At 36.9% G+C, this 72,089-nt stretch overlaps 4 protein-coding genes and 2 pseudogenes across 6 annotated transcripts in view; all 6 read right to left on the bottom strand.

Moving 5' to 3' along the window:
• The window catches only part of LOC118802502 (tripartite motif-containing protein 35-like), a 9,957-nt gene extending 4,988 nt beyond the window's left edge, over window positions 1-4,969 (bottom strand). The window contains exons 1-4 of one of the 2 annotated variants that reach the window (XM_036563052.1): window positions 4,865-4,969; window positions 4,277-4,756; window positions 3,789-3,884; window positions 3,424-3,654 (exon numbers count right to left, since the gene is read on the bottom strand). In XM_036563052.1, coding sequence (XP_036418945.1) covers window positions 3,424-3,654; window positions 3,789-3,884; window positions 4,277-4,681 — 732 coding nt within the window. In that variant the 5' untranslated portion in view covers window positions 4,682-4,756; window positions 4,865-4,969. Of the gene's footprint in view, window positions 1-3,423; window positions 3,655-3,788; window positions 3,885-4,276 lie in introns of both variants that reach the window. The other variant, XM_036563051.1, reaches the window with a different exon arrangement.
• A 10,545-nt stretch (window positions 4,970-15,514) lies between these two features.
• LOC118802505 lies at window positions 15,515-19,908 on the bottom strand (annotated as a pseudogene).
• Window positions 19,909-21,640: 1,732 nt separating this feature from the next.
• On the bottom strand, window positions 21,641-28,471 carry LOC118802499 (annotated as a pseudogene).
• A 4,636-nt stretch (window positions 28,472-33,107) lies between these two features.
• LOC118802497 (tripartite motif-containing protein 35-like) lies at window positions 33,108-40,858 on the bottom strand. Its single transcript, XM_036563042.1, has 6 exons — window positions 39,995-40,858; window positions 39,464-39,559; window positions 39,099-39,329; window positions 35,662-35,684; window positions 35,248-35,366; window positions 33,108-33,801 (listed from the first exon to the last, which is right to left on the bottom strand). The coding sequence occupies exons 1-6, from the start codon at window positions 40,397-40,399 to the stop codon at window positions 33,263-33,265; spliced, it is 1,413 nt and encodes a 470-aa protein (XP_036418935.1). The 5' UTR covers window positions 40,400-40,858; the 3' UTR covers window positions 33,108-33,262.
• Window positions 40,859-43,475: 2,617 nt separating this feature from the next.
• LOC118802498 (tripartite motif-containing protein 35-like) lies at window positions 43,476-61,317 on the bottom strand. 2 transcript variants are annotated; one of them, XM_036563045.1, is made up of 7 exons: window positions 60,847-61,317; window positions 60,690-60,742; window positions 60,455-60,550; window positions 60,090-60,320; window positions 57,785-57,807; window positions 57,345-57,463; window positions 43,476-43,924 (listed from the first exon to the last, which is right to left on the bottom strand). In XM_036563045.1, the coding sequence occupies exons 1-7, from the start codon at window positions 61,058-61,060 to the stop codon at window positions 43,896-43,898; spliced, it is 765 nt and encodes a 254-aa protein (XP_036418938.1). In that variant the 5' UTR covers window positions 61,061-61,317; the 3' UTR covers window positions 43,476-43,895. The 2 variants fall into 2 exon arrangements, with proteins under 2 accessions (XP_036418938.1, XP_036418936.1); XM_036563043.1 differs by lacking the exon at window positions 43,476-43,924 and adding an exon at window positions 56,989-57,234.
• Window positions 61,318-64,815: 3,498 nt separating this feature from the next.
• LOC118802504 (tripartite motif-containing protein 35-like) overlaps window positions 64,816-72,089 on the bottom strand; it is an 8,721-nt gene continuing 1,447 nt past the window's right edge. Inside the window, exons 4-6 of the mRNA XM_036563053.1 lie at window positions 68,451-68,473; window positions 68,039-68,157; window positions 64,816-65,669 (exon numbers count right to left, since the gene is read on the bottom strand). Coding sequence (XP_036418946.1) covers window positions 65,140-65,669; window positions 68,039-68,157; window positions 68,451-68,473 — 672 coding nt within the window. The 3' untranslated portion in view covers window positions 64,816-65,139. The remainder of the gene's footprint in view (window positions 65,670-68,038; window positions 68,158-68,450; window positions 68,474-72,089) is intronic.

Genomic DNA, 72,089 nt, shown 5'->3' with positions numbered 1-72,089 from the left:
AGCGGAACATCAATAGCATCAATAAGTCCAGCTCAGCTCTTAGACTCTTACTGGAGAATCTTACCAGCTGATCTGACCATTTTCCTCATGGTAGTTAAACAACAGAAACTCAGCTCTCTGAATTTGACAGAGCTTAACAGCTTCTGCAGGTAAAACAAGCTCAGCGTTCACCACGAGGCTGAAGTTGACTTTTATTCCACCCGGTTCATATATGAATTTGCTGTTCCACCTTAAATGGTGCAGAAGTTACACACCGGAACTGAACGGAAAATCTGAAGAAGAAGCTGCTGACAAATAAAAAGTCAGCTTCAGCTTCGTACATTCACCATCATTTTGCTGTCTTTTCTGTAAACTTTGTTCAGCTCAATTCAGTTGTTTTGTTTCTATTGTTTAAATTAATTTCAAGCTAGTGTTTGTTTTTAGTTTGCTGAGGTAATTTTAGTGCTGAGATAGTTTTTATTTGATTTATGTTTCCAAAAATCCCAAAAGTTGAAAATTCATGTGTAGTTGCACTACTCCTTGTGTAGCTATTATGTCTGTCATTTGTGTACCCTGAATGTTTTATTTTATTTGAAAGGGTAAAAATTAATAATAATAAAAAGTAATACAGAGCCACACACTGCTGACATGCTGTCATTAAAACACTGTAGTCCTGATACCATCAGTTTTGGTGTTCAGTGTTGAAATGGCCTTAAATTAGCTGAAGAACTCATTGTGACTTGTTTAGGACTGGAAGATCAGGACCTGAGTCTCAACTTAAGACTTGCCTGTACTGACATGGGATTTAGATTAAAACTCGACTGTCTTGACATGGGACTTGACTCAGGAATCGAATGTCAAGATTTGACTTACTTGCAACTTAGTGACTTGTTCCCACCTCTGCTAATCACTGCTTAGCATTGCTATCAAGCTTTCTGTTCTTTAGCGCTGGTGTGTCATGTATTTTGAATTTTGACCAACTTCGGTCAAAAGATGGGCCAGGGGGACCCTTAAAACTGAGACTGCAACAGAGCACAGCCTGTCATTTTCTACCCATTTCTAAAGCTAAAAACAAATTTACAGAACATCAACATGTCTTAAAAGTCTTTGTTCTGCAAATTTGGTACTTACGATGCTCTTTCATTGCAAAAGCTAAAAGGGTGATGTCAAAATATCAAAGCAAATGTCTACTTCTACAGAAGAAGTCATAAGAGGTAAGATATAAAGGGTCCATAAACATTTTTTCCTGCCCGCAGTGGCAGTATGCTTTAGCCAAGAATGCTTGCCAGTTGAGTGAACATGCTGTATTGTTTTTCCTCAGCATCTCAGATGTCTGATTTGAACTAGTCATGAGAACAGGCAAAAGGTGTGCCTGTGGATGGTTTTAAATGCTTTATAGTAAAGAGTTTTGCAGTGTTGGTTTGGACTTAAATTAAATTTAAATTCTTATTTAAATTCTTGTTTATGTGAAGATTCAGACTATAGTTGGCAGAAGTACCAGTAAAGGTATAATAATTTCCAAACACTGTATATCAGAAAGGATAAGCTGTGCATGTTGGTTTCTGCTGTTTTGCATTTGTGAAAAGTTTGCTCAGTTGCCAGGAGGCTGCATGGATAGTTGTCTATATAAACATGTAATAAAAACACTTGGATGCCATGTAAACGTGACAAGTTCTATTAATAATCAGCGCTGAGATATAAAGTGAAAGGTGAATCTGGTACTACAGTGCAGATTCCAACAGAGGGCGCTCTAAGCACACTAAGTGATAACACACATGGGAGGTCAAGCTTGTCTGTTAGCATATTGCTAATATAGTAACACTCAGATGTGAACAGTGTCTCTCAGAAAAGGAACTTAAACTGTAGCATAAACAAACAGCAGTAAAGAGAACTTCCTTCCATCTCTAGTAAACTTTTTAGATCCGCCTCTTCTACCCACCAGCTATCCTGGTTTAGTCTGTGTCTACCTTACAGGCATCAGATGCACACAGTACCCAACACTAACAATCTCACGTGGTGGATTATTGTGACTGTAGAGATCTTCATAGTGATCCTCCCCTTTAACACTAAAACATTTAACTCACCTTTTCTTTTCTAAGGTTGGTGTGAAAAGCACTTCCTTCAGAAGTACAAAGAGAAAGAAGCAGCTTTTTGTGTGTATAAATCACAGGTGTTTTTCCATTTGCTTTTGAAACTGCCCTGATGAAGCCTCTGCTAAAAAAGAGTAGCATGGATCCTTCCATACGAAATAATTTTATACCAATTTCAAACCTACCTTTTCTAAGTAAAGTCTAGTTTTCAAACAACTAAATACGTATCTAATATCAAATAATTTATATGAGAAATTTCATTCAGCTTTTCCTTCTAACCATAGTACAGAGACAGCATTGATTCGCGTTATCAATGACCTCAGGCTCAGCACTGATGCACAAAATCCTTTTTTTTTGGTTTTATTAGATCTTAGTGCTGCCTTTAAAACCGTTGACCACAAGATTTTACTTCAAGATCTTGAATGCTGGGTCGGCCTCTCAGGCACAGTTTTAGAATGGTTTCAATTATATTTAAGAAATAGGCAGTTCATGGTTTCACTTGGAAAAATGATTTTTGAGAAACTTAGTTCTTTAGCTTCATCTACCAAACCTGAAGTACGAAACCTGGGTGTGATCTTAGACTCTGAGCTCTGTTTTACCCCACATGTAAACACGGTCACTAAAGTAGCTTTTTATCATTTGAGAAATATCGCTAAATTTCGGCCTTTTCTATCTCAGAGCGACGCAGAGAAACTTGTTCATGCATTTGTTACAACTTGACTACTGTAATGCTCTTCTTGCTGGACTTCCTAAGAAACCTACACATCCCTTACAACTTGTACAAAACGCAGCAGCATCCTAACAAAAACAAAACGGAGAGATCACATCACTCCCATTTTGAAAGAACTGCACTGGCTGCCTGTATCATTCAGGATAGATTTCAAGGTTCTGCTACTAGTCTTTAAAGCTCAAAACAACCTAGCACCTACTTACATCACAGAGTGTCTGTCTGTTTATGTTCCAGCACGTAATCTAAGATCTGCAGATAGTGGCCTTCTACAGATACCCTCTGTAAAATACAGAAAACATGGAGAGACTCTTTCAGTTATTCTGCTTCTAAACTGTGGAACTCAATTCCACCTTTTATTAGACAGTCAAGCTCAGTGCTCACTTTTAAGAAGCACCTAAAAACGTATCTCTTTAAATTAGCATTTAACTAAAACTGAATGTCTCGTGGTGTTTATCTTGTAATTTAATCTTCTTCCTTTTCTTCTGAGTACTAATGATCTCTTCTATAACTATGTTTTATCACCTGTCTGTAAAGCACTTTGAGCTGCCACCGGCATGAAAAGTGCTATATAAATAAAATTATTATTATTATTAAAAAGAGAGAGAAAAAAAGAAATATTCTTACCTGTAAGAACAGAACGTCCTCAGCTTCCATTTGTTTCTCTATGTTTCTGATTGTGTCTGAAAAAGATGATATTTCTCCATTCATCTCCTCAATCTTCCTCCTCATCATCTGACTCTTCTGCTCCTCTTCCTCCTTCAGTGCAGCTATCCTTGCTGCTTCTTCATCTCTTAGAAACTGGTGAAGCTTCTCAAACTCCTCCTTTATCTGCCTCTCTGTGTGCTGGGCCTGCGTCTGGAATGAGAGACCATTAGGAAACACAAACTCTAACAGATGATCTACAAGCATTTACCACCTACAGGAGAAGTGGACACTCATCAGAAACATGACCTCAGCAACATGTTTCACAATTCAAGATGATGTTTCACCTTAATGTGAGCTGCTGTTTGGTCATAGTCTTGTTTAGCTTCCTTTAAGACTTTCAGATTCTTCTGTAGAGGCTTCAAAGCTGTCTTGAGTTTATTCTACAATTAAAGAACAGTTCAGATTAGTGACATCTAAATGAGTGATGAGTGATCAGTGTAACTGTTTAAATGTAATAGTTGTCCTACACACTACAGCTGAGTAGAGAATAATAGCAGTTTTACTCTTTGCTTTAGAATTAAAAGAGATTTCTTTCATTTTTGTCCAGTGGAGAGTGAAATTCCTGTTAGTTTACATTTTACATTGACCATCATAATGAATTTAACAACAGAGCATTTTTCTGATTGATCGTTCACTTGTGCTGTTTGGCCTGAAACCACACCCACTGACTGACCTCACCTTCAACATACACTACATGTTAATCTGGTACTGAACTGTTTCAAACGATTTGATACAGTTACATTTAAAATATCAAATATTAGACATGTCCTACCTTAAACTCAGTCACAGCTTCATCTGTTGGACAGAATTCATGATTTTTGTGTTTCTTTGAAGTCTGACACACCACACACACAGGCTGCTGATCATCCAGACAGAAGAGTTTGAGTTTCTCATTGTGCAGACTGCAGAGCTCCTCAGACCCTGCTGAAGATCTCTGACTCCTGCTCTCTAGAAAAGACTCACAAAGGTTCTTCAGTACAAGGCTACAGGGAGGATCATCTTTAGAGGATCTTCTTCTACAAACTGGACATTCTCGAGATCCCTTAGCTTCCCAGAACTTCTGCAGACAGGTTTTACACACACTGTGGCTACACGACAGAACAACAGGATCCCTGAAGATTTCACAGCACACAGGACACGAAAGCTCTTCTTCTGAAAGAGGGTTTCTAGCAGCCATTTCCTCCAACTGCTGCTGTGCTGTTTCTCTGTAACGGCTCCTTTAGTCCAAACTCCACTTTCTCTTTTAGGACGTCTGTAATGATCAGAGCAGCACAGTTGAGAATCAGACACCGTAGCCCTTCAACCCACTGAGTGAGTTTTAGCTCCTTTCAGAATCACACATCAAGAAACAAACACATACAGTCACTGTTTAAAAGCTCCTCATTGGTGTCTCTGAGTGAAGTGAATGCAGAATGAAGAAAGATCAGAGTGACAGGATGAGATTCACTTCCTTCAAGAGTTTGAGGAAGTGTGGAGGAGGAGGATCTTTGGAAAAGGAGGAGTCAGTCAGATGTTCTATTCTAACTGTGTGTTTTCTACACTAGATGGCAGCAGTTCAGTAATAACCTGAAACAAGGAGCTCTCAGATGAGTGGAGGTTTCTAAATAATTAGTTCATTTCAGCAAACAGAATCCGGGTCATACAAGTTATACTTGTAAACTATAGGGAAAGATTGATTTTATATTGAAAATACCTTTTGCCTTATATTTCCTCCTTATTTCATGCACAAATCTACATAAATAGTGACACACATGTTCACTTTGTTCAGTTTATTACCATTTTGTTCTTATTTTAGCTAATTTTGTTGTTTGTGTTCTTCTACTACTTATTATTATTATTGTTTCTTCTGATTGGTGGAGTCTGAACATGACAGCTATAATAGCAGTGGTTTGGATCCTTGAAAATGGCTCCTGTCCTTTTAACTTCCATCTAACTGCCTATAAATACTTGTCCATTTACAAATACTGCAATTGTCAGTAATTACCTGTCTGGCCACCAGAGGTCTCTTTCTGCCAAGTACCAGCCCTCCTCCCAGGATGCTTCCACTTGCACCTCATTTCCTCCCTAACCAGTCTCACCTTAATACTCTCCAAACTCAGCCAGTCGATACTAAGTATTGCCATTTCCTTGGAGTCTGACTACTGAGTGGTTGTTTTGTTTGTCCCTCTGGTGTTTTGAACTTCTGGCAGACTTTTTGGAATCTGCCTTTGCTTTTTGTCTTTTTTGCATTATCTGCCTGGCCTTTTGTACTGATTCACTGTTATGACCTGTTTGCCTTGCCTTTTTTACTATGATTTTTAAATTGCCCTGTAATAAACCTGGACCCTCACAACTTTCTGAGTCTGCATTGTCACAGCAATATTATATATTATGATGATTTTACAGTGGAGATGTTGTAGATCTGTCGCATCTGCAGCCACCAGTTCCCCTTCATGCCTACAGAGATCTCTCTCTCCTCAATGCTAACAAAGAATGAAGGAACTGATCTGGGCCCAGTTTCCCAAACGCATCTTACTTTTACATTCATCTTAACTAGTAGACTGAGTGTTCTCTCTACCATTTAAGAGTCAGCTTTGTGCTAAGATGCTTTTGGGTAACTCAGCTCTGATGAGTTCAGGACGTTTTGCTTTGTTCAACATTGCCTCTTCATGAGACTCAACAATGAGCCTCCCTTGAAACTCCAGCAGCTGCAGCTGCTCCTGTGTCTTTCACCTACTCAAACACTCCCACTAAACCTGACAATTAACAGATGATTTGAATCAGGTTTGTTTGAGCAGGGAAATCACCAGACTGACCTGGACACTGGCCTTCCAGTAAGGGATTTTTATGCAGTGCAGTCTTTACACTGATCACCATCATGAACAGTTTCATTCAGATTTAGAAAAATTTATTACAGCATTGTGGTCACAGAACAATGAAGCTTTAAAATCTGAAACACAATGTTATGCATTTTTCAAGCTGTTTTTGCACACCTGAAGGCAAGAACAGATCTAGGATCTCTTTTATGTGAAATAACGCAAAGCACTCACACAACTGCAGCCCACAATTTAGAGTTCCACACCGTCTCAGCTGGGAGTGGCTGGAGTGATGTAGCCTTGCTAACCATTTTCAAGAGGGGATAAAGGAAGGAGGAGAGTCCATGAACCTGAACCAGTTTATTCAAACCCGTGTCAACCTGGAAAGTCTACTGTGAGAAAAGTAGAGATTAAGGCTATGCTAACTTTCAGCTCTTCCAGCTGACACCCACATCCCTAAGCAAGAACCCATGGAACTGGGGATGGCACAGCTAACAGTGAAGGAGGGACAATTGCGGATCATAGACTGTCGAAGCCTCTACTGTGGCTGAGCTGGTTATATGTGCGCTTCATATCTGGGATGTCCAAGCTCTGCTAAGGCAGTGGAGGTGAGTTCTTTAGTCCAGCCTGCAAATAAAGACAAATACATAATGATAACAGTGACTTTCCAGGAGTTCAGGAGTTTTCGCTGCTTCAACACTGACAAACTCTGGATTTGCAGGAAACTTTATTGACAGAGGACTGGTGGAGAAGTGGCAGATCACACTGAATTCAGTTCAACACCCTCTACTGTTGAGAGCAGTTGATGATTGTCCATTGAGAGAGGAACAGTGACTGAAACAACTTGTGCACTGACTGTCCTTGTTGGACTGTTGCACAAGAACGATACATCCTTATATTTAAAAAAAAAAAAAGTGGCCTAGAAATGTTCCCATACTGGATGTCCATGGCTAATTCAACACAAACAAAGTATTTCATGGGGTGAAGGTGAAATCAGTAAATGAGGATTGTGCAGTTTTAAAAATAGAGATTGCCTTGATGAGCAGTCTCTGTAAAAAGCACAGACAGGCAGGACTCCACTGATAACCTTTCTTGTTTTTGTGTATTACAAAAATGAGCAACATTGCTAAATACTGCTTTAGGCCTGATGTAGCAGGATTAGTTCAAGATAAGTTACACTAAGAGGGAGATGGGACTGTGACTGAAATCAGCTCCACATATTGAATACAGCAGCCTATTTGCAGTTCCTACCAACAGACACCAACAGATTATCTTCTGATTTCTAATACTGTTATTGTATAGCACATTTGATTTAGTGCCTCACTGTTACTCGATAAGCATTTGTTATTGCATTAATAAAATAAGCTTTAAGTTTCTGACTGGGGCTTTAGGTTCAGTGTTTTATTTACTTTAAGTATTTAACTGATTTGGACATTCAGTACATGCAGAAATGAAACTGATGTGAAAAAAATGGTTAGGGAACCAGCCCTGTGACCGGAAGGTTCGATCCCCTGAGCCAACAGTAATACTAATAAGGGTCACTCAATCATTTGAACAGCCCAGAGAAGTAATGTAGATGGTGAGAAAATCAGTGTAGTTTCGGTTTGAGCGCTTTGGCGCCACCTTGTGGATCATAATGATAAACACACAGTTGATCCAGCTCAGCAGCATCCGTCAAAAATATAACCACAATGAGATCTTTAGCAAGAGAAAACACTGCATTAATATGAATGTAAAACATATCAAAGTCTTCTATAAAGAAATGGCATAGAATATTCACTTTTCAGTTTTTGGAATATTTCTGTTGTGTTCTATGCTGTGATGTTTGTTATATTAGTTATTATTATTATTATTATTATTATTATTATTATTATTGTTATTATTGTGATGATGATGATTATTATTAGTAATCTAATTTCCACACCCCACATCGTTTCTAACCTCATTTTGGTAAAGTGGAGAACAGTGAGTAATTATAATACACCAAGGTCTGTTAACTGGACTGTGCGAGGCTTATTTTTGGTAATTTAATCATTTAATCAGACATTCATCTTCACTGCAGTGTTTAATGAACAAAAAAAAGGTATGTCTAAGTAGCCATTACTTTATCTGCTTCAAAAATGCTCGCTGAAACACAGGATGGTCCGCGTTGCTTGAGCCATGCAGAGGTAGTGTTTTAATTGAAACATATTTTCACCTGATAATGATGGAAATGAACATTATGAGCAGATCACAGTACATTTTCCCACCATGTGATCTGATCAGAATATTAAGAGACGACAGCAGTGTGAATTCACATCATCTACTTTATCACTAAAGAGTCTGAGAACCAAAACCACACAAATGATTCATCATTTACAGTGTTCACCCACGGATCCTGCTCTTACTGCAACACCCGTTAAACACGGTCATCAGATCAGGACACACATTCAAAATCCCCCAATATTTAACCCAAGTAATGTAGTGACATTCTTATAATCATAATTCATACACTAACTATAAATGTTCATTCTAAGCAGCATCAACTTTAACTGTGCTGTTCCACTGTTACTGACGTCTTCACTGGTAAGATCCTCAGAGGATGAACAGACCAATTCCAGAATAATGATAAAACTGTCTCAGTGAAAGTGTGTGTTATAGTGTGCAGGTGTGTGTTGGTTAGAAGATCAGTGAATGTCACTTTCCCCCTGTCCCAGTCCAGCTGCACTCTGACCCTCTGCAGCTTCTCTTTAGCTGGGAGGGAGAGATCTGGCTGTCCTGGAAAGAGTATCCAGTATTTACCAAAGAAATTACTGTATTCCAGCCTCCACACTGAACGCCAGAAAGAGTTTCCTTTTCTTGTTCCAGACTCTGGTATCACACCCAGTTTCCACTCAACAAGGTCTCCAACCTGTATGCCCCAGCAGTGTGTCCCTGAGTTAAAACCCTCAGAGTCCAGAACACACCAGCCAACATCAAATCTCTCTGGATTATCAGGAAGTGATGATCTCTGGTCTCTGTATTCTACAGCAGTGAGATCATCAGACAGGTGGAGGTGTGGATGTGCAGTGTTGGGGTCCAGAGTAACAGGGGCTGAGGAGAGAGAACACAATGAAACATCATGTTTTTCTCCCCCGAGTGACGCGAGTCACGAGAGTGACGGCGGGACGAGGAGGATGAAGACGATGATGTCGGCCACGAGAGGCACCAAGGCAAGGCGCGAGTCCCGAGCTCCGCCGCCTGGGCCCTGCCCCCTGTTACGCAGCGAGGCCGCTCCACTACACCTCACCTTCGACCCGGGCGGCTGAGCTGCCAGCTGGGGGCGGTGACGAGGAGGCGGAGCAGAGCTCTCGTTCCCCCTCGGCTCGAGTGCTCATCTGGCTGGCAGCGTGAGCACCTTTTAAAAAGAGCTGAGAGGGAACAGAGAGGGCTGAAGAGAGAGAGAGAGAGAGAGAGAGAGAGGGACGAGCAGCAGCAGCAGCAGCAGCAGCAAGACTGAGTGTGAGAGACTGAAAAGGCTAGCTGGTTGAAGCCACTGAAAAGTGGCCAGTTAAGCGTAGCGTTGGTTGTTTTTGTTTTGTGTTTATGTGGGTAAATAAAGATATGGCTGCTGCGACAGTGAACCCTGCCTCCAGCGTCCTCCTTGAGCCCGGGGTAGCACATGCCGGGCTACATTGGTATTTTACTCTTTTATTTTATTTTTAAGACATGCATTGATTGCCTTAGTTTCAATGTTAAAAGTAATATTTTAGTGTTGTACTTGGATTAATAACAATTATAAAGGCTAGAAATTAATTGGCTTAAAATATTAAATATATAAAATTGAATAATAACAATTACTACATTTGCTTTTTAACGGTTGGCCCGACTTTCTCATGATGGTTTAAGTTAACTGATTTAACAACCTGTACTGAGTTCATGACTGTCTCATAGCACACACACTGCATCAACTAACAATTTCAAGTAAGACAAGATGTAACGTCTTTATATGAGTTCTAGTATGTGGTTCAGCAAACTGACCCAGTAGCATCCAAACGACCTATAAACACAGAGCTACATAACAGAGTATATCAAAACCAGTGTACAAACTACACATAGAAGTATTTTTGCTGCAGAAATTAAAAATAACAGCCATTAGCGACTCTTTGGTTTATATTGTACATTCTCTGTAGCTGGACTAAGTATTTTTGCATATAGTAGGGAATAGTAATACCTGCTCTGTGGTGGTCCTGGTTGGGGTCCCGATCATTGATGAACAAAGTAAAAGGGTTAACAAATCATGCAGAGAAACAGATCAACTACAATCTGCCACTGCAACTACAAAGTGCCCCTATACATTAATAGACCTGTTTTAATGGACGATGAGCATAAATATGAGGTAGCTGTTCATAATGTCCAGTGTGTGTAGACATATAATGTGTCCAGTGAGTGTAGACATATAATGAAGCACAGTGCTGTACTGCACTCACCAGCTTAGTTTGTAATTTTTGGTAAACACCATTGTAGCTGTTTCCTTACTTGTGTAATTGTTATTCCACTAATTTTGTCTGAATTGTAAGTGTATATGTTGTTTAGACAGTTAAAGCAAAGGCTTCGATTTACAAGACGTGATACAGTACATAGTAGCTTCATGTATAGCCTTATTTCCTTAGAACTGTGGCAGATCATTGATCGCTCAGCTGTTTTCACCCATGTTGTACGTCTTCTGCTATTTCTTTACACATTCATAGCTTTACTGTAGAACTGGACACTCACTGTGTTCTTTAAGTTCAATAACACAACTTATATTCCTTAGTACTGATTTCCAATGGATATTTTAGTGAACTTCAGAGGGCTTTGTTTAGTGAGTGAGAATGTAATGATTACATAAACAACATTTTCTTTGTTTAAGAAAGAAAGAAAAGACTAGTTGTTTTCTTACTACAACAAATGTTCTCATGTTAGCTCAACTAAATATTACAGTGCAGATGATCTGGTTGTTTGGATCCAAATCTCCAGCAAACTTGCCCAACATGAAATCACTCTTTCTCATTTTTGCACAGTTTGGTTAAACAAATTAGTTGAATATTTACCTCTACGAGTGAAATATTCCTGTTGTACCATTTTCAGGTGGACTGGAAGAAGCTGGTAAATAAGATGCCAAATTCAGCATCGTCTGTTTGTCTAATTGTGTAATTCTGTTTGTGTAATTGTGTACAGCTGTAACTGTCTTCTTTCCAGTCAAATAGATGGGTGATGTAATTTCAAACCCTTATAACAGAAGAAGCTGAACTCACAATTTTTTTTTTCTACTGAAAGTCGACCCATTTTTCCACAAATCTGGGCTATAAACTATAAACAGATGGCGTCTCTTCAGTGATCTGCTCTGTAAAAACTATTTTTATAAAATAATACAAAGAGGGTCTAAGATTTTTGGCTTTCAGCAGTAAATTGTAAGCATATAGCAATATGTGTATCATAAAACACATTTTATGTTAATTTTTTACTTTTACAAGAAAATAAATAAATAAAATAAAAATTTGCATTTATTTCATGCAGTTACTGAATAATTTGCCTTTTGATTTGGTCATGTAAATTCAGATGGAAAAACCAAAATATTCCCTGGAGAATAAGAGGCTAGTTAAAGTGTTTTGAAACATCTTGAGTAAAAATGACGAGACTTGCTCTGCATCTAACATTAATCTGACTAGCTCCAGTGTTAGCTTTAGCATTAGCTAATCTGATGGTGTGGCTTCTGTCACTAAAACTTGCAGCTTTAATGTCGAGTGACTAAACGATTTTCCTGCTTTAATTAATATAAACATGGTTTGCAGAATTTTTTTGTATTTGTTATATTTTGTCAGTGATTTCACATGTATGTCTGCACTGAATATCATGTTAATCATGTTGTTAGTTTATCAGTTTCTCTTTGTCATCAGTACAATATGAGCACATTTAAATATTATTCTATGATAACAGTATAAATTATAATGCAATATATCAGCCTAGAATTATCATTACTACAGACATATTCAGCTCATGTTCTATGAAAGAATATTAAATACTCAAATAATCATCTTGTACTCAGATAAAACAAAGAGGAAGAGAAAAGAGGAGGAATGAGGCCAGAGCGAGGTTCCCCACATGGAAGCTCCGGCAAGCGAGAGGATGAAGTGGGCAGTGAACCAGCCCAAGAGAACAACTCTGGGACAGGAAAAAGCCACTGAGCAAGGTCAGTCCACTTGCCCCATACTGTAAAACTAAATGCTATCATTGAGGAAATGTGATTGGATAAAAAGAGGTGACATGCAGTCAAAATTGTAGGCAGAGGAGTAGAAAAGGTAGGTAAAGTGAACAGAACATTAAATATTCAAATGCTTATACTGTACTCAGTTGCTCCACGAGGAAAGAGGAAGAGAAAGGAGGAGGGATGCAGCCAGAGTGTTGCAGAGGGAACACACTGCAATCCCAACAATCCAGCAAAGAAGAGGAAGGGGGCAGAGAACCAGCCCAAAAGAATGTCTCAGGGACAGAGGACAGCCACCGAGCCAGGCCCGTCCACTGGTCAGACAACTGCACACTGTAAATATTTAATTTCACTTCGTTGTAAGAGAGCTGGAATTATCTAAATGAAGTTCACAGAAAGTAGATTCCACTAAATCCTTCATAGCCAGTAATGTTGATTGGTAAACCTCTGTAAAATTATCTAAAAATTTTGTTCATTTGTAACATTATTTTTTTCCATAGACACCTTCGCCTCCCACTATGTGATTGGAGAACAACTGGGCCAAGGAAGCTATGGGTCTGTCTTCAAGGGAAGTCGCATTTCGGATGGCCTACAGGTTCTGCTCACTCCTCTTTCATTCATTTCATTTTAACAGTCATTATTTCTCCTCCTCTCTTTTCACTGCTGGAAATCTCAATATCTTTTGTCTTTGTTTGTAGGTGGCCATCAAATTTGTATCAAAACAGCCAGCTGATAGCCGATATCTCCGAAGTGTAAGTGCACCTACTTATAGTAACACATGATGCTCCCAAACAGCCCCCATGTGTTTCTCCCCATGTTCTTCACCTCACTATCATACTGTCTGCTTTCCTGCAGCCTGTTGAGTCCAGAGCCGTGCCTGCGGAAGTGGCTCTGATGCAGATGATGAACGAGCCACCTGTCTGCAGTAACATCATCAAGCTCATCGAGTGGTTTGATGAGCCAGACCAATACATCCTGGTCCTGGAGCGCCCCGACCCTTGTGTGGACTTGAAGAGCTTCCTTGACAACTTAGGAGGCTATGCTGATGAAGAGACGGCCCGAAATATAATGCTCCTGGCTGTGGAGGCAGCGAACCAGTGCAGCTTGTGAGGTGTCCTGCATCGGGACATTAAACTGGAGAACTGGACAACTGTGCTGCTTATGAATGTGAATAAGTCCATTCGTCTCCAAATGTTTGTCTTAAATCTTTGCCTTTGCCTTTTTGTTAGCTATATAGCATACAAGTTCAGTGTGCTAGATTAGACTGGATTCCCTGCTGTCACACAAGTGCAACTGCAAATGCTTCCATTTTCTGTGAATTTTGTCCCTTTGCCCTTTCCTTACCCCCAGTTGTACTTTGTACATTGCTGGAGGAAAGCCACGTAACAAAGCTCTGTGAATAATCTCATATATTAAGGAGATATATGTACTTCTGAGATGAATCACTGCAAGCATGATCTGTAATATCAGTCATTACACCTAATCAGTGTATTTGACAAGTATTAGCTCATCTTAAATCAAATGTATTACTTCTAATTCCCAACGGACCTACAACAAATGCAAACAGCAGCAGTTTTTGGTGCCAGTTGCACTGTGCTGGGGAATAAGCTAGAGCTTTTCTCACTTTTGTGGAGCTTATGTGCAATAAAAAAAAAAAAGCGTAAAAAAGAATTATGTATGTTTGTATGCAGGAATGGTGTAGTATTGTCTCAACATGAGTTAAGTAGGAATTAATTATTTGTTCAGCTTTGGGGAAAAAATCCCCTCCCTCTCTGCTAGCTACAGTTCCATCCACTATACGCTTACATAACTAATTGTACTTGTCAGGCTGTATATTGTTTTACTTTATTACATTTTACATTTTTCTTCTTAGTATAAAAAAACGTGTTTACTGTGTAGTTCATGAGCAAATATGTACGAATAGTCATCCGAGTGGCTCTTTGTAAATTGCTGGAGACCTTGTTTGCAGTTGCAGAAAACATAACCCGAAAAAGCGTATGTGTGTATGCAATAACGGACACAAGCAGAGAGGAGAACCATTCTAAGTTAGTCATTTTCAATGTGTCTGCCCCTTCACCACAAGCACTCTGATACAGCCCTGTCACATGTGGGTCACTGCTTTAGACAGATCTCCTCAATATTGTTTCACCTAGATCCCACCTTACAGATAAACATACATCATTAGAGATTTTATTCAGTCAGTTCATCAAAGAACTACCTAACTCTCTCTCTCTCTCTCTCCCTCTCTCTCTCTCTCTCTCTCTCTCTCTATCTCTCTCTTTCTGCATTTGTCTTGAACTGTGTGAGAGGCTATTTAGCATTTACATTACAGGTGTGTAATTTTACTGTTTGATGGTTGTGAATGTGTTTACGGGCTATAGAGGTTCACACATATTAATGTTAGTTAATGTTCAGGGAGCTGATGGGCAGCAGGACTTTAAGGTCATTAATAATTACATGATGAATAGAGTAATGCACTTTTAATGTAGGCTTAATTAAACAGTGGAAAAATTCTGCACAGGCTTTCAGGAATCTTAGGCTACTTTTTTTAAAAAAAAAAAAACATAAACTAGAAGTATTTTGTTTTCATCTAACCATGAAATACATAGAAGTTTAACATCAATCGTTACTTTGTTACATGGTTCACAGAAAGATGAGTAAATGTGCACTAGCAGAGCACACAGTCACAGCACTCAAAATATTTTTTCATGTAATATCATGTTTGGCTTTAGTTTGTCTATACGTTATTTCTGTTGATTTAGCCAGGTCAACTCAGGTAATAATTTCAGGTTGTGATTGTGGACCTACAAAAAGTAACTGAATTACTCAAGTAGTTTTCCAATAGACTTTATTTAGACCCATTTGAGTGATTTTCTTTATTGATCAATTTCTTTGTACGCAAATTGTCTTTACAGTAACAGAACTTTTACTTAAGTGAGGATTTTCAGTACTCTTTCCACACTAAAATGTACACTACCTGTATAAATGTTCATTCTAAGCAGCATCAACTTTAACTGTGCTGTTCCACTGTTACTGACGTCTTCACTGGTAAGATCCTCAGAGGATGAACAGAACGATTACAGAGAAATGGTAAAACTCTCTCAGTGAAAGTGTGTGTTATAGTGTGCAGGTGTTTGTTGGTTAGAAGATCAGTGAAGGTCACTTCCCCCTGTCCCAGTCCAGCTGCACTCTGACCCTCTGCAGCTTCTCTTTAGGTTTGAGGAAGTGACCTGACTGTCCTGAGTAGAGTATCCAGTATTCATCATTGGTTTTACTGTACTGCAGGCTCCACACTAATTCCGAGAAAGAGTTTCCTTTTCTTGTTACAGACTCTGGTATCACACCCAGTGCCCAGTCATCACTGTCTCCAACCTGGACGTCCCAGCAGTGTGTCCCTGAGTTAAAACCCTCAGAACCCAGAACACACTTGCACTTATCAAATCTCTCTGGATTATCAGGAAGTGATGATCTCTGTTTCCTGTTTTCTACAGCAGTGAGATCATCAGACAGGTGGAGGTCTGGATGTGCAGTGTCGGGGTCCAGAATAACAGGGGCTGAGGAGAGAGAACACAGTGAAACATCATGTTTTTCTCTCATTTCTGCAAATGTTTTACCTCTACAGACTATTTTCTTTACTGTGAGTAAAACAGCTTTAGAGGTCGATTGCAGAACACAGATTAACTTTAATCCTGGACTAAATGTTGATGTTCAGTTCAGTGTAGCACTAAAGAGTATTAGTGATTCATAGAGCTGGATATTCTTTAACACTTTCAGATACACTGACTTTGATAATGACTCCTAAACAATACCTTTTTCCATATCAAATAAATTAAAGCACCATAAAATCTTGTATTTGTTGAAATGGCTCTTCAGGTTCAGGTCTTTTGTTCTACACAGTGATTTCCCAAATTAGGAATGCTGCATTCTTAATGATGGTTAAAATTTACATTAGTGCAGAAGCAGACTGTGTGTGAGAGATCAACCCTAAGAGAAACAGAACTTACTGTACTGGAGAATCTCCTGCATGTTCTCCCACACTCTGAACTTCAGGTTGAAAAGGTGTTTCACTACATTGATCAGAGCTCCTGATGTCTTCTCTGGATCCTTTGTTGTGAGCTGAGCTCTGAAAATAGAAGATTGTATGAAATATTGTATAAAGTTTACAGTCTGTAATTTATTTACCTAAATATCAATATTTTATGACATTTATTACCTTGAGTCAATAATTCTGTTCTTTGCATCAAAAAAATATTCCTGCTACAGGTCTTATTACTACATTTAAAAAAAAAAGTGTTTATTTGATTTATTATAATGCATTATTATTTGCAATTATGAAAATACATTCACTCGTCTATTTATTAGGAACACCTACTTGTTTCTACACTTACTGTCAATTTTATCTGCTCCACTTACTACATAGGTGCACTTTGTAGTTCTACAATTAGAAAGAGAATAAAGAGTTATTTAGTGCGTGAGTGACAGACAAATAAAGAGATACAGGGTAACCAAAAATGAGGGAGCTGGAAAAAAAGAGAAAAAAGAATAAAGGGGACACTAACCTGTAAGAACAGAACGTCCTCAGCTTCCATTTCCTTCTCTATGTTTCTGATTGTGTCTGAAAGAGATGATATTTCTCCATTCATCTCCTCAATCTTCCTCCTCATCATCCGACTCTTCTGCTCCTCTTCCTCCTTCAGTGCAGCTATCCTTGCTGCTTCTTCATCTCTTAGAAACTGGTGAAGCTTCTCAAACTCCTCCTTTATCTGCCTCTCTGTGTGCTGGGCCTGCGTCTGGAATGAGAGACCATTAGGAAACACAAACTCTAACAGATGATCTACAAGCATTTACCACCTACAGGAGAAGTGGACACTCATCAGAATCATGACCTCAGCAACATGTTTTACAGTTCAAGATGATGTTTCACCTTAATGTGAGCTGCTGTTTGGTCATAGTCTTGTTTAGCTTCCTCTAAGACTCTCAGATTCTTCTGTAGAGGCTCCAAAGCAGACTTGAGTTTATTCTGGAATTAAACAGCAGTTCAACTGACAGCATTCTCCACACTTCACAATATTAGAACTATATGAATGTGCTGAATAATGGCGGACTGGATTTGCCAAAATGAAAAATAAATAAAATGAAAAAATAAATGGATCAGTAAATGAATCAAAAATTAATGTTTCATGTTCAGGCTTAGCAATCAAGCCCAGGAGGAGTTGATGAAACTGTTCTTTCACCAACTCCATAAAGAACTGCAGTGTCACGAACAGACAAACCTGCCGATAAATAACTTTCGATGGCTTCCACAGGCAGCATGTGAGCAGGGCGCCTGAATGTCTGGATGATCTGAATTTTGCAGAAAAAGATGATGAACCACCTCCTCCAGAGTTTTGAACACTACAGGGTTGACTTCCGTATCAGCAGATCAGCAAAGTGGAACAAACTGTCCCCTCAGCCTTCATATGAACGAGTAAATAATCCGTATCTGCATTTTCAGCCAGATCAGCCGAGACTCTCAGATCTCTGACTGTAAGCAGCCGTTACTGTACTGTCTTGTCCTTAGTTACCGCTGATAGAGCAAGACATGAACAATCGATCTACAGAATCTGATATCGATCAACCAATAGGAATATTAAGACGCTGTGACATCATTGATTGACAGCCCCTTTATTAGCATAAGAACAAGGAAATACAGAAATAAATAAATAGAGAAATAAATAAAAAGAGAAATGAATAGTTAAGGAAATAAATGAATAGAAAAAGAAAAAATGTTAATAAGGAAACATAAATAACAAAAAAATTAATACAAACATTAGTGAGAAGGGGAAATTACTAAATAGACATATAAGTAATGCAGACATATTCATTTATGTAAGGTTTTGTTCATTCATGTTTAGATTTTATGTAGATGTATATTTATTGATTTTTAGATTCATCATCATTATTCTTTGCAATTCTTATTCATATATGAATTTACTAAGCCATTTAGTTTTAATTTTATTTTTATTTGTTTTATTTATTTTTCATTTTGGCAAATCTGGTCCTCCATACTGAAGGTCCCACAGAGTGAAACTGTACAAAGTCAGCTTTGCCGTCTCTCCCAAATAGCCATTTTATTAACTTGATATTAACTTGACATACGACCTGTTCAACATCCAAAACAGGAAAAGCTGCTACTCAGAAAGAAAAGAAAGTAGAATTCACTTCACTGTTAAGAAACAAATGTTTTAGATGAACCTTCCTACCTTAGAGTCAGTCACAGCTTCATCTACTGGACAGAATTCATGATTTTTGTGGTTCTTTGAAGTCTGACACACCAAATACACAGACTGCTGATCATCCAGACAGAAGAGTTTGAGTTTCTCATTGTGCAGACTGCAGAGCACCTCAGACCCTGCTGAAGATCTCTGACTCCTGCTCTCTAGAAAAAACTCACAAAGGTTCTTCAGTGCAAGATTAAAGGGAGGATCATCTTTAGAGGATCTTCTTCTACAAACTGGACGTTCTCGAGATCTCTCAGTTTTCCAGAACTGCTGCAGACAGGTTTTACACACACTGTGGCTGCACGACAGAACAACAGGATCCCTGAAGATTTCACAGCACACACAGCATTAAAGATCCTCCACTGGTAGCTTAAAGATGCCATTTTCTCCAATGACTACTGGTCTCTTCTTCTAATGGTTTCTCCTCTCTGTCAGCAGAGTGACAGTATGAGGTTCAGTTTCCTCCAGCAGGTAGTCTGTGTAGTGGAGGAGGAGTTATGAAAGGGAGGAGCTGAATTATCTTTTTTATCCATTGGATGCTCTTGTAATTCAAACTTAGACAAGGCTATCATTTAAAACCCAGAGTAAGGTTGTTTTCCTTGTATGTAAACATTCTTTTAAATAACAGAACCACAGACAAAGTCAAATGTTCTATAAAATCTTTTATCTTTTAAAATCAGTCATTTCATGATTTCTTTTAATTACATAATGAGTTCTTTATGTTACACAATGGGCAAATACATTCTGTGGAGAGTTTTTCAGAAGTTGTTTTTTTTCTGCAAGTTTTTTTTTTTCTCTCTAAATGTTTATATTATATTAGTCATTACATTTAGGTTGCAGTTTATTTGATGTGTTCATTTCAAATTTTGAGCACATAATAACTTTGCATCTTGCAATTTCTGAAACAGTTCAGTCAAAAACATCTGATCAGTAATGATGTAACACTACTGACTTCACTTTACACCAGTGGCAGCATGACTTGACTTCCTGTTTGCACTGCAGTTTAAACCAACCCAGTCTCAAAGAAAATACACTCACATACAACTTAACTGTAGCACCTGGAATACGTTACAGATCAATGTCCTGTTATAGGAATACGATGATTGTCAACATTTTAGACTTTAACTGCTGCTCTTACAGCCATGTTCTACAGTAATTTATTACTCGAACACACCGCGTCAATGTCACATGGTCATTGGCAGCTCGCAGGGTTTCCAGAATATGTTTTACTATGGATTAGTAGAGATTTCAGAATTGATCTGCATGTATCCGTTTCCACTATATCAGACATGACGGTGTAAGATAAATGTAAGAACCTATCAGATACACATTTTAAAATGTAAGGAAAACATAAAGGAAGTCAAAGGTACAAGGCTGTGTATATGAACCCCTTACTGGGACTACACTGGTGCAAATTCCAGTGCCCCGTGTTTGGCTCAGGCAGAACATAGAGCCTGTATATAAGTATTTTAGTTAATTGTACTCCTTTTGTGTGTATGTATACATTCTAAGACTGAGAAACGAGATTAAACTCTTCTGTTCTCAGCATTAAAGGCAGCACGTCTTAGATGCCACAAAGCGAACTACAAGAGGTTCATTATTTTTTAGGAACGTGTGTCATTCTGTTTCAGAATGTACTGTCATGGATAGTTATAAACACTATATATATATATATATATATATATATATATATATATATATATATATATATATATAACTTAAAAGCACCTTTTGTCCTTTATATTGTATCAAACTTTTGTGATGAACGGGCCAAAATAAACAGCCCAAAATTGCTTAGAAATATGTCTGGTTCCACTGACTGGCATTAAATGCAAAGTAGATTTTTTCCTTCTCCTGTAAAGTTACCATTTTGGAGATACGAGGTTTTGATCAATCAGACAAAACTCTTCTGTGATCTCACTGATCAAAGAAAGAACAGAAAATATTCAAACCCTCCAAAAAATAGAAACTGCAGAAAAAACTAATTAATTTAAAAACAACTTGCATTTAAAACACATTTATCAGACACATCAAAGCTGTGAGTGGAGCTACATAGTGAGTGTGATAAATGGTCACTCTGTGTTTGGAGATTTATAAAATGTGTTTGTTCATTTGAGAGCAGAGACACTGTGTCCTGAATTGTGTGGAAGAAACTAAGAAAAGCTGTGAAAGAACGAATGAAAAACACTTTGTTGATCATGACATTCAGTTACTAGTTAACAAACAGTTTAAACAGATAGAAGACACAATTAAAATGACCTGAATGTGGTCAGATTATTAAACCAGTCAGTTTATTACACTTTTGTATTAAACTTTCAGGTTATTACATTATTTTTTAATTAATTAAACAAGACTTAAGTGAGTTATTAAAAGATTTAGTGTGTTATTACATTATGTGATTTACATTTTTCTCTATTCATTTTATAATGTAATAAACAGTGTATAATGTAATATCTCACTACATTATGTGTTAAAGTGTTTATTATATTATTGGAGGAGGATTTTATTACATTATCAGCAGTTTATTACATTATGAGTTTGTATAATATTTGTGTTATTACACTGTGTGTGTTGGGTCAGTCTGTCTCTGTGTGTGTTGGTCACTGCTTTAGACAGATCTCCTCCATTTGATCTGCTGGATGATCTTTACATGATGCTGTGGGATAATATTCAATACACAACATGCATTCAGTTTAGAATATAATGCAGTTTATTTCACACAGTAAACTATTAATTTCTGAACCAAAGCAGAGTTTTAAAGATCTAATGATGGAGAAAAATGCAGGATGATAGAGAAATAAAATCTACACTGAAAATGAGTGAAATCTCACTCAAATAACGTTTCTAATGTAGTAATGATATCAGGAGTCACTCTATGACACTTTAAATCAGCATTTTATTTCCACACAGACATGTTAGGATGGAATGGTACAAACACATTATTTAAAATATACATGTAGTGACATATTCTTATGATCATAATTCAGACACTCACTACCTGAATAAATGTTCATTCTAAGCAACATCAACTTTAACTGTGCTGTTCCACTGTTACTGATGTCTTCACTGGTAAGATCCTCAGAGGATGAACAGACACATTACAGAAAAGTGGTAAAACTCTCTCAGTGAAAGTGTGTGTTATAGTGTGCAGGTGTGTGTTGGTTAGAAGATCAGTGAAGGTCACTTTCCCCCTGTCCCAGTCCAGCTGCACTCTGACCCTCTGCAGCTTTTCTTTAGGTGTAAAGGAGAGATCTGGCTGTCCTGGGTAGCATATCCCATATTTACCAAAATCATTATACAGCCTCCCCACTGAACCCCAGAAACATTTTCCTTTTCTTGTTACAGACTCTGGTATCACACCCAGATTCCAGTAATCACTGTCTCCAACCTGGACGCCCCAGCAGTGTGTCCCTGAGTTAAAACCCACAGAACCCAGAACACATTCGTACTCATCAAATCTCTCTGGATTATCAGGAAGTGATGATCTCAGGTTTCCTGTTTTCTACAGCAGTGAGATCATCAGACAGGTGGAGGTCTGGATGTGCAGTGTCGGGGTCCAGAGTAACAGGGGCTGAGGAGAGAGAACACAATGAAACACCATGTTTTTCTCTCATTTCTGTAAATGTTTTACCTCTACAGACTATTTTCTTTACTGTGAGTAAAACAGCTTTAGAGGTCGATTCCAGAACACAGATCAACTTTAATCCTGGACTAAATGTTGATGTTCAGTTCAGTGCAGCACTAAAGTGTATTTTCAGTAGTGAATGGTCATTATAGTCCAGTGACAGATTTAATCTGAGTGCAGCATTTTATTGTAGTGATTCACTCACAGAGCTGAATATCTATAAACATTTTCACACTCACTGACTTTCAGATCATTTTGTGATCCATTTTATATTTTATAAATTATTACAACAAATTATTATTGTAAATTATAAATCAGTCCATTTTCTCTCATGATCAAATGATCAAAATCTAATCTCAACACATTTATCAAATGTCTGTGATCCAACTAATTATGAAATTATATTATATTCATTATCTATTATATTATCACTGTAATCTATATAAAAGTAGTTCTAATATATATTGTTCTGGGTTGCTGTGCAGAAACAGTTCATTTGGTTTTGAGCAGAAAAAAATAAAATTGAATATGAAGTGAAAATACAAACTTGTTTGGAGTAAGAAGACCCCCAGACATGCTGCAAAACCCCCACTTTAGCATACTGACCTAAATATGTTATTTACTCAGATTTAATAATAATAATAATAATAATAATAATAATAATAATAATAATAAATCAACCTATTAGAATTGTGCAATTAATATAATCACATACTTATGAAATAATGCATGAAATTAGTATTTTAAGTAATTCTATTTTATCGTTAAGACACAAATTGATATTTGCCTCAATTTCAATATAAAATATAATTTTAATGTTTACATATAATTTTATTATAACAAATGTTATTTTTATCTCCACACTTCACATTTGAGTGAGATTTCTGTACAGTACAGTATTTATACTTTCACTTAAGTACAGTTTCAGTGTCCTTTTTACACCCTGAATAAAGAGAACATGATAACATGTTACTAATAGTTTATAAACAGTGTCTCATTAGTGCAGAAGCAGACTGTGTGTGAGAGATCAACTCTAAGAGAAACAGAACTTACTGTACTGGAGAATCTCCTGCATGTTCTCCCACACTCTGAACATGGAAAGGTGTTTCACAACATTGATCAGAGCTCCTGATGTCTTCTCTGGATCCTTTGGTTTGAGCTGAGCTCTGAAAATAGAAGATTGTGTGAAATATATCACTGTAGAAACTTTACAGCCTGTAATTTATTTGACTAAATATCAATATTTTTTGCCTCGAGTCAATAATTCTGTTGTTTCTGTTAAATAAATATTTCTGCTACTGTTCTCATCACTACAACATTAACACACAATCCTTATTCACCTTCATTTCATTATAATACACTCATATTTACAATAAATACAATATACTGTAGATTTAAATGTAATAATGACTTTAATATTAGATAAAATGTGTGATCTGACATTTACTCACTGTTTCTCTGTAGACTTGAAGTTCTGAGAGGGAAACAAAAAGAACATTGTAGTTAAAAGTGAAGAGACTTCTCAGGTGTTTTTCATATGAAACACACAAACACCAGCAAACAGCCAAGTTAGTGACATTATCTATCATTTAATATTCAATAAAACTTTACCTTCTAAATAACTACTTAATAAAATTCATTATGTTTGTTATTTAGAAATTAATCTAATCAGTCAGATGTTGATAAAGTAGTTTGACTGGATGAATTTTGAGAGGCAGGGATCACAAACTAGACCAACGAGCAAAATGCAAACAAATCCATCAACCAGTCATCAACAAACAAATGCAGGTGAAGATCTAATGAGGCTCACTTTGAAACTCAGCTAAGAATTACAGGAGAACCACCAACAACAGAACCAGAGCCAAACAACACAACAAGCAGCAGGTTTGTGGATAATGAGGTGGCAGAGCCGGAATGTTCAGAGGATCCAGGAGAGGCTCCACTGATGATCAGATACAGAGTCAGAAGATCTGCTCATTTCTTTTGTCTTCATTTATAAAATAAGTAAATAAACATATTTGCTTCTTCTACTTGAGTTGCCTCCCAGCAGAGCTCACTACTGTACTCTACTTGGTGTTTGTGGGCTCTGTGTGCATTAATGAAACTGTAATAATCATTTATGTGGCTTCTTGTGTTGTTTGCTGAGAAATGTGCTGACTCTGCTAAAGTCAGTGGTAATTAGTGTGATATTGCTAATTCTAATTTGGCTCTCATTGACTTTGCTAACAGTTGTGCAGATTACAGTGTCAGTTATTTGGTTTATTTTACTGCTGTTTGTTTTTTGCTACAGTTTAAGTTCCTTTTCTGGGAGACACTGTTCACATCTGAGTGTTACTATATTAGCAATATGCTAACAGACAAGCTATTCTTCAGTTAATGACTCAGTTTGCCAAGTGTGTTATCACTGCGTGTGCTTAGAGTTGGAATCTGCGCTGTAGTACCAAATTCACCTTTCACTTTATATCTCAGCACTGATTATTAACAGAACCAGTACAAAAAAAATCAATATATTATCCAGACTGTTTTATTTACATCTAATAATGAATAATTTACACATTTGAGTAAATATCTGTTCTGTAGCCAAGCTTTTTGTTTGTTTTCCGATTTACAGAAACCATACACACCTCTACACACCCAAACACACATATTCAGAGCCTGTTTCTGTTTGCTGAGCATCTTGTGGAGGAGACAATTAAAGCTTCCTATTAACTCAACCTGGATCCAGCCATCAGGGCGGATCTATAGGGTGGCAACAGGTCACAGCTGCCACCTCCTCCATAGCTTTAACCACCCTAATTATGCCGACCCTAAAATATGACGCCAAATTGTATTAAGCAGAACAAACAAACAAATTTACAGAACATCATCATGTGTTAAAAGACTTTTGGTCTGCAAATTTGGTACTTACTGTGCTGTTTCACTACAAAAGCTAAAAGGGTTATGTCAAAATATCAAAGCAAATATCTATTTCTATGCAAGAATTCACAAGAGGTAAGATATAAAGGGTCCATAAAGGTTTTTTCCATGCCCGCAGTGGCAGTATGCTTTAGCCGACTAAATTTGGACTAAATTCTCGTTTTTGTGAAGACTCAGACTATAGTTGGCAGAAGTACTGGTGAAGGTATAATTTCCAAACACTGTATATCAAAAAGGATAAGCTCTGCATGTTGGGTGCTGCTGTTTTTGAAAAGTTTGCTCAGTTATCAGGAGGTTGCATGGATAGTTCCCTATATAAACGTGTAATAAATACACTTGGATGTCATGTGAACGTGTCACCCTGAGAGAACTTCCTTCCATTTCTTCCAACTTTTCAGATCCGCCTCTTGTATGCACCAGCTTTCCTGGTTTCAGTCGGTGTCTACCTTACTATGGAGGACCATATTTGCCAAATTGAAAAATAAAATTAAAAAATAAATGGCTCCGTAAATTAATCAATTAATACTAAAGTATATATTGCTTATTGTAATTGTAATTATACACATATTTCTTTATTCTGCAGTTATATATTTCTCAATTTATTTCTGTATTATTTATTGTTTTATTAATGCCATTTTTATATATTTTTTCCGTATGTATATTTTTAACAATTGTTCTCTTTATTCATTGATTCATGTATTCATATATTTATTTATTTTTTTATTAATTCATTCTTTTTTTTCATTAATTAATTTATTTATTTCTGTATTTTGTCGTTCATATGATAATTAGGGGGCGTGTGTTTCACGTTCAGGCTTAGCAGTCAAGCCCAGGAGGAGAAGAGCTGATTAAACTGTTCTTTCACCAACTCCATAAAGAGCTGCAGTGTCACGAACAGACAAACCGGCCGATAAATAACTGTACATGGCTTCCACAGGCAGCATGAGAGAAGGGCGTTCGAATGTCTGGATGATCTGAATTTTGCAGAAAAAGACGATGAACCGCCTCCTCCAGAGTTCTGAACACTACGCGGTCGACCTCTGTATCAGCAGAGGCAGCAAAATGGAACAAACTGTCTCCACAGCCTCCATATGAATGAGTAAACAGTCCGTACTTGCATTTTCAGCCAGATCAGCCGAGACTCTCAGATCTCTGACTGTCTGCTGCCCGTAAGCAGCCGTTACTGTAATGTCTTGCCCTTAGTTACCGTTGAGAGAGCAAGACATGAACAATCGATCTACAGAATCTGATATCGATCAACCAATAGGAATATTAAGATGCTGTGACATCATTGACTGACAGCCCCTTTATTAGCATGAGGACAAGGAAATACAGAAATAAATAAATAGAGAAATAAATAAAGAAAGAAATTAATAGTCAACATTAGTGAGAAGGGGAAATTACTAAATAGACATAAATAAATGCAGACTTATTAATTTATATAAGGTTTTATTTATTCAAATATTATTATGTACATTTATTTATTTTTAGATTTCACATCATTATTCTTTGCAATTCTACTTCATATATTAATTTACTAAGTAATTTATTTTTTATTTTATTTATTTTTCATTTTGGCAAATCTGGTCCTCCATGCCTTACAGCATCAGATGCACACAGTACCCAACACTAACAATCTCACATGTGGATTATTGTGATTGTAGAGATCTTCATAGTGATCCTCCCCTTTAACACTAAAACATTTAACTCACCTTTTCTTTTCTAATGTTGGTATGAAAATCACTTCCTTCAGAAGTACAAAGAGAAAGAAGCAGTTTTTGTGTGTATAAATCACAAAAAGAGAGAGAGAAAAAGAAAGATTCTTACCTGTAAGAACAGAACGTCCTCAGCTTTCATTTCCTTCTCTATGTTTCTGATTGTGTCTGAAAGAGCTGATATTTCTCCATTCATCTCCTCAATCTTCCTCCTCATCATCTGACTCTTCTGCTCCTCTTCCTCCTTCAGTGCAGCTATCCTTGCTGCTTCTTCATCTCTTAGAAACTGGTGAAGCTTCTCAAACTCCTCCTTTATCTGCCTCTCTGTGTGCTGGGCCTGCGTCTGGAATGAGAGACCATTAGGAAACACAAACTCTAACAGATGATCTACAAGCATTTACCACCTACAGGAGAAGTGGACACTCATCAGAATCATGACCTCAGCAACATGTTTCACAATTCAAGATGATGTTTCACCTTAATGTGAGCTGCTGTTTGGTCATAGTCTTGTTTAGCTTCCTTTAAGACTCTCAGATTCTTCTGTAGAGGCTTCAAAGCAGACTTGAGTTTATTCTGGAATTAAAGAACAGTTCAGATGAGTGACATCTGAATGAGTGATGAGTGATCAGTTTAACTGTTGAAATGTAATAGTTGTAATAGATGCTTCAGAATTAGAAGAGATATTTTCATTTTTGTCCATTGGAGAGTAATAATTCTGTAAGGTTACATTTTACATTGATCATCATAATGAATTTAACAACAGAGCATTTTTCTGACTGATCATTCACTTGTGCTGTTTGGCCTGAAACCGCACCCACTGACTGGCTTTACCTTTAGCATACATAACAGGTTAATCTGGTTCTGAACTAGTTCAAACAATTTGATTGCTACATTTAACATTTCAAAATATTAGACATGTCCTACCTTAAAGTCAGTCACAGCTTCATCTATTGGGCAGCAGTTGTGATTTTTATGCGTCTTTGATAGATGACAGACCACACACACAGGCTGCTGATCATCCAGACAGAAGAGTTTGAGTTTCTCATTGTGCAGAATGCAGAGCACCTCAGACCCTGCTGAAGATCTCTGACTCCTGCTCTCTAGAAGAGCCTCACAAAGGTTCTTCAGTGCAAGATTACCAGGAGGATGTTCCCTTGAGGATCTTCTCCTACAAACTGGACATTCTCGGGACTCCTTAGTTTCCCAGAACTTCTGCAGGCAGGTTTTACACACACTGTGGCTACACGACAGAACAACAGGATCCCTGAAGATTTCACAGCACACAGGACAGGAAAGCTCTTCTTCTGAAAGAGGGTTTCTAGCAGCCATTTCCTCCAACTGCTGCTGTCCTGTTTCTCTGTAATGGCTCCTTTAGTCCAAACTCCACTTTCACTTTTAAGACGTCTGTAATGATCAGAGCAGCACAGTTGAGAATCAGCCACCGTAGCCCTTCAACCCACTGAGTGAGTTTAGCTCCTTTCAGAATCACACATCAAGATCGAGCTCTACTATGTGGGCGACCCTGTGGTTCAGGAAACTGACCCAGTAGCATCCAAATAATTCACTATAAACACAGAGCTACATAATGGAGTATATCAAACCCAGTGTACAAAACTACACATAGAAGTATTTTAAGTTAAAAACAGCCATTAATGACTATTTGGTTTGTATTTGTTATTCTCTGGAACTGGACTAAGTATTTTTGCATATAGTAGTAAATAGTAATACCTGCTCTGTGGTGGTCCTGGTTGGGGTCCTGATTGTTAATGAACAAAGTAAAAGGGTTAACAAATTATGCAGAGAAACAGATCAATTACAATCTGCCACTGCAACTATAAACTGCACCTAAACATTAATGGACCTGATTTAATGGACAATGAGCATAAATATGAGGTAGCTGTACATAATGAAGTGTCCAGTGAGTGTAGACATATAATGTAGTACAGCAGTTTACTGCACTCACCAGCTTAGTTTGTAATTGTTTGGTAAAGACCATTGTAGCTGTTTCTTTACTTGTGTAATTGTTATTCCACTAATTTTGTCTGAATTGTAAGTTCTGTGTATGTTGTTTAGACAGTTAAAGCAATGGCCTCAAGGTGCTTTCTGGTGTAATCAGGTCATTTCCACATACCATTGAACACAGGTGAGCCTTAAGAATTGTTCAATTTACAAGACATGATACAGTACATAGTAGCTTCATGTATAGCCTTATTTTCTTAGAACTGTGGCAGATCATTGATCGCTCACCTGTGTTCACCTGTGTTGTATGTCCCCGTCTACTTCTTTACACATTATAGTTTTACTGTAGAACTGGACACTCACTGTGTTCTTTAGTTTAATGACACAACTTATATTCCGTAGTACTGATTTCCAATGAATATTTTAGTGAACTTCAGAAGGCTTTGTTTAGTGAGTGAGAATGTAATGGTTACATAAACTACATTTTCTTTGTTTAAGAAAGAAAGAAAACTCAGTACAACTCAAAGTTTTGCTCAAGATTAGTTGTTTTCTTAGTACAACAAATGTTCTCATGTTATCTCAACTAAATATTACAGTGCAGACGATCTGGCTGTTTGGATCCAAATCTTCAGCAAACTTCCGCAACATGAAATCACTTTTTCTCATTTTTGCACAGTTTGGTTAAACAAATCAGTTGAAAATTTACCTCTACAAGTGAAATATTCCTTTTGTGCTGACAAAAGCACATAGGGTCTAATAAATGGTGGCAGTCACTCATTTTATATGCTCAAAACTAGTAGACTCTAGTAGTTTTAGTTAAACAGTGCTTGGCTGACTGATATGATCATTAATTATAAAGCATTATTCTGAGTTCTCAAATTTAAAATGACAAACAGTTAATAAACACATAGTTATTTTACACGAAACGCTCACAAACTCTTACATTATACTACTAATTAACCAACCACTTAAAAGTAACATTATAAGTTGTAACTAATATAGAATTTAATTAATCAATTCAATAATATCAGCTCTCTGTTTTGAACAGCTCTGTTCTGTTGAACAATATGATTTCCTTACATAACATTTTAAGAGATGTTATCAGTGTATTTATTATCAGTGTAGCTCAGAATGTCATATTCTGTTTGTGTAGGAAAAGCACAGGATACACAATGTAGCATTAATGTACAGACTTCATCTGACCTGTTCAACGTCCAAAACAGGAAAAGCTGCTACTTAAAAAGAAAAGAAAATATAATTCACTTCACTGTTAAGAAACAAAAGATTTAGATAAACTTTCCTACCTTAAGGTCAGTCACAGCTTCATCTACCAGACAGAATTCATGATTTTTGTGTTTCTTTGAAGTCTGACACACCAAACACACAGACTGCTGATCATCCAGACAGAAGAGTTTGATTTTCTCATTGTGCAGAATGCAGAGCTCCTCAGACCCTGCTGAAGATCTCTGACTCCTGCTCTCTAGAAAAGACTCACAAAGGTTCTTCCGTGCAAGATTAAAGGGAGGATCATCTTTAGAGGATCTTCTTCTACAAACCAGAAATTTTTGAGATCTCTCAGTTTCTCTCACCAAAGCTTTTTAGGAGTTCTTCATTTATTGGGTTGTTAATCAATCTGAGACTCTTTATAAGATATTTAGTTTCTACAGGAAAAAAAAACATCAAACTTTACAATTTAGAAAAAAAATAATCCTCATGAATACAGAATTATTATGTCTTCATTCGTTTACTAACGTATGAATTTGATCCCCTGCATGAGAAGCCAATCAGGAAGTGACTTCTTTGACTTTACTGAAAACAGCAGGATGACTGGTTCAGTTTATATATACTCTCAGTGTGTGATTGAGGAGGTTATTTAGGGTGTGTTTATTTAAGTAGGCTGTGTGTGGTGTGTGATAAAATGGATGGTTTGTGGTCTTTGTCATTAAGTACATTAACTTTATTGAAGACTGTATTTGAGTAGAATATCTGAGGTTTGTATTTAAGGAGATTATCTGTGGTGTTTTAATGTAAGTAGAGTATCTATGGTGTTTGATCTGTGGTGTTTTATCAGTGCTCTGAATAAATTATCTGTGGTGTGTGATTGAGTAGATCATCTGTGGTGTGATTGAGTAGATTATTTCTGTGGTGATTTTATGTAAGCAGACTATCTATGCTGTTTGATCAGTGGTGTTTTATCAATGGGGTGTGAAAGAATAAATCATCTGTGGTGTGAGTGATTTAGTGGATTATCTGTGGTGTGTGACTGAGTAGATTATCTGTGGTGTGTGACTGAGTCAAGTATCTGTGGCGTGTGATTTAGTAGATTATCTGTGGTGTGTGACTGAGTAGATTATCTGCGGTGTGTGACTGAGTAAATAATCTGTTGTGTGTGACTGAGTAAATTATCTGTGGTGTGTGACTGAGTAGAGTATCTGTGGTGTGTGACTGAGTAAATTATCTGCGGTGTGTGACTGAGTAAATAATCTGTTGTGTGTGACTGAGTAAATTATCTGTGGTGTGTGACTGAGTAGAGTATCTGCGGTGTGTGACTGAGTAAATAATCTGTGGTGTGTGACTGAGTAAATTATCTGTGGTGTGTGACTGAGTAGAGTATCTGTGGTTTGTGACTGAATAAATTATCTGTGGTGTGTGACTGAGTAAATTATCTGTGGTGTGTGACTGAGTAAATTATCTGTGGTGTGTGACTGAATAAATTATCTGTGGTGTGTGACTGAATAAATTATCTGTGGTGTGTGACTGAATAAATTATCTGTGGTGTGTGACTGAGTAAATTATCTGTGGTGTGTGACTGAATAAATTATCTGTGGTGTGTGACTGAGTAAATTATCTGTGGTGTGTGACTGAGTAAATTATCTTTGGCGTGTGATTGAGTTAATTATCTTTGGCGTGTGACTGAGTTAATTATATGAGGAATGTGACTGAGTGGAATATCTGTGGTGTATGACTGAGTAAATTATCTTTGGCGTGTCACTGAGTAGATTATCTTTGGCGTGTGACTGAGAAGATCATCGGGGTCTCTCTTCCCTCCATCATGGACATTTACACCACACTCTGCATCCGCAAAGCCACCAGCATCGTGAACGACCCCATCCATCCCTCACACAGACTATTTTCACTGTTGCCGTCTGGCAGAAGGTACCGGAGCATCCGTGCCATCACTGCCAGACTCTGCAACAGCTTTGTCCCTCAAGCAATCAGGTTTCTAAACTCAAAAGGGCTGAACTAACCCTTAATTTTTGTTTGCACTCTGTCTGCACGTTTGCACTTTGTAATTTTGTATTTTTGTACTCTTGTACTTTTTGTTCCTTGTTGCACCTTGTTCCTGGAGGAGCGTAATTTCACTCCACTGTGTACTTGTACAGATGGAATGACAATAAAAGCCTCTTGACTTGACTTGACTTGACTTGACTTGATTATCTGTGGCGTGTGACTGAGTAGATTATTTGTGGTTTGTGACCGATTAGATTCTCATTGGTGTGTGTCTGAGTAGATTATCATTTAGATTAGCATTTATTAGACTTTATTAGTCTTGGTCATAATTCTGTCCAATCATAAAGAAGATTATACTGATGAAGATCCAGTGAGTGGAGTCTGTGTAATGCAGGCAGTCTGTCAGTCCTAAAAGACACTGTAAAGCTCTCACTCCCTCATATTTCTAAAGAGTCTTAATAATTCCAGCTCCATCCAAGCAGACAGTGATGGACTGCTTATGTAGAATCACCAATAAAAGTCCTCTGGTTAGCTGTTGGTGTAATCTGTGCACTGATGAAGCAGCAGAGGAGAAATATTTAGTCTACAAACTTTGTTTATTACATTATTCTTAAGTTATGGTTCACTGCTTTAGACAGATCTCCTCCATTTTATCTGCTGACGATCTTTACATGATGCTGTGGGATAATGTTCAATACACAACATGCATTTAGTTTATAATATAATGCAGTTTATTTCACACAGTAAACTATTAATCTCTGAACCAAAGCAGAGTTTTAAAGATCTAATGATGGAGAAAAATGCAGGATGATACAGAAATAAAATCTACACTGAAAATGAGTGAAATCTCACTCAAATAACGTTTCTAATGTTGTAATGATATCAGGAGTCACTCTATGACACTTTAAATCAGCATTTTATTTCCACACAGACATGTTAGGATGGAATGGTACAAACACATTATTTAAAATATACATGTAGTGACATATTCTTATGATCATAATTCAGACACTCACTACCTGTATAAATGTTCATTCTAAGCAGCATCAACTTTAACTGTGCTGTTCCACTGTTACTGACGTCTTCACTGGTAAGATCCTCAGAGGATGAACAGAATAATTATAGAATAATGGTAAAACTCTCTCAGTGAAAGTGTGTGTTATAGTGTGCAGGTGTGTGTTGGTTAGAAGATCAGTGAAGGTCACTTTCCCCCTGTCCCAGTCCAGCTGCACTCTGACCCTCTGCAGCTTCTCTTTAGGTGTGAAGGAGAGAACTGACTGTCCTGGACAGAATATTTGATATTCACCATAACTATTATACAGACTCCACACTGAACCCCAGAAAGAGTCTCCTTTTCTTGTTACAGACTCTGGTATCACACCCAGTCTCCAGTAATGACTGTCTCCAACCTGGACGTCCCAGCAGTGAATCCCTGAGTTAAAACCCTCAGAACCCAGAACACACCAGTCAACATCAAATCTTTCTGGATTATCAGGAAGTGATGATCTCTGTTTTCTGTTTTCTACAGCAGTGAGATCATCAGACAGGTGGAGGTGTGGATGTGCATTGTTGGGGTCCAGAGTAACAGGGGCTGAGGAGAGAGAACACAATGAAACATCATGTTTTTCTCTCATTTCTGTAAATGTTTTACCTCTACAGACTATTTTCTTTACTGTGAGTAAAACAGCTTTAGAGGTCGATTCCAGAACACAGATTAACTTTAATCCTGGACTAAATGTTGATGTTCAGTTCAGTGCAGCACTAAAGTATATTTTCAGTAGTGAATGGTCATTATAGTCCAGTGACTGATCTAATCTGAGTGCAGCATTTTTCTGTAGTGATTCACTCACAGAGCTGAAGATCCATTAACATTTTCACACTCACTGACTTTCAGATCATTTTTACAATACCATTACAAAAATTACAATTATTATATGATTATAAATTATTAAATGTACAAATTCTTTCTTGATCAAATGACAAGGTAAAATTTAATCCTGACACATTTACTGAACGCCTAAAATTAATTCTGAATTTTATCTGTTTTGCTCCTTTATGGGGATTTGTGGAATCTTTTTGTTTCCAGTTCATCATACAAAATACTGACCTATATATTATTATATCTATTATCTATTTTATTATTACTGTATTCCATATAACATTAGTTATAAAATACGTTATTCTGAGTAGTTGTGAAGAAAACAGTTAACTTGGTTTTGAGCAGAAAAAATGAAAATATGAAGTGAAAATACAAAATTTGGAGTACTAAGACCCCCAGACACGCTGCAAAAAAGCACCCTTCAGCATACTGACCCAAATATATTATTTAATCAGATTTTTATCATAAAGACATAAAGTTGTTCACTGTATTTTCACTGGCTAGCAAACATTAGCATTACATGCTAGCTGTAGTGATCATTATCTAGAATTAGGGAACATTTAGAGCTGAAGATGAGTTTGAACATCCTCACCTGATCTGCTCTGACATGATCAATAATAATAATAATAATAATAATAATAATAATAATAATAAAAATAAACTACCCTAATATTATTGTAATTAATATAATCACATACGTTTTTAATTAATGTATAAAATTTGTAATTTAAGTCTTTCTAATTCATCATTAAGACACAAATTGATATTTGCCTCAATGTCAATATAAAACATAATTTTAGTGATGTCCTTGGATGAATAAAAAAAAGTCTATGAATTATTTCAAGTATTAAAAATTATACTAAATAATATATGTTAAAAATATGATTTGTGCTTTAATTTGATTTGAGTCTGTTTAAACACTGATTCTTCTTTCTTTCACTCGAGTATATTTTTATCTCCACACTTCACATTTTATCTGAGTGAGATTTCTGCACAGTACAGTATTCATACTTTCACTTAAGTACAGTTTCAGTGTCCTTTTTACACCCTGAATAAAGAGAACATGATAACATGTTACTAATAGTTTATAAACAGTGTCTCATTAGTGCAGAAGCAGACTGTGTGTGAGAGATCAACCCTAAGAGAAACAGAACTTACTGTACTGGAGAATCTCCTGCATGTTCTCCCACACTCTGAACTTCAGGTTGGAAAGGTGTTTCACTACATTGATCAGAGCTCCTGATGTCTTCTCTGGATCCTTTGGTGTGAGCTGAGCTCTGAAAATAGAAGATTGTGTGAAATATATCACTGTAGAAACTTTACAGCCTGTAATTTATTTGACTAAATATCAATATTTGATGACATTTATTGTGTGGAGTCAATAATTCTGTTGTTTCTGTTAAATAAATATTTCTGCTACTGTTCTCATCACTACAACATTAACACTCAATCCTTATTCACCTTCATTTCATTATAATACACTCATATTTACAATAAATACAATATACTGTAGATTTAAATGTAATAATGACTTTAACATTAGATAAAATGTGTGATCTGACATTTACTCACTGTTTCTCTGTAGACTTGAAGTTCTGAGAGGGAAACAAAAAGAACATTGTAGTTAAAAGAGAAGAGACTTTTCAGGTGTTTTTCATATGAAACACACAAACACCAGCAAACAGCCAAGTTAGTGACATTATCTATCATTTCATTTTCAATAAAACTTCACCTTCTAAATAACTACTTAATAAAATTCATTATGTTTGTTATTTATAAATTAATCTAATTAGTCAGATGTTGATAAAGTAGTTTGACTGGATGAATTTTGAGAGGCAGGGATCACAAACTAGACCGACAAGCAAAATGCAAACAAATCCATCAACCAGTCATCAACAAACAAATGCAGGTGAAGATCTAATGAGGTTCACTTGGAAACACGGCTAAGAATTACAGGAGAACCACCAACAACAGAACCAGAGCCAAACTAACACATCAAGCAGCAGGTTTGTGGAGAATCTTGTGGAGGAGACGGTTAAAGCTTCCTGTTAACTCAACCTGGAACCAGCCATCAGGGCATATCTATATAGGGTGGCAAAATTTCGCAGCTGCCACCTCCTCAATAGATTTAACCACCCTAATTATGCAGACCCTAAAATATGATGCCAAATTGTATTAAGCATAAAGTCTGCATTCCTAAAAATGGGAAAGAACACTGAAACTCAATCTATGTTTTGTCGTGTTATTTATGCACATTGACACAAGAATTTGAAACACTGTAGGAATTTATCAGTGATTTCAAATATATTTTGAAATGTTGATGTGGCTGTGAGTTTCGGTTTTATAGGTCTGTCCTCATTCTAAGAGAGAGGAGTCTGGTCTCGTATGACTGGAAATACCTGCCCAGGGACGTGTTAAAGTGGCTGTCGAGTGAACAGACTTTCCTATAAGGACTTTGGTTTGTGTCATTAACTCTGTAGTTACCTTCTCAGCTTGCAGGTTAAATGAATAAAGGTATTTACCTGGAGTTCCATTTGTTACTCAGTTAACCTTCACTTGTTCTGAACTAAAGTTAAATTCAATTTAATCTCAGCCCTCCAAACACCAGAGACGTAGACTCAAGACATATGATTTGGACTTAAGTCCGAATGGTATTATGAATTTGATGACTTGAGACTCAACTCGACAAAATCAAGAAACACTTGCGACTCTTTGACTTGATTATCAGTGACTTAAACTTTAACTCAGATTTGAGCCGCATGACTTGTGAAGACTTGAGGCCCAAAGTGGAAGAAAGGTGGAGAGTCTGACTGCAGACAGGACTCTACACAGCTGCTGACTTTTCCTGTGAAAGAATTTGTTCCCTCCCCTAAAGTTGATATACATCAGCTTCCTCAAATGTCTGTCGCTGTGTTTATGCTCAGCTTAATGTATTTTGGAAGAAAAGCGAAGCATTACAGTTTAAGTTCACCTCCGTAAGACAGACACAAGCAGAACATCAATAGCATCAATAAGCCCAGCTCAGCTCTTAGACTCTTACTGGAGAATCTTACCAGCTGATCTGACCGTTTTCCTCATGGTAGTTAAACAACAGTAACACAGCTCTCTGTATTTGACAGAGCTTAACAGCTTCTGCAGGTAAAACAAGCTCAGCATTCACCAAGAGGGTGAAGTTGACTTTTAATCCTCCAGGTTCATATTTGAATTTGCTGTTCCACCTTAAATGGTGCAGAAGTTACACACCGGAACCAAACGGAAAATTTGAAGAAGAAGCTGCTGGCAAATAAAAAGTCGCCTTCAGCTTCATACACTCACCATCATTTTGCTGTGTTTTCTGTAAACTTTGTTCAGCTCAACTCGTTTTGGTTTCTATTGTCTAAATTAATTTCAAGCTCGTGTTTGTTTTTAGTTTGCTGTGGTAGTTTTAGTGCTGAGTTAGTTTTTATTTGATTTATGTTCCCAAAAATCCCCAATGTAATTAAATTCAACAATACTTCATTATAAAATTCATGTGTAGTTGAACTACTCCTTGTGTAGCTATTATGCTTGTCATTTGTGTACCATGGATTTTGTATTTTATTTGGAAGGGTAAAAATTAATAATAATAAAAAAATAATACAGAGCCACACTTTGCTAAAAAGTTTATGTCAAAATATCAAAGCAAATGTCTTTTTCTACCAAAGAAGTCATAAGAGGTAAGATATAAAGGGTCCATAAACATTTTTTTCATTCCCACAGTGGCAGTATGCTTTAGCCGAGAATGCTTGCCAATTGAGTAAACATGCTGTATTGTTTTTCCTCGGCATCTCAGCTGTCTGATTTGAACTAGTCATGTGGCAAAAGTTGTGCCTGTAGGGAGTGGATGATTTTTAAATGCTTCATAGTAAAAAGTGTTGCAGTGTTGATTGGGACTTAAGTAAATTCTGGTTTATGTGAAGACTCAGACTATAGATGGCAGAAGTACTGATAAAGATATAATCTGAACGCAAGCTCCAGACGCTGAGCAGGGAGCTGCTGCGGTTGTTGGGGGTGTTGGATATTTCCAAGCGGTTTCCCGCGGCTCTGAGCAAACACGGGGACATCAGCATCATAGTAATTCACACAGGGGTGAATGACATCTCATCCCGTCAGAGTCCTCAAGGAGCATTTCAGATTATTTCTAGACACCGTTAAGAAGAGAACCAATGCCTGGATCGTCAGCTCGGGACTGCTGCCCACCTACCGGAGAGGAAGCGAGGTGTTCAGCAGGCTCTACGCGCTGCACTGTTGGCTCCAAGGCTGGTGTAAGAACAACGGCGTCGGCTACGTGAGCAACTGGAGTGTTTTCTGGGAGCGACCGGCATTCTACCGCAGGGACGGACTACACCCGAGCCGCCGCGGTCTGTTATCTTATCCGGGAATATCAAGAAAGTACTACCCAGGCCTGACTGGACTTAAGTAAGTAAGTATCATCAGCAGCCAGGTAAGTGTCATAAAACCCTGTGTACTAAAAAAAATCAAAGAAAAACGTGCACGGTCAATACCCTGATAATTTAATTTGCTAAGACCTTAGAAAAAACAGTCCCCTCCAAACACATAGTGCAACTAGCAGAAAATTAAACCTTGCTCTACTCAATGTAAGGTCACAACAAAACTCTGCTGATTCAAGATCTTATTAAAGAGCATAAGCTAGATTTAATGTTTCTGTCAGAAACGTGGCTTAGGGATAATGGCACAGCAACTCTACTTGAAACTGCTCCTAAAAAAGTACAGATTTATGCTTTCAGTAAGACAGGGCAGACGAGGAGGAGGAGTGGCCTGCATTTATTTTAGTGACTTTACCTGCAAAAGTACTACAATTATACTACTAAAGATCCTCCCCTTTAACACTAAAACATTTAACACTTTTAACTCCTTTTCCTTTTGAATGTTGGTATGAAAAGCACTTCCTTCAGAAGTACAAAAAGAAAGAAGCAGTTTCTTTGAGTGTATAAATCACAAAGAGAGAGAGAAAAAAGAAAGATTCTTACCTGTAAGAACAGAACATCCTCAGCCTCCATTTCCTTCTCTAGGTTTCTGATTGTGTCTGAAAGAGATGATATTTCTCCATTCATCTCCTTAATCTTACTCCTCATCATCTGACTCTTCTGCTCCTCTTCCTCCTTCAGTGCAGCTATCCTTGCTGCTTCTTCATCTCTTAGAAACTGGTGAAGCTTCTCAAACTCCTCCTTTATCTGCCTCTCTGTGTGCTGGGCCTGCGTCTGGAATGAGAGATGATTAGGAAACACAAACTCTAACAGATGATCTACAGGCATTTACCACCTACAGGAGAAGTGGACACTCAACAGAAATATGACCTCAGCAACATGTTTCACAATTTAAGATGATGTTTCACCTTAATGTGAGCTGCTGTTTGGTCATAGTCTTGTTTAGCTTCCTCTAAGACTTTCAGATTCTTCTGTAGAGGCTCCAGAGCAGACTTGAGTTTAATCTGAAATTAAATAACAATTCAGATTAGTGCATTCTCCACCTTATACAATATCTGATTTAACATATATTTAAATGTAAAAGTTGTCCTACAAACTACAGTTGATAAGAGAGTAATAGCTATTTTACTCTCAGTCTCAAAATCAGAAGAGATCTTTTCATTTTTGTACAGTAACATTTCTATGTTGAAAGGTTACATTTTACATTGTCATATTGAATTCAGCAACAGCACATTTTTGTGTCTAATATTTCACTTGTGCTGTTTGCTCTTTGCCCTGAAACCACACCCACTGACTGACCTCACCTTCGACACACATAAAAGGCTAATCAGTAACTGAACTGAGAAAGAATTTATAATATTTTAAAGAATTTTTAAATAAATAAAAAGTTACATTGTAGATATCAAAATACTATCAAAATAATACAACTATTTTTGTACCTTAAAGTCAGTCACTACTTCATCAGCTGGACAGCAGTAGTGATTTCTGTGTGACTTTGAAGTCTGACACACCAAACACACAGGCTGCTGATCATCCAGACAGAAGAGTTTGAGTTTCTCATTGTGCAGAATGCAGAGCCCCTCAGACCCTGCTGAAGACCTCTGACTCCTGCTCTCTAGAAAAAACTCACAAAGGTTCTTCAGTGCAAGGTTACAGGGAGGATCATGTTTAGAGGATCTTCTCCTACAAACTGGACATTCTCGGGACCCCTTAGTTTCCCAGAACTGCTGCAGACAGGTTTTACACACACTGTGGCTGCACGACAGAAGAACAGGATCCCTGAAGATTTCACAGCACACAGGACACGAAAGCTCTACTTCTGAAAGAGGGTTTCTAGCAGCCATTTCCTCCAACTGCTGCTGTGCTGTTTCTCTGTAACAGCTCCTTTAGTCCAAACTCCACTTTCACTTTTAGGACGTCTGTAATGATCAGAGCAGCACAGTTGAGAATCAGCCACCATAGCCCTTCAACCCACTGAGTGAGTTTTAGCTCCTTTCAGAATCACACATCAAGAAACAAACACAAACAGTCACTGTTTAAAAGCTTCTCATTGGTGTCTCTGAGTGAAGTGAGTGCAGAATGAAGAAAGATCAGAGAGACAGGATGAGATTCACTTCCTCCAACAGGTAGAGGAGGTGTAGAGGAGGAGATTTGAAAAAGGAGGAGTCAGTCAGGTGATCTATTCTAACTGTGTGTTTTCTACACTAGATGGCAGCAGTTCAGTAATAACCTGAAACAAGGAGCTCTCAGATGAGTCGATGTTTCTAAATTATTAGTTCATTTCAGCAACCAGAATCCAGGTCTTACAATTAAACATGTAAACTATGAGGTTTGATTTTGCCTCATATTTCCTCATTTTATGCACAAACTTGCATGAACAGTGACACATATTCACTGCACTTTAGTGATTTTTTTTATTGTTGTAGATATTTTTGCTGTTTATGTTCTTCTACTAATTCCTATTATTATTATTATTGTTCCTGCTGCCTGGTGGAGTCTGGACATGACAGCTATAAATAGCTGGTGGTTTGGATCCTTGAAAATGGCTCCCTCCCTATCACTTCTATCTCACTGCCTACAGTTACACCTATATTATATATGATAAAGAGATAGTGAAGGTGAAATTGGCAAATTTGAACCTGCCAGGTTTAAAAATATTACAAGCAATATCTGCAGAAATCAGACACACAAATCCAAACTGATCTCCTGTCTTGTCATTTTGACTGTAGTTACTGTAATGTTTTCCAAAAAATTGGTCATAAAATTGCCCCTCTACAGACCAATGGGACCATTCGTCTGCTGGTGGAAATCACAGCACCAAAGAATAGAATTTGTCCATCATCACACCCAGAGTTTAAGGTACTGATGAGTCCACTAAAAAAGCATTAAAATTAGGATACAATGCTGAATTATAGATGAATAAAGATCTATGATATGAGGAATAGATAATTACTTGATAGACATTGTTTCAAGTTGTTATTTGAAAATGGTGCAATTTCCTTGATGCAGCCCAACATCCAACCTTAGTAGATAGATATATTTTATATATTTATCATTTGGACAATTAGTGTATGAATTACATGAAATGATATAACCTGAAACATATGGGAGTTTATGCAGTGTGACATCATAGACACTTCAGTCAGAGATGTGCACTCTTTTATCTCAACAGCAAAACCTACCAGACCTGAACACTCCCAGAAAAAAAGGTACTGAGAGTCACTGGTGTGTTACCATCACATCACTGGGGTACGTCAAGGGTACATCTTCAGTAGCTTTAGTTAAGAAACATAATTGTATTATAGTTTTTTTTTTTTCAAGTTGCATTGACATGCAGATGCATGTGTATACTTATTTTAGAAATAAGTAAATACGAGTGAAAGGTAGGAAGTTAAATAAATAAATAAATAAATAACATTTGCAATCATATGTGCTGTACATAGCTGTTCTATTCCAGAGTGGCTATCACTGTAAAACATGTAGAAATTACAGTAAAAAACTATCAAATAGCAACAGTAAAAGACTATGAAGTCCAAAATACTATTTCAGTGTAATTGATACATTAAATTACCTTAAATCAGGAAACAATAAATAACTTTAATTTTTACTGCTATATTGTGTAGAAAATACACAATTTAACTGTGAAAATATAAAATTTGGGTGAAATTAATGGGGAAAATACTGTAATGTCATGAAGAAGTAATTACCTTAAAATTGACGGTGTAATTCTTCATTGTACAACATCCAACTTGCTAAATGTTGGGCAAATTTTAAAAATATAGTTGGCCCAACTTTCTCATGATGGTTTAAGTTAACTGATTTAACAATCTGTACTGAGTTCAGGACTGTCTCATAGCACACACACTGCATCAACTTACAATTTCAAGTAAGACAAAATGTAACATTTTTATATGAGTTCTAGTATCTGGGCGGCTCTGGGGTTCAGCAAACTGACCCAGTAGAATCCACCCGATTCTCTATAAACACAGAGATACATAATGGAGTATATCAAACCCAGTGTACAAAACATATAAATACATATAAGTATTTTTTGCTGCAGAAGTTAACAATAACAGCCATTAGTGACTCTATTTGGTTTACATTGTACATTCTCTGGAGCTTTAACCCTAATGTTAGCTAACAAGCTAATGGGCTAATAACCCAGCTAACATGAAGAGTTGAATAAGAGTTTTGGCACACCACAATCAGGACAGGTACAGGTCAGCAACTGATGCTTTGGCAAAAATAACTTTATATTGCAGATTCCATACTGAGGAGGATTCTACCTGTACTGCGGCAGATTCCACCCATACTGAGGCAGATTCCACCCATACTTAGGCAGATTCCACCCGTACTGAGGATGATTCCACCCATACTTAGGTCCAAGCTCTTCATCACAGAGACGGGAAGTGCGTGCTTAGAGCAATTTCTGGAAACTTTGGAAGGCTTCAACACGTTTGGTAAGTAAACTTAATTTATTTGATGTACCAACAGTTTTTCAGTCAAACATTTACTCAAACCTAATGCTATGATTGGTCATTGTCTTTTTTTTCTTGTTGAGTCTCCAGTCTTATCTTGAGTCTTATTCTGTGATTAAACAGCAGTTTCTCTACACTTCACAGTGTTTGAACTATATGAATGTGCTGAAGTATGGATGATCAGATCTGCCAAAATGAAAAATAAATAAAATTAAGAAATAAATATCTCAGTAAATTAACCAATAAATACAAACAACTAAATAAAGTATATATTGCTTATTTTTTTATTGTAATTATACACATTTCCTTTTTCAGCAGCTATATTTCTCAATTTATTCATTTCTGTATTTTTTTTATAAATGCCTCTGTTCATTTTTATTTTTTTTTCTGTATCTATATTTTTAACAGTTGTTCGCTTTATTTATTGATTCATTTTTTTTTCATTAAAGCATTATTTATTTCTGTATTTCTTCGTTCATATGATAATGAGGGGGCGCATTTTTCATGTTCAGGCTTGGCAATCAAGCCCAGCAGGAGAAAAGTTGATTAAACTGTTCTTTCACTCCATAAAGAACTGCAGTGTCACGAACAGACAAACCTGCCAATAAATAACTTTCCATGGCTTCCACAGGCAGCATGTGAGCAGGGCGTCCGAATGTCTGAGTGATCTGAATTTTGCAGAAAAAGACGATGAACCACCTCCTCCAGAGTTCTGAACACTACAGGGTGGACCTCTGAATCAGCAGATCAGCAAAATGGAACAAACTGTCTCCACAGCCTCCACAGGAAAGAGTGAATAATCCGTACCTGCATTTTCAGCCAGATCAGCCGAGACTCTCAGATCTCTGACTGTAAGCAGCCATTACTGTACTGTGTTGTCCTTAGTTACCACTGATAGAGCAAGACATGAACAAAATAAATGAATAGAAAAAAGAAAATAATGTTAATAAAGAAATGTATAAATAACAAAAAAATAAATACAAACGTTAGTGAGAAGGGGAAATTACTAAACAGACATAAGTAAATGCAGACATATTAATTAATGTAATGATTTTATTCATTAATATATAGAATTTATATGTTTTTATTTATTTTCAGATTTATCATCATTATTCTTGGCATTCTAATTCATATATTAATTTACTAAGTCATTTATTTTTACTGAAGGAATTTTTCCATACTGAAGATACCACAGAGTGAAACTGTACAAAGTCAGCTCTGCTGTCTCTCCCAAATAGCCTTTTATTAACTTCAGATATAGTGCTGGGTTTCATAGTGAATAAAACAACAGACAGTTATTATAATTTGATCATTCTGGTGAATTTCAGATTGGTCTGAAAGGACTACTGACTAGGGCTATGGGAAAAACTTGATTATTAGATGCATCGCGATGCGGACGAGAACGATTCTGAATCAATTCATAAATGTCAAAAATCGATTTTCTAAATATTTAATTTATAACGTAATGTTGATGGAACATAAAAAGCGGAGCTTGGAAGTGCGGAAGTGCAGCGCCCGGACAGTCTGTGATGGCACATAACAAAAACACAACTGGATGAGCGAGACATCCGACCGGCTCCCTCTGCATTAAAGCCAGGTTAGGTCAGGAATCACAACACAAGTGATAAGAAGAGCCATTTTGTCCTCTTCACAAAAATCAAACCACCTTGGCAGCCACAACATTTAATGCCCAGTATGTCTCAGTGTGTGCTAATGTCCTAGTATAGGCTAAAAAATATGAACGAAATTGTAGACTTACTTTGCACTGTGACAAGCTTTAGCTATAGCCGCTTTCGTCCGCTCTCCATCAGAAAACTTTTCCTCAGAATTAGAGCAGCTTATTGTAAAATGTCTGTCAATGTCTTTTACGAGGCTGAAGTCGCTTCTCATTCTCCAGCTTCTTGTTCGAATTTTCCCATTCCACCTTAAATTCTGCCTGAGGCGCCAAATGTAGCTGCTGCACCATTTAAGGTGGAACGGGACAATTTGAAAGAGAAGCAACTTCATCTTCACAACTTTTTTGTCATGACTCCCTCCAGCCCTGACACCTCAATGGACTCCATCTCCCAGAATCCTCTGGGAGATCATGTGACTCATGACCTTCCACCCTGCACCAATCACCGTTCAGCTTCCCCTGAATACTAATCTGTTGCACCTGTTCTTGTCTTTGTTTGCCTAGTTAGAGTAGTATAAAGCTCGGGCTTTTAGTTAAACTCATTGCGAGGTATTGCATTTTTCGTGAGCTACTGAGCGGTCACTTTGGTTATTGTTTTTCTGGATCCTGACTACCTTTCTGTGTTTTGGACTTTGCCCTTTGGACTCTGTTTGCCTGGTGATGTTTGTTTGCTTGTATTTTCTGTCTTTTTTGGATTTGACCTATGCCTGTTTTTCAACTACGATTTTGGATCACGATTTTACAAGTAAAGCCTTTTTCTCTTTTTTCATCCGCGAGCGTCTGAATCATTCTGGCACATTACGTTTTTACTGTTTGACAGTCTCTCGTTGCAGATTTAATGTTCCAGGAAACCAACTGCGCCACTTATAAATGCGAATAAGTCCACTTGCCTCCAAATGTTCGTCTTAAATCTCTGCCTTTTCGTAGCTACTAGCCAGGCGAGACTTCGCTGCTATGTGACCTGCAGTCTTCTCAGTTGTTGAGAACCAGGGCTTTTGCGCTATGTTGCACACTTTGGAGCCGAGATTCAGTGTCCAGTCTTGAAAATATTTTACTGACACAGTGACCCCTGACTCTCTACAACAAGACCAAAACCGAAGTTATAAAGTCACTGAATTGAACGGGCAGGACGGCTGTAACATGTGCTGCGTGGAAATCCATTACCACTGGATCTTATGTCACCCTAACAGTGCATTTTATCGCAGATTAGTGGCAGCAGCGTCTCAAACAAGAGCAGTGAATGAGAGCCTTCTAGATCACTTCCATTTGATTCATTAATAAAAGATATTGGAAGTAAATGCATTACAGATCATTACAAATATTTTGCTTTAAAACTACCGAGTCCTCACAAAGTGAAAAAATAGAAATCCTGTATAGAAAAAAAAAGATGCATCAAGATGCATCAAGATGCATCGATAACCGTTTTATAATCACATCGCAGCCCTCTGAATCGTAATCAAATCGTGAGGTGCCTAAAGATTCCCTCCCCTACTACTGACAGACTTCATACGACCTGTTCAACATCCAAAACAGGAAAAGCTGCTACTCAGAAAGAAAAGAAAGTAGAATTCACTTCACTGTTAAGAAACAAAAGTTTTAGACAAACTTTCCTACATTAAACTCTGTCACAGCTTCATCTATCGGACAGAATTCATGATTTTTGTGTTTTGTTGAAGTCTGACACACCAAACACACAGACTGCTGATCATCCAGACAGAAGAGTTTGAGTTTCTCATTGTGCAGAATACAGAGCACCTCAGACCCTGCTGAAGACCTCTGACTCCTGCTCTCTAGAAAAGACTCACAAAGGTTCTTCAGTGCAAGATTAAAGGGAGGATCATCTTTAGAGGATCTTCTTCTACAAAACAGACATTTTTGAGGTCTTTTAGTTTCCCAGAACTGCTGCAGACAGGTTTTACACACACTGTGGCTACATGACAGAACAACAGGATCCCTGAAGATTTCACAGCACACACAGCATTAAAGATGCTCCACTGGTAGCTTAAAGATGCCATTTTCTCCAATGACTACTGGTCTCTTCTTCTAATGGTTTCTCCTTTCATGATGTCACTTTCACTTTATGGGTTTCTGTACTGACCTCAGCAGAAGTGTTCAGAATCAGTCACTGTGGTCCTTCATCTCACTGTCTTCAGAAGTCAGATTTAAAAAGTCAAAGTCATTAGATGAGTGTTTTTATCAGCAATTCTCAGACAAGATAAGATAAAATGAACCGTGAGGATCAGCAGAGGGACAGTATGAGGTTCAGTTTCCTCCAGCAGGTAGTCTGTGTAGTGGAGGAGGAGTTATGAAAGGGAGGAGCTGAATTATCCTTTTTATCCTTTGGATGCTCTTGTAATTCATTTAAAACCCTAAGTTTGTAGGTTGTTTTTCCTGGTATGTTAATGTTGTTTTTAAATAACAGAACCACAGACAAAGTAAAATGTTTTATTAAATGTTATATTTTTTATGTTAATTATTCCATTTTGCAGTTCAGTCTTATTTTTCAGTTATTTCATGATTTCTTAATCACATAATTAATTACATAATGAGCTCTTTATATTACATAATCAAAAGGCAAAAACATTCTGTGGAGAGTTTCTCAAAAAGATTGTTCTTTTTTTTTGCAATTTTTTTTCTCTCCAAATGTTTATATTAATATTTTATATAACCCATTACATTTAGCAGTTTATTTTATGTGTTCATTTTGAGCACATATAACTTTGCATCCAGCAATTTTTTAAACAGTTAAGTCAAAACTGTCAGATCACTAATGATGTAACACTACTGACTACACTTTACACCAGTGGCAGCATGACTTGACTTCCTGTTTGCACTGCAGTTTAAACCAACCCAGTCTCAAAGAAAATACACTCATATACAACTTAACTGTAGCACCTGAAATACGTTGAAGATCAACGTTCTGTTATAAGAATATGATGTTTGTCAAATTATCAGACTTCAGTCTTAAAAGATTCTACATAGAATTTATCCAGTGAAGCAGAAATAAAAGATGAAAACTATGAAACTGTTGTCCATCCCTTTTTTCATTGCCTAAAGCCTATTAGACCTTTTTGGATAGATAGTATCTAATTTTCTTACAAGGAAACGTAATAAAGCAATTAAACTTGTTTGATGTAATATTTTAATGTTAACTAGAGAAAACTGAGGTTAATGTATACTTTATTGTAAAAGTTTTCTTTATAATAGGAAAATATAACATTCACAGGGGAAACCGGTTTATATTATAGTCAAAAAACATACATTAATCTACTTGTAAGTTATGTTCATATTGAAGAAACTCTTTGTTTCAAGTTGTAAGTAAAAAAAAAAAAAGACTATCTTTGCATATAGACTATTTAATGTTTTTTTGAGAAATTTCCATGGGGCTCAGATCAGTGTTGAGATCTATGGTTTTACACAAATTAAATTACATTAATTATACTAAAAATGTTTAATGTTAAATTCAGTATAATATCTTTAATGTTTATTATTATTATTATTATATATGTATATATATATATTTTTTTTAATTATTATTCATTTCTATTAAACCATTAGTATATTTTCCTGTTATTTGAAACATTGGATGCAAAGGCAACAGAAATGCTATGCGAATGATGCTCAGCACATCATCTTTGTGAAAAAAAGGGCTTGTTTGCAACTAAATATGGAAAACTGTCTAAAAAAATGTTAATTTGTTTTTTTATTTTATTTTATTATTTCACTATCATTTCAAATAAGCTCTGATTGTTCCTCCTCATCTTGTTTTTGCAAAACAATAATTGCTTAAGATTTCATAATAAAGATGTATAAGGATTTCTTATCAAAATATCAGGTCCCATCATCTTGTAACCAATGACATTGAGACTCGTTCTTTTTCTACTTTTATTATCATCTAAATATTCTAGCAAAGTGCTGCACAATTCTGCTCCATTAAAGGAAAAATAAGACTACAAGTCAAATAACGTTAAACTGGACACCAGATTTAAAAAGAAAAAGAAGGGAAAAGAGGATCACATTACTTTGAATTGCGCTGCTCTGCAAAAATCTCACCATAGCTTTTTAGGAGTTCTTCATTTGTTGGGGTGTTAATCATTCAGACTCTTTATAAAATATTTAGTTTCTACTGAAAAAAAAACATCAAACTTAGATGCAATTTTGAAAAAAAAAATATGAATACAGAATTATTATGTCTTTATTTACTCACTAATGTGTGAATTTGATCCCCTGCATGAGAAGCCAATCAGGAAGTGACATCTTTGACCTCACTGAAAACAGCAGGACGACTGGTTCAGTTTATATATACTCTCAGTGTGTGATTGAGGAGGTTATTTAGGGTGTGTTTATTTAAGTAGGCTGTGTGTGGTGTGTGATAAAATGGAAGGTTTGTGGTCTTTGTCATTAAGTACATTAACTTTATTGAAGACTGTATTTGAGTAGAATATCTGAGGTTTGTATTTAAGGAGATTATCTGTGGTGTTTTAATGTAAATAGAGTATCTATGGTGTTTGATCTGTGGTGTTTTATCAGTGGTGTTAGCAGATTATCTGTGATGGGTGAAAGTAAATTATTTGTGGTGTGATTGAGTAGATCATCTGTGATGTGTGAAAGAGTAGATTATCTGAGGTGTTTGCATTTAAGTAGATTTCTTTGTGGTGATTTTATGTAAGTAGACTATCTATGCTGTTTGATCAGTGGTGTTTTATCAATGGGATGTGAAAGAATGAATTATCTGTGGTGTGTGTGACTGAGCAGATTATCTTTGGTGTGTGACAGGATAAATTATCTGTGGTGTGTGATTGAGTAGATTATCTATGGTGTGTGACTGAGTAGATTATCTGTGGCATGTGAAAGAATAAATTATCCCTGGTGTGTTAACGACTAAACATATGTGTTCTTATGTAAGTAGACTATCTATGCTGTTTGATCAGTGGTGTTTTATCTATGTGGTCTGAAAGAATAAATTATCTGTGGTGTGTGTGACTGAGTAGATTATCTGTGGTGTGTGACTGAGAAGATTATCTGTGGCGTGTGACTGAGAAGAATATCTGTGTGTCTGACTGAGTAGATTATCTGTGGTGTGTGAAAGAGTATGTTATGCGTGATTGAATAGATTATCTGTGGCATGTGATCGAGTAGATTATGTGTAGCGTGTAACTGAGTAGATTATCTGTGGCCTAAGAAAGAGAAGACTATCTGTGTTATGAAAAGGTAAATTATTTGTGATGTGTGAAAGAGTACATTATGTGTGACTGAATAAATTATCTTTGGCGTGTGACTGAGTAAATTATCTATGATGTGTGTGAATTATATGTGTTGTCTGAATGAGTGTACTATCTGTGGTGTGTGAAAGAGTAAATTATCTGTGGCATATGACTGAGTAGATTATCTGTGGTGTGTGAGAGGATGAATTATCTGTGGTGTGTGAGTGTGTAGATTATCTTTGGCGTGTGACTGAGTAGATTATCTTTGGTGTGTGACTGAGTAGAGTATCTTTGGCGTGTGACTGAGAAGATTATCTTTGGCATGTAACTGAGTAAATTATCTGTGGTGTTTGACCGTGTAGATTATCTTTGGTATGTGATTGAGGAGATTATCTTTGACATGTGACTGAGTAGAGTATCTGTGGTGTGTGACTTGAGTAGATTATCTGTGGTGTGTGACTGAGTAGATTATCTGTGGCATGTGACTGAGAAGAATATCTGTTGTGTCTGACTGAGTAGATTATCTGTGGTGTGTGAAAGAGTGAATTATATGTGGTGTGTAAAAGAGTATGTTATGCATGATTGAATAGATTATCTGTGGCATGTGATCGAGTAGATTATGTGTAGTGTGTAACTGAGTAGATTATCTGTGGCCTAAGAAAGAGAAGACTATGTGTGTTATGAAAAGGTAAATTATTTGTGATGTGTGAAAGAGTACATTATGTGTGACTGAGTAAATTATCTTTAGCGTGTGACTGAGTAAATTATCTATGATGTGTGTAAATTATATGTTTTGTCTGAATGAGTGTATTATCTGTGGTGTGTGAGTGTGTAGATTATCTTTGGCGTGTGACTGAGTAAATTATCTTTGGTGTGTGACTGAGTAGAGTATCTTTGGCGTGTGACTGAGAAGATTATCTTTGGCATGTAACTGAGTAAATTATCTGTGGTGTTTGACTGTGTAGATTATCTTTGGTATGTGATTGAGGAGATTATCTTTGACATGTGACTGAGTAGAGTATCTGTGGTGTGTGACTTGAGTAGATTATCTGTGGTGTGTGACTGAGTAGATTATCTGTGGCATGTGACTGAGAAGAATATCTGTTGTGTCTGACTGAGTAGATTATCTGTGGTGTGTGAAAGAGTGAATTATATGTGGTGTGTAAAAGAGTATGTTATGCATGATTGAATAGATTATCTGTGGCATGTGATCGAGTAGATTATGTGTAGTGTGTAACTGAGTAGATTATCTGTGGCCTAAGAAAGAGAAGACTATGTGTGTTATGAAAAGGTAAATTATTTGTGATGTGTGAAAGAATACATTATGTGTGACTGAGTAAATTATCTTTAGCGTGTGACTGAGTAAATTATCTATGATGTGTGTAAATTATATGTGTTGTCTGAATGAGTGTATTATCTGTGGTGTGTGAATGTGTAGATTATATTTGGCGTGTGACTGAGTAGAGCGTCTTTGGCGTGTGACTGAGAAGATTATCTTTGGCATGTAACTGAATGATTATCTTTGGCATGTGACTGAGTAGATTATCTTTGGCATGTGGCTGAGTAGAGTATCTGTGGTGTGTGACTTGAGTAGATTATCTTTGGTGTGTGACAGTAAATTATCTTTGGTGTGTGATTAAGTAGACTATCTACAGTGGGTGATTAAATGAATTATCTGGGGCATGTGATTGAGTAGATTATCTATGGTGTGTGATTGAGTAGATTATCTGTGGCATGTGAAAGAATAAATTATCCCTGGTGTGTTAACGACTAAACATATGTGTTCTTATGTAAGTAGACTATCTATGCTGTTTGATCAGTGGTGTTTTATCAATGGGGTCTGAAAGAATAAATTATCTGTGGTGTGTGTGAATGAGTAGATTATCTGTGGTGTGTGACTGAGTAGATTATCTGTGGCGTGTGACTGAGAAGATTATCTGTGTGTCTGACTGAGTAGATTATCTGTGGTGTGTGAAAGAGTGAATTATATGTGGTGTGTAAAAGAGTATGTTATGCGTGATTGAATAGATTATCTGTGGCATGTGATCGAGTAGATTATGAGTAGCGTGTAACTGAGTAGATTATATGTGGCCTAAGAAAGAGAAGACTATCTGTGTTATGAAAAGGTAAATTATTTGTGATGTGTGAAAGAATACATTATGTGTGACTGAGTAAATTATCTTTGGCGTGTGTAAATTATATGTGTTGTCTGACTGAGTGTATTATCTGTGGTGTGTGAAAGGGTAAATTATCTGTGGCATATGACTGAGTAGATTATCTGTGGTGTGTGACAGGATAAATTATCTGTGGTGTGTGACTGAGTAGATTATCTGTGGTGTGTGACTGGGTAGAGTATCTGTGGTGTGTGACTGAGTAGAGTATCTGTGGTGTGTGACTGAGTAGATTATCTGTGGCATGTGACTGAGTAAATTATCTGTGGTGTGACTGAGTAGATTATCTGTGGCGTGTCACTGAGTAGAGTATCGGTGGTGTCTGACTGTTAATTTTCTAAGGCATTTGACTGAGTATCTGCAGTGTGTGAAGGGGTAAATTATCTGTGGCATGTGACTTAGTAGATTATCTGTGGTGTGTGACTGAGTAGAGTATCTGTGGCGTTTGACTGAGTAGAGTATCTGTGGCGTGTGACTTAGTAGATTATCTGTGGCGTGTGACTGAGTAGATTATCTATGGCGTGTAACTGAGTAAATTATCTGTAGTATGTGACTGAGTAGATTATCTGTGGTGTGTGACTGAGTAGATCATCTTTGGTTTGTGACTGATTAGATTATCTGTGGCGTGTGACTGAGTGGATTATCTGTGGCGTGTGACTGAGTAGATTATCTGTGGCGTGTGACTGAGTAGAGTATCTGTGGCGTGTGACTGAGTAGATTATCTGTGGCGTGTGACTGAGTAGACTATCTGTGGCGTGTGACTGAGTAGATTATCTGTGGCGTGTGACTGAGTAGAGTATCTGTGGTGTGTGACTGAGTAGAGTATCTGTGGCGTTTGACTGAGTAAAGTATCTGTGGCATGTGATTTAGTAGATTATCTGTGGCGTGTGACTGAGTAGATTATCTGTGGCGTGTGACTGAGTAGATTATCTATGGCGTGTAACTGAGTAAATTATCTGTAGCATGTGACTGAGTAGAGTATCTGTGGCGTTTGACTGAGTAGAGTATCTGTGGCGTGTGATTTAGTAGATTATCTGTGGTGTGTGACTGAGTAGAGTATCTGTGGCGTGTGATTTAGTAGATTATCTGTGGCGAGTGACTGAGTAGATTATCTTTGGCGTGTAACTCAGTACATTATCTGTGGTGTGTGACTGAGTAGATCATCTTTGGTTTGTGACTGATTAGATTATCTGTGGCGTGTGACTGAGTGCATTATCTGTGGCGTGTGACTGAGTAGATTATCTGTGGCGTGTGACTGAGTAGACTATCTGTGGCGTGTGACTGAGGAGATTATCTGTGGCGTGTGACTGAGAAGATTATCTGTGGTGTGTGACTGAGTAGAGTATCTGTGGCGTTTGACTGAGTAGAGTATCTGTGGCGTGTGATTTAGTTGATTATCTGTGGCGTGTGACTGAGTAGACTATCTGTGGCGTGTGACTGAGTAGATTATCTGTGGCGTGTGACTGAGTAGACTATCTGTGGCGTGTGACTGAGTAGATTATCTGTGGCGTGTGACTGAGTAGAGTATCTGTGGTGTGTGACTGAGAAGATTATCTGTGGTGTGTGACTGAGTAGAGTATCTGTGGCGTTTGACTGAGTAGAGTATCTTTGGCGTGTGATTTAGTAGATTATCTGTGGCGTGTGACTGAGTAGAGTATCTGTGGCGTGTGATTTAGTAGATTATCTGTGGCGTGTGATTTAGTAGATTATCTGTGGCGTGTGACTGAGTAGATTATCTGTGGCGTGTGACTGAGTAGATTATCTGTGGCGTGTGACTGAGTAGACTATCTGTGGCGTGTGACTGAGTAGAGTATCTGTGGTGTGTGACTGAGAAGATTATCTGTGGCGTGTGACTGAGTAGAGTATCTGTGGCGTTTGACTGAGTAGAGTATCTGTGGCGTGTGATTTAGTAGATTATCTGTGGCGTGTGACTGAGTAGAGTATCTGTGGCGTGTGATTTAGTAGATTATCTGTGGCGTGTGACTGAGTAGATTATCTTTGGCGTGTAACTGAGTACATTATCTGTGGTGTGTGACTGAGTAGATAACTGAGTACATTATCTGTGGTGTGTGACTGAGTAGATCATCTTTGGTTTGTGACTGATTAGATTATCTGTGGCGTGTGACTGAGTAGATTATCTGTGGCGTGTGACTGAGTAGATCATCTTTGGTTTGTGACTGATTAGATTATCTGTGGCGTGTGACTGAGTAGATTATCTGTGGCATGTGACTGAGTAGAGTGTCTGTGGCGTGTGACTGAGTAGATTATCTGTGGCATGTGACTGAGTAGACTATCTGTGGCGTGTGACTGAGTAGATTATCTGTGGTGTGCGACTGAGAAGATTATCTGTGGTGTGTGACTGAGTAGATTATCTGTGGTGTGTGACTGAGTAGAGTATCTTTGGCGTGTGACTGAGTAGATTAATAGACTACTACTATTAATAGACACTTAGATTATCATTTATTAGACTGTTTATTAGTTTTATCTTTATCAGTTTTGGTTTCTTCTCACTGCTTCGTTTCCTATAAATAGACTTCGTGTAAACGTTGTGTTTCTGATTATATTCTACACTACAGTCGTTTTCCTTTGGTCACAATTCTGTTCAATCATAAAGAAGATTAAAGTCCTCTGTTCAGCTGTTGGTGTAATCTGTGCACTGATGAAGCAGCAGAGAAGAAATACTTAGTCTGTCCTGATCAATCAGACTAAACTTGTCTGATCTCACTGATCAAAGATAGAACAGAAAATATTCAAACTCTCCAAAAAATAGAAACTGCAGAAAAAACTAATTAATTTAAAAACAACTTGCATTTAAAACACATTTATCAGACACATCAAAGCTGCAAGTGGAGCTACATAGTGAGTGTGATAAATGGTCACTCTGTGTTTGGAGATTTATAAAATGTGTTTCTTCATTTGAGAGCAGAGACACTGTGTCCTGAATTGAGTGGAAGAAACTAAGAAAAGCTGTGAAAGAACGAATGAAAAACACTTTGTTTATTATGACTTTCAGTTACTAGTTAACAAACAGTTTAAACAGATAGAAGCCAAACTTAAAATAACCTGAAATGTGGTCAGATTATTAAACCAGTCAGTTTATTACACTTATCTATTAAACTTTCAGTTTATTACATTATTCTTTAATTAATTAAATCAAGACTTAAGTGAGTTATTACAAGATTTAGTGTGTTATTACATTACGTGATTTAAATTTTTCTCTATTTATTTTATAATGTAATAAACAGTGTATTATGTAATATCTCACTACATTGTGTGTTACAGTGTTTATTATATTATTGGAGGAGGATTTTATTACATTATCAGCATTTATTACATTATGTGTTTGTATAATATTTGTGTTATTACACTGTGTGTGTTGGGTCAGTCTGTCTCTGGGTGTGAGGGTCACTGCTTTAGACAGATCTCCTCCATTTGATCTGCTGGATGATCTTTACATGATGCTGTGGGATAATATTCAATACACAACATGCATTCAGTTTATAATATAATGCAGTTTATTTCACACAGTAAACTATTAAGGTGTGTGTTGGTTAGAAGATCAGTGAAGGTCACTTTCCCCCTGTCCCAGTCCAGCTGCACTCTGACCCTCTGCAGCTTCTCTTTAGGTGTGAAGGAGAGAACTGACTGTCCTGGACAGCGTATCCAGATTGTATTACCGCTTTTACTGTAACCCAGACTCCACACTGAACCCCAGAAAGAGTCTCCTCTTCTTGTTCCAGACTCTGGTATCACACCCAGTTCCCAGCTATCACTGTCTCCAACCTTTATGCCCCAGCAGTGTGTCCCTGAGTTAAAACCCTCAGAACCCAGAACACACCAGGTCTTTTAAAATCTCTCTGGATTATCAGGAAGTGATGATCTCTGGTTTCTGTCTTCTACAGCAGTGAGATCATCAGACAGGTGGAGGTGTGGATGTGCAGTGTTGGGGTCCAGAGTAATTACAATTACAATACCATTACAAAAATTACAATTATTATATTATCATGAATTATAAAAACTTTCTCTCTTGATCAAATGACAAGGTAAAATCTAATCTCAACACATTTACTTAATACCTGAAATCAAATTAATTCAGGAATATCAATTCATTCATTCATTTTTATCTGTTTTGCTCCTGTATGGGGATTAATTAAATCTTTTTGTGGTTAATTGATCTATTGTTTTGTTTTTTTTTTTTGTCATTACGTAATACTGATCTATATGTTATTATATCTATTATCTATATTATTGTCACTATGATATATAAATAACTATTTATAAACTACATTATTCTGGTTTGCTGTGCAGAGAACAATTAATTTGGTTTTGATCAGATAAAAAATTTAATATGAAGACACGCTGCAAAAAAGCCCCCTTCAGCACACTGACTAAATATATTATTTACTCAGATTTTTATTATAAAATCATGAAGTTTTTCACTGGATTTTCACTGGCTAGCTAACATTAGCATTACGTGCAATCTGTAGTGATTGTTATCTAGAATTAGGGAACATTTAGAGCTGTAGATGAGTTTGTACATCCTCACCTGATCTGCTCTGACATGACCAATAATAATAATAATAATAATAATAATAATAATTATTATTATTATTATTATTATTATTATTATTATTATAACACAAAGTAAATTACATGAATAGTGTTGTGTAATTAGTATAATAACATACTTTTTAATTAATGTATAACTTAGTATTTTTAAGTATTGGTACTTATATTTGCATTTTAATTTGATATATTTGAAAAATATAACAAATAATAATATATGTTAAAATAATACAATTTGCATTTTAGTTTGATTTATTTGTGTCTTGATATTTGTCTCAATTTCAATATAAAATATAATTTTAATGTTGTACTTGGATTAATAACACAATAACAAACATATTTAATTATAAAAATAATGTATTTTTTATTTAATAATAAAAATGATACTTAAATGTAAAAAAGCATAAATATGTTTTGTAACAGTGTAAACTTTAATTAGATTTATTTGTGATTAAACATTGATTCTTCTTTCTTCACTCGAGTATATTTTTATCTCCACACTTCACATTTTATCTGAGTGAGATTTCTGCACAGTACAGTATTCATACTTTCACTTAAGTACAGTTTCAGTGTCCTTTTTACACCCTGAATAAAGAGAACATGATAACATGTTACTAATAGTTTATAAACAGTGTGTCATTAGTGCAGAAGCAGACTGTGTGTGAGAGATCAACCCTAAGAGAAACAGAACTTACTGTACTGGAGAATCTCCTGCATGTTCTCCCACACTCTGAACTTCAGGTTGGAAAGGTGTTTCACTACATTGATCAGAGCTCCTGATGTCTTCTCTGGATCCTTTGGTGTGAGCTGAGCTCTGAAAATAGAAGATTGTGTGAAATATATCACTGTAGAAACTTTACAGCCTGTAATTTATTTGACTAAATATCAATATTTGATGACATTTATTGTCTCGAGAGTCAATAATTCTGTTGTTTCTGTTAAATAAATATTTCTGCTACTGTTCTCATCACTACAACATTAACACACAATCCTTATTCACCTTCATTTCATTATAATACACTCATATTTACAATAAATACAATATACTGTAGATTTAAATGTAATAATGACTTTAACATTAGATAATAAATAATAATAAAATAATAATAAAATGTGTGATCTGACATTTACTCACTGTTTCTCTGTAGACTTGAAGTTCTGAGAGGGAAACAAAAAGAACATTGTAATTAAAAGTGAAGAGAATTTTCAGGTGTTTTTCATATGAAACACACAAACACCAACAAACAGCCAAGTTAGTGACATTATCTATCATTTCATTCTCAATAAAACTTCACCTTCTAAATAACTACCTAATCAATATTCATTATGTTTATTATTTATAAATAAATCTAATCAGTCAGATGTTGATAAAGTAGTTTGACTGGATGAATTTTGAGAGGCAGGGATCACAAACTAGACCGACGAGCAAAATGCAAACAAATCCATCAACCAATCATCAACAAACAAATGCAGGTGAAGATCTAATGAGGCTCACTTGGAAACACGGCTAAGAATTACAGGAGAACCACCAACAACAGAACCAGAGCCAAACTAACACAACAAGCAGCAGGTTTGTGGATGATGAGGCGGCAGAGCCGGAATGTTCAGAGGATCCAGGAGAGGCTCCACTGATAATCAGATACAGAGTCAGAAGATCTGCTCATTTCTTTCATTTTAATTAACAAAATGAAGTCAGTGGTAATTAGTGTGATTTTGCTAATTCTACTTTGGCTTTGATTGAATTTGCTAACAGTTGTGCAGATTACAGTGTCAGTTATTTGGTTTATTTTACTGCTGTTTGTTTTTGCTACAGTTTAGGTTCCTTTTCTGGGAGACACTGTTCACATCTGAGTGTTACTATATTAGCAATATGCTAACAGACAAGCTAGTCTTCAGTTAATGACTCAGTTTGCCAAGTGTGTTATCACTGTGTGTGCTTAGAGCGCCCTCTGTTGGAATCTGCACTGTAGTACCAAATTCACCTTTCACTTTATATCTCAGCACTGATTATTAACAGAACCAGTACAAGAAACTTCAATATATTATCCAGATTGTTTTAGTGACATTTGCTAATGAATAATTTACACATTTGATCAAATAGCATGTTTTGTACCCAAGATTCATGCTTGTTTTCTGATTTACACGAATCATTAAACACACCTCTACACACCCAAACACTCATATTCAGATCCTGTTTCTGTTTGATGAGCATCTTATGGAGAAAACAATTAAAGCTTCTTATTAACTCAAGCTGTGATCAGCTATCAGGTCAGATCTTTGGGGTGGCAAAATGTAGCAGCTGCCACATCCTTCGTATTGCTGACCACCCCAATTCTGCAGCACTTAAAATATGATGTCATATTGTATTAAGCATAAAGTTCTAAAATGGGCAAGAGTATTATGGGGAAAAAACTATTATCAGTTAATTAGGTGTCATATCATTCATTCACATGGACACAAGAATTCAAGATGCCCCTTGTTTGCACAGGCCACTATCAAACTGCAGTGCAGTCGGCTGAGGAGAGGGTGAGTACAAATGAAAACAGAGCCTTTCAGAGTAAAATTTCTCCTGAAAAAGTGAGTCATTTATAAAATTAAATCCAGTATTCATATCGATATCATAACACAACTACATACACAGCACTTATAGTTCAGTGATGAACACACACACAAGCGTGTGCAGAGACGTTGTAAAGGAGGAGACAGGACACTGGATGGAAAAGAATTGGAAAGCTCATTCAACATGGCATCAGTTTATTAGGAAAGCCCCACCTCCAATAAAATGAGCCAATCAGCTTGCTGGTTAAGCCGCTAGCGAAGCTCCCCTTCTTTGAGGAGGTATGCGCATGCGCAGTAGCCAGAACAAGCTGAAAAATCGTTTTTTTATGTGACTGGAAATAACTGCCCAGGGATGTTGTAAAGATAGCCGTCAAGAGGACAGTTTTCCCTATAAGGACTTTGTGTCATTAGCTATATAACTAACTTCTTAGCTTGAAAGTTAAATGAATAACTATATTTACACTGGAGTTGCATTCATTCCACAGTTAACATTCACTTTCTGAACTGCAGTTAAATTCATCTCAAGACAAATTCTCGGCCCTGCAGTCGACCTTAGGAACTGCTGCTATCAAGCTTTTTGTTTGTTGTGCCTGCGCTGAGTGGACACATGCTTTACAGTGGTAAGCAGTGTTGGTGTGGTAAATGTAAAAGAGCTTTTTCATTCATGTGAATAGTCCGGCTAATGTTGGTAGAAATCTTGGTAAAGCTATAATTACGCTGTAGAGATATCTACGTGGTGATCCTCCCCTTTCATACTAAAACAAAAAACTCACATTTTTTTTTTCTAAAACAATGATGTTGGTATGGAAAGAGAAAAGAAGTAGTTTTTTTTTGTGTGTGTGACAGAAACAAAGAAAAAAAGAAGAAAGAAAGATTCTTACCTGTAAGAATAGAACATCCTCAGCTTCCATTTCCTTCTCTATGTTTCTGATTGTGTCTGAAAGAGATGATATTTCTCCATTCATCTCCTCAATCTTCCTCCTCATCATCTGATTCTTCTGCTCCTCTTCCTCCTTCAGTGCAGCTATCCTTGCTGCTTCTTCATCTCTTAGAAACGGGTGAAGCTTCTCAAACTCCTCCTTTATCTGCCTCTCTGTGTGCTGGGCCTGCGTCTGGAATGAGAGACCATCAGGAAACTCAAACTCTAACAGATGATCTACAAGCATTTACCACCTACAGGAGAAGTGGACACTCATCAGAAACATTACCTCAGCAACATGTTTCACAATTCAAGATGATGTTTCACCTTAATGTGAGCTGCTGTTTGGTCATAGTCTTGTTTAGCTTCCTCTAAGACTTTCCGAGTCTTTTCCAGAGAGTCCAAAATTCTCTTGAGTTTTTCCTGCAATTAAACAGTACTTAAAAAAATGCATTCTATCTCTTTTGAAATATTTGAACATAAAATATAAACCTGGTTACGGTGGTGCTGAGAAGTTTTATAGCTTAGTGAATGAAACAACAGGACATGTTTATGACTTAACTATTCTAGGCCTTGGCCATATCTTCTGCCCTTTGACACACCACACACAGGCTGCTGATCAACCAAACAGAAGAGTTTGAGTTTCTCATTGTGCAGACTGCAGAGCACCTCAGACCCTGCTGAAGATCTCTGACTCCTGCTCTCTAGAAAAGACTCACAAAGGTTCTTCAGTACAAGGTTACGAGGAAGATATTCTTTTAATGATCTTCTTCTGCAAACTGGACATTCTCGAGATCCCTTAGTTTCCCAGAACTTCTGCAGGCAGGTTTTACACACACTGTGGCTACACGACAGAACAACAGGATCCCTGAAGATTTCACAGCACACAGGACAGGAAAGCTCTTCTTCTGAAAGAGGGTTTCTAGCAGCCATTTCCTCCAACTGCTGCTGTGCTGTTTCTCTGTAATGGCTCCTTTAGTCTCCACTTTCTCTTTTAGGACGTCTGTAATGATCAGAGCAGCACAGTTGAGAATCAGCCACCGTAGCCCTTCAACCCACTGAGTGAGTTTTAGCTCCTTTCAGAATCACACATCAAGAAACACATACTGTCACTGTTTAAAAGCTCCTCATTGGTGTCTCTGAATGAAGTGAATGTAGAGTGAAGAAAGATCAGAGAGACAGTAAGAGATTCACTTCCTCCAACAAATGTAAGGAAGTGTAGAGGAGGAGGAGCTTTGAAAAGGAGGAGTCAGTCAGATGTTCTATTCTAACTGTGTGTTTTCTACACTAGATGGCCGCAGTTCAGTAATAACCTGAAACAGGGAGCTCTCAGATGAGTCGATGTTTCTAAATTATTAGTTCATTTCAGCAAACAGAATCCAGGTCTTAAAAATTAAACACGTAAACTATGGGGAAAGATTAATTTTATATTGTAAATACCTTTTGACTCATTTTTCCCCCTGCACAAATTTACATGAATAGTGATACACAAACATTCACTGTATTTTGTCATTTTTCTTGTTGTAGATATTTTTGTTGTTTGTGATCTTCTTCTCCTGCTTCTTCTTCTTCTTCTTCTTCTTCTTCTTCTTATTATTATTATTATTATTACTATTATTATTATTATTATTATTACTATTATTGTTGTTGTTGTTGTTGTTGTTGTTGTTTTTATTGCCACCAGTTCCCCTCCACACCTACAGAGGTCTCTCTCTCCTCAGTGCTGACAAAGAATTAAGGAACTGATCCAGGCCCAGCTTCCCAAATGTACTTTTACTAATAGATCCTTTCAGGAAACCCAGCACTGATTAGTTCAGGAGGGTAAGGTTTGTTCAACACTGCCCCTTCCTGGGACTCTGAAATCAAGCCTCCTTTGAAACTCCAGCCCCAGTCACAGCTGCCTCCGTGCCTTCCCCTCATTTAACCAGCTCCTCTAGATGACACCCACATCCCTTAGCCAGAAACCTATGGAAGTGGAGAAGGCACAGCTAACAGTAGAGGAGAGAAAACGAGGGATTGTTGACTGCATACCCCTCTATTGTTGCTGAGCTGGTCATATGTGCACTTTATGTCTGGGATGTACTAGTGGTGGAGAAGTGACAGATCCCACTTACGGTACTTCGGTTCAACCCCCTCTGCTGTTGAGAGCAGTAGACGATTGCCCATTGGGAGAAGCATCAGTGCCTGGAGCTAGGAATTTCTATGGCTAATTCAAACCAAGTAGACACAAGCCAAGTATTTCATGGTGAAATCAGTAAGTGAGGATTGGATTGTTTTTTAAAAATGTGACGGTTTGCCTTTACAAGCAATCTCTGCTTGCTAGCAAAGCTGAAGGGTAAATTGTCCCTCTACAGGCCATGGGACTATTTACATATTTCCAGGAACCATAACACCTAACAAAATTTATCCACTGTCAAACTCAGCATCTAAAGGGGTACACTGATAAGGATACATTACCTCCTTCACTTCTCCAGCTGCGGTGAGCTTCTTATTTATAGAAAATAAAGATGGTGGTTTACAGCCCTGTATAGACTACTGTGGTCTAAATTCATTCACTTTAAAGTACCGTTATCCACTGACCCTAATCCTGGCCACACTTGAACAGCATCAATTTTCACTAAATTAGATTTATGAAGAACATGAAACCTCAATAGAACAAGAAAAGGTGACAAGTGTAAAACTGCTTGTGACCTCTACGGGGCACTATGAGTAAATAGGTATACCACACATCCCGTCCAACACCTTGTCCCTGTTCTAGCCTTCATTGGTACAGTGCTCTAAAACATTAGCTGGGATTGCTGGGTAATCATATAAATAATATACATATATACTTACTTTTTTGGTGGAACACAATACAAATATAAAACACACTTTTCATCATTACTATACAAATGATAGCAATGATGAAAAATGTGAATTTCATAAGGAACAGGTGTTCTTTCTAAGTTACAACTGAGATGATAATATATATATATATATATATATATATATATATACCAGATAAATGCTCATGGATGAGAGCACGGTGAGTGCTGTGGTGAAATGTCCCAAACCCAACATTTTTTGAAGATTTTCAAAGATTTCTTTTTTCTGTTTTATTTGTTATTGTTAATCAAGACTACATTTGTTTTAATATGACTGTAAACTTTAGTGTGCATAAGCATGTTATTCAGTTTTTTTTCTAGCTCTTCCTAAAACAGTTTTCCAGTTTTGTTTTCTTCACATTCCTTCATTTCCTATAAATAACCACTTTGTGTAATCATTGCTTTTCTGATCATACAGTGCAGTAGTACAGTAGTTTTCCTTTGGTCATAATTCTGTCCAATCATAAAGAAGATTAAACTGATGAAGATCCAGTGAGTTGAGTCTATGTAATGCAGGCAGTCTGTCAGTCCTAAAAGACACTGTAAAGCTCTCACTCCCTCATATTTCTAAAGAGTCTTAATAATTCCAGCTCCATCCAAGCAGACAGTGATGGACTGCTTATGTAGAATCACCAATAAAAGTCCTCTGTTCAGCTGTTGGTGTAATCTGTGCACTGATGAAGCAGCAGAGAAGACATATTTAATCTGTCCTGATCAATCAGACTAAACTCTTTTGATCTCACTCATCAAAGACAGACGCTGAAAATCTTGTAATTTTCCTATTGTTACAAAAATAAAGGTCTTTAAAGGATTTAAAATCCATGTTACATTTCCTTTCATAGCAACTTGAATGTCTAAACAAATCCAACACTGAATGAGTTTTAAATTCTTCTATTTTCATTTTTCTACATATTTATCAGAAATATTAAAACTGTAAAATCAACAGTGCTGTATCTGATACCAGCACCAAACACACTACCATCCCTCCACCATGTCAGTGTCACTGCTGTGCTGATAATGATTCACCACCCAAATCATATCTGCTCAGTGGTGGTCTTATGGTGGTCTTTTTCAATGGATGGAGGGGGTAGAGGGGGGCTGATAAACTGTGCAACAACAGATCAACAGCAGTCTGTAACTGTAAACCTACAAAGTGCAGCTATATGGTAGGTGTTTCTGATAAAATGGCCACTGAGTGTAGTGCGTGTAATAAATGGTCACTCTGTGTTTGGAGATTTATAAAATGTGTTTGTTCATTTGGAAGCAGAGACACTGTGTCCTGAATTGTGTGGAAGAAACTAAGAAAAGCTGTGAAAGAACGAATGAAAATCTGAACCTTTGTTTATCATGTCATTCAGTTAATAGTTAACACATAGTTTAAACAGATAGAGCACACACTTAAAATGACCTGAAATGTGGTCAGTGTTATTACACTTTCAGGTTATTACACTATTCTTTAAATAATTAAACCATGACTTCAATGTGTTAAACAATTAGAGGAGTTGATTTAATGTGTTATTACATTATGTGATTATTTTAAAAAGTAATCAAAAAAGTTTATAATGTAATAAACAGTATATAATGTAATATCTCACTACATTATGTGTTACAGTGTTATTATATTATTGGAGGATGATTTTATTATGTTGTCAGCAGTTTATTACATTATGAGTTTGTGTAATATTTGTGTTATTACACTGTGTGTGTTGGGTAAGTCTGTCTCTGGGTGACAGATCTCCACCATTTGATCTGCTGGATGATCTTTACATGATGCTGTGGGATAATATTCAATACACAACATGCATTCAGTTTATAATATAATGCAGTTTATTTCACACAGTAAACTATTAATCTCTGGACCAAAGCAGAGTTTTAAAGATCTAATGATGGAGAAAAATGCAGGATGATACAGAAATAAAATCTACACTGAAAATGAGTGAAATCTCACTCAAATAACATTTCTAATGTTGTAATGATATCAGTAGTCACTCTATGACACTTTAAATCAGCATTTTGTTTCCACACAGACATGTTAGGATGGAATGATACAAACACATTATTTAAAATATACATGTAATGACATATTCTTATGATCATAATTCAGACACTCACTACCTGTATAAATGTTCATTCTAAGCAACATCAACTTTAACTGTGCTGTTCCACTGTTACTGACGTCTTCACTGGTAAGATCCTCAGAGGATGATCAGACCCATTACAGAAAAATGGTAAAACTCTCTCAGTGAAAGTGTGTGTTATAGTGTGCAGGTGTGTGTTGGTTAGAAGATCAGTGAAGGTCACTTTCCCCCTGTCCCAGTCCAGCTGCACTCTGACCCTCTGCAGCTTCGCTTTAGGTGGGAGGAGGAGATTCGACTCTTCTGGAGAGTATTGACCAAAAACATAACCTAGCCTCCACAGTGAACCACCGAAAATAAATCCTTTTCTTGTTGCAGACTCTGTCATCACACCCAGTTCCCAGATATCACTGCCTCCAACCTGGACGTCCCAGTAGTGTGTCCCTGAGTTAAAACCCTCAGAACCCAAAACAAACCAGCCAACATCAAATCTCTCAGGATTATCAGGAAGTGATGATCTCTGGTTCCTGTTTTCTACAGCAGTGAGATCATCAGACAGGTGGAGGTGTGGATGTGCAGTGTTGGGGTCCAGAGTAACAGGGGCTGAGGAGAGAGAACACAATGAAACATCATGTTTTTCTCTCATTTCTGTAAATGTTTTACCTCTACAGACTATTTTCTTTACTGTGAGTAAAACAGCTTTAGAGGTCGATTCCAGAACACAGATCAACTTTAATCCTGGACTAAATGTTGATGTTCAGTTCAGTGCAGCACTAAAGTGTATGTTCAGTAGTGAATGGTCATTATAGTCCAGTGACAGATCTAATCTGAGTGCAGCCTTTTTCTGTAGTGATTCACTCACAGAGCTTACCATTTTCACACTCACTGACATCGAAATCATTTTTACATTATCTAAAATAATCTTGTTTCCAAAAAAACGGGGATGCAGTGCAAAATGTAAATAAAAACAGAATGTCATGATGTGCAAATCATTTAAATCCTATATTCGATTGAAAATAGTATGAAGACAACATATCAAATATTGAAACTGAGAAAATGTATTGCTTTTTGAAAAATATTTGTCCATTTTAAATTTGATGACAGCAACACATTCCAAAAAAGGTGGGACGGGGGCATGTGTACCACTGAGTTTCATCACCTCTTTTTTTAACAACACACTGTAAGTGTTTGGCAACTGAGAAAACCAATTGCTGTAGTTCTGAAGATGTTTTCCCATTCTTGTTTGATATAGGATTTTAGCTGCTCAATAGTTCAAGGTCTCCTTATTCCTATTTTCATATTTTCGCCAAATGTTTTCAGTGGTGAAAAGTCTGGACTGCAAACCAGCCAGTTTAGCACCTGGACTCTTTTACTATGTAGCCATGCTGTTGTACTATATGCAAGTCATCTAGGTGGCAGCATATATTACTCCAAAATGTGTATATATCGTTCAATGTTAATAGTGCCTGGACAGATGTGCAAGTCACCCATGCCATGTGCATTAATGTACCTCCGTACCATCACAGATGCTGGCCTTTAAACTGTGTGCTGACAACAAGCCTGACAGACCCTCTCCTCTTTAGTCTGGAGGACATGGTGTCCATGGTTTCTACAAAGAATTTCAAATGTTGAATTGTCAGACCACAGGACACTTTTCCACTTTGCCTCAGTCCACCTTAAATGATCTCAGGCCCAGAAAAGGCGGTGGCTTTTCTGGATTTTCTGGTTTCTCCTTTGCGCTTTAGAGTTCTAACTTGCATTTAAGGATGCAGCAATGAACTGAGTTCACAGACAGTGGTTTTCAGAAGTGTTTCTGAGCCCATGCAGTGATTTCCACCACATAATCATGTCTGTTTTTAATGCAGTGCCGCCTGAGGGCCCAAAGATCACGGCCAGCATATACTGGTTTTTGGCCTTGTCCATTGCATACAGAGATTTCTCTGGATTCTCTGAATCTTTTAATCATATCATGTACCATAGATGACGAAAACCCCGAGTTATTTGCTATTTTATGTTGAGACATATTATTCTTAAATTGTTGCACGATTTGATCATGCAGTCTTTCATAGAGTAGTGTACACCTCCTCATCTTTACTTCTGAAAAACTCAGCCTCTCTCAACTGACCTGCTGCCACTTTGCCTAATTAGCTGTGAGATGTTCCACCAGGTGTTTTTTAGCATGCCAGAACTTTTCTTTCTATATTTTTCCAAAAACAATAAAATTTCTCAGTTTCTACATGTAATATGCTGTCTTTGTAATATTTTTTATTAAATGCAGGATTTAAATGATCTCCATGTCATTGCATTTTGTTTTTATTTACATTTTGCACAGCATCCCAACTTTTTTTTTTTTGGGAACGGGGTTGTATACCTTTAATATATATTCTGTAGTTATATTAGATAAATAATAATAAATCTAAATTAATTGTCTGTCTTGTTCAAATAACAGCATAAAATCTAATCTCTACATATTCACTGAATGTCTGTGATGTGATTAATTCTGAAATAATTTCATCTGTATCACTGAATTCCTGGGATTTATTACCTCAGAATATTTTTGTGGTCATTAAGACACAATTTGACATTTGCCCCAATTTCAATTTTAAAATATTATCTCTAGCATTGTACTTGGACTAATAACTAAGACTAGAAATTATATGAAAAAATATACTTGAACATAAAAAATGACAAGAAAACCTTTAAATCATTTTATATCTTTTTTGCTTGATCTAATCATTGATTCTTCTTTCTTTCACTTAAGTATATTTAACTCCATACTTCACATTTTCTATGAATGAGATTTCTGCACAGTACAGTATTCATACTTTCACTTAAGTACAGTTTCAGTGTCCTTTTTACACCCTGAATAAAGACAACATGATAACATGTTACTAATAGTTTATAAACAGTGTGTCATTAGTGCAGAAGCAGACTGTGTGTGAGAGATCAACCCTAAGAGAAACAGAACTTACTGTACTGGAGAATCTTCTGCATGTTCTCCCACACTCTGAACTTCAGGTTGGAAAGGTGTTTCACTACATTGATCAGAGCTCCTGATGTCTTCTCTGGATCCTTTGGTTTGAGCTGAGCTCTGAAAATAGAAGATTGTGTGAAATATATCACTGTAGAAACTTTACAGCCTGTAAATTATTTGACTATCAATATTTTATGACATTTATTGTCTCGAGAGTCAATAATTCTGTTGTTTCTGTTAAATAAATATTTCTGCTACTGTTCTCATCACTACAACATTAACACACAATCTTTATTCACCTTCATTTCATTATAATACACTCATATTTACAATAAATACAATATACTGTAGATTTAAATGTAATAATGACTTTAACATTAGATAAAATGTGTGGTCTGACATTTACTCACTGTTTCTCTGTAGACTTGAAGTTCTGAGAGGGAAACAAAAAGAACATTGTAGTTAAAAGTGAAGAGACTTTTCAGGTGTTTTTCATATGAAACACACAAACACCAGCAAACAGCTGAGTTAGTGACATTATCTATCATTTAATTTTCAATAAAGCATTGCCTTCTAAATAACTACTTAATAAAAATGGATTATTTTTGTTATTGTTATTGTAAGTTGTGTAATGCTAAAAAACACCAAGTGGTTGATTGTCAACAGGTCAGTAACATGGTTGGGTATAAAAAAGCATTTCAGAAGTAAAGAAGAGGAGGGGCTCACCACTCTGTGAAAGCGCAGGCAAATAGTGTAACAATTCAAGAATAACATTTCTCAAGGTAAAATAGCAAAGAACTTTTGCTTTTTATCATCTACAGTACATAGTAGCATTACAAGTTTCAGAGAATCTGGAGAAATCTCTGTATGCAATGAACAAGGCCAGAAACAAGTATTTGCTGGCCATGATCTTTGGGCCCACAGGCGGCACTGCATTAAAAACAGACATGATTATGTGGTGGAAATCACTGTATGGGCTCAGAAACACTTCTGTAAACCACTGTCTGTGAAAACAGTTGATCACTGCATACTTAAATGCAAGTTAGAACTCTATCACAACGAAGAAACTGTATATAAACAGGATCCAGAAATGCTGCCACCTTCTCTGGGCCCGAGCTCATTCAAAAAAGGACTACGGTGAAGTGGGGAAGTGTCCTGTGGTCCGACAAATCAACATTTGAAATACTTTATGGAAATCATGTGTCCTCAGCTTTTTATCAGTGCACAGTTCAAAAGCCAGTATTCATGATGGTATAGGGGTGCATTAGTGCACATGGCATGGGTGACATGCACATCTCTGAAGGCACCATTAATGCTGAATGATACATACAGGTTTTGGCAACATATGCTGCCATCCAGACTACGTCTTTTTCAGGGAAGACCTTCTGCATGTATTACAACAGCATTGCTCCATATTAAAAGATTATGGGTGCTAAACTGGCCTGCCTGCAGTCCAGACCTGCCACCACAGAAAACATTTGGTGGGTTATGAAATGGAAAATACAACAAATGAGCCCCTGAACAGTTGAGCAGCTGAAATGCTGTATAAAACAAGAATGAGAAAACTTTTCATTTTCTAAACTACAGCAGTGTCTCCTCAGTTCCCAAACACTTACAGAGTGTTGTTAAAAGAAGAGGTGTTGAAACACAGTGGTAAACATGCCACGTTTTTTTGGAACGTGTCGTTGGCATCAAGTTCAAAATGGGCATATATTTTTTAAAAAACAATCAAATTTCTCAGATTCAACATTTGACATGTTGTCTTTATAGTATTTTACTTTAAAAATATGATTTACATGCTTTGCATATTATTGCATTCTCTTTTTATTTACATTCTGCACAGCATCTCGTTTTTTTTGGGAAACTACTTATCAACATCTGTCATCAGTCAGTGCAATGCAATGCAAGTTGCCTTCTAATGGAACAGCAGTGTTTTTATGCTACAGTTTAAGTTGCTTTTCTGGGAAACTGTTCACATCTGAGTGGTACTATATTAGCAATATGCGAACTGGCAAGCTTGTCTTCAGTTGATGACTCAGTTTGCCAAGTGTGTGATCACTGTGTGTGTTTAGAGCACCCTCTGTTGGAATCTGCACTGTAGTACCAAATTCACCTTTCACTTTATATGTCAGCACTTATTATTAATAGAATTAGTAAAAGAAAACTCCTTATATTATCCAAAATGTTTCTTTAACATTTATTTATGTATAATTTACACATTTGAGCAAATAGCATGTTATATAGCCAAGTTTTGTTTGTTTTCTGATTTACAGAAACCACACACACACACCTCTACACACCCAAACACACATATTCGAATGTCTCTGTTTGCTGAGCATTTTGTGGAGGAGACAATTAAAGCTTCCTATTAACTCAACCTGGGACCAGCCTTCGGGGCGGATTTATGAGGTAAAAAAAAAGCAGCTGCCACCCCCTCCATAGTGCTTACCACCCCAATTATGCAGACCCTAAAATATTATGCCAAACTGTATTAAGCACAGAATTTTAAAATGGGTAAGAACATTGTATAAAAACTGAAGCTATTAATTAAGTGTCATGTCACTGTTTTGGCTTGACACAACATGTTGACTTTCTGTTTCTGGTTTTCTTGTTGGTGTTTCTGACTCAAGCTCACTGAAGGTACAGCTAACATTTCATTCTCTCGCACTAAATCTCTTTTCAGAATATCAAGTCCATTGATTCTCATACTTTTTTTGCTCTTCTTTAGTCTTCTCCTCTCTCCTTTATTTCTCAGCTCTCCTGTCCTGATGACATTCTATATCTGTTTAATGACACCATTTCTGATATACGTGACCAGTTGGTCCCTCTTAAGACTGGTTTCCACTGGTCATTCCTCCCATTGGTATACCCCTAAACTCCATGCTTTGAAATCCACAGGCTGGTGTTTAGAGCACCTTTAAAAGAAAACTGGTCTCACTGTTCATGCATTAGCGTACTCAGATCATATATTAGATGTAGAGCTTAATTTTTAATTAATGGTACTGGAAATAAGCCCAAAAATACTTTTCTCTAATATTAATAAACTTCTTCACTCTCCCTCTCCTATTCCTTCCTACACTGTTGACCATTGTGAAGTCTTTCGCAGATTTTTCACACACAAAATTAGTAAAATCCGTGAACAATTGCCCTCATACTTCCTCAGCATCTCTCTGTAATAACATCCATCTTAACTCAGCTGTTGAATCCCTGTCTGTTTTCTCTCCTGTTGAACCTGCTCTCATTCCTAGATTATTTGCCAAATCTAATCTTGTTGTTGTTGTTCATTCACATGGACACAAGAATTCAAGATGCCCCTTGTGTGCACAAGCCACTTTCTACCTCTAAATAACACAGAATTGCAGTGCACTCAGCTGAGGAGAAAGTGAGTACAGATGGAAACAGTAGTCTTTCAGAGTAAAGTTTCACCTGAAAAGTGAGTAATTTATGGAATTAAATACAGAATTCATATTAATATCATAACACCATTACATACACAGCAGCTGTAACTGAGTGACGAACGCACACAAGCATGTGCAGAGAGGAGAAAGGACACTGGTTGGACTATGAATGGGTACAAACTATTTATGTTGTTTTCGTAAGATTTTGTCAGTGATTTCAAATGTATTTTTGAAATGTTGATGTGGCTTTTAGTTTCAGTTTTATAGGTCTCTCCTTATTCAAGGAGATAGGAGTCTAGTCTCATATGACTGGAAATAACTGTCCAGGGATGTTGTAAAGATAGCCGTCAAGAGAACAGACTTTCCTATAAGAACTTAGGTGTCATTAGCTATGTAGTTATCTTCTCAGCTTTCAGGTTAAATGAATAAGGTTGTTTACACTGGAGTTTTATTTGTTGCTCAGTTAACATTCACTTGTTCTGAACTGCAGAACTTGCATTCTTCAAGACTTAATTTCAGCCCTCCAGTCGCTGCTTAGCAACCACTGCTATCAAACTTTCTGATCTTTAACTGTGCGTCAGTGTGTCGTGTATTTTGAATTTCGACCAGCTTTGGTCAAAAGATGCGCCTGGAGGATTTTTAAAATTGAGA

This window comes from Colossoma macropomum, unplaced genomic scaffold, assembly GCF_904425465.1.
Source record: "Colossoma macropomum unplaced genomic scaffold, Colossoma_macropomum, whole genome shotgun sequence".
Taxonomy (NCBI): domain Eukaryota; kingdom Metazoa; phylum Chordata; class Actinopteri; order Characiformes; family Serrasalmidae; genus Colossoma; species Colossoma macropomum.
This window is presented reverse-complemented; position numbering and strand designations above follow the sequence as displayed.

Bases quoted from the DNA above. Each gene is read 5' to 3' on its own strand.
- LOC118802497 (XM_036563042.1), bottom strand. From the start codon at position 40,399: ATGGCTGCTAGAAACCCTCTTTCAGAAGTAGAGCTTTCGTGTCCTGTG. The intron at 39,560-39,994 runs GTACAAAAATAG...ATTTAATTTCAG, and splicing joins AAGTAGTGACTGACTTTAAG to ATTAAACTCAAGTCTGCTCT. The intron at 35,685-39,098 runs GTAAGAATCTTT...TTTCCCTCTCAG, and splicing joins AGGATGTTCTGTTCTTACAG to AACTTCAAGTCTACAGAGAA.
- LOC118802498 (XM_036563043.1), bottom strand. From the start codon at position 61,060: ATGGCTGCTAGAAACCCTCTTTCAGAAGAAGAGCTTTCCTGTCCTGTG. The intron at 57,808-60,089 runs GTAAGAATCTTT...TTTCCCTCTCAG, and splicing joins AGGATGTTCTATTCTTACAG to AACTTCAAGTCTACAGAGAA. The intron at 57,464-57,784 runs GTGAGTAAATGT...TTCTATTTTCAG, and splicing joins TTCAAGTCTACAGAGAAACA to AGCTCAGCTCACACCAAAGG.